Raw genomic sequence first — 71,722 nt, forward strand, 5'->3', positions numbered from 1 at the left:
CCAAAATAATAAAAATAAATTACAGGACTCTGTTGCAAGTCTAATATGTCATGTGTTATTTTGTTCAGGCCCTGTTCATTGTTCTGCTGCTGGGCTGGCTGTTTGTACCCGTCTACCTCACGGCTGGGGTAAGAGGTCTGCCCTGTGCAATCATTTCAGTGAACTGCACATATCCAACAGTCTACCATGCTCTTGTGTGATGGGATTGGCTCTTGTGTTTAGGTGATTACCATGCCGCAGTACCTGAAGAAGAGGTTTGGTGGGACCAGAATCAGTCTATACCTATCTGTTATCTCTCTTTTTCTGTATATTTTCACCAAGATCTCAGTAAGTCATCATAAATTAGTATTCGCATTAAGAAAAGCTGTGACAGTTTGGTGTTTTCTTCATTTCCCCTTCTTCCCCGTTGCTCCAGGTGGACATGTTTTCAGGAGCTGTGTTTATTCAGCAGGCGTTAGGGTGGAACATGTATGTGTCCGTCATCGCCCTTCTGTTAATTACAGCTCTGTACACTGTTACAGGTATGTGGTCAAATCACTAGTTTTATGTAAACCTTTAAAGTTCCCTATGAAGTTTACTGAAAGAAGGATGTGGTGTGCTTTATGCAGGTATAGAAACTGTCCTCTGCTTGTAGGACAGATGAGTCCTGTGTCTTTTGCAGATGACATAGTGATGTTCACTTAACAAGGCTTCATTGTGTAAACTAGTGATTTATTTGCAAAAAATCCTGCACAACAAAAAAGCTTTAAAGACACACAACAAAACTTTAACCATTTTCCCCGTCACGCGCCCCCTGTAAACGGCTAATTTGACAGCAAAAAACAATCTTACAATAACTCTTGTTTAGTCTTTCTTTTTAAAAAAAAAAAATCTTTTTGTGTTTCTTTGCTGAATCAGAAACATTGTGTGTTTAAAACAGTCAGTTCCTTAGTATACCGTGAAGCGAAACGTCACGCCGCGTCCCGGATGTAAAAGTTGTATAGTGTCTGTCTCTCAGCCTCAGGATGCAGCTGGGCGGCAGCGGCTCTGGAAATGCACATGATAGATGTCACTGTGTCATTGAACAAGTGCAGAAGGTTTTATGGTCAGAAAGTTACAGAATGTGTCTTTAAGAGAGTATAAACATTACTGTCATGACCTCATCTACTAGTTTATGTACTTATGTTTTGTGCTCATAATGTGGCCGCTTGTCAGTATCAAAATTTCTTTCTGATCTGCATACACTTGATACACTTGCAATTTTCCAAGTTAATACCAATAATCTATGTCCAGTCCTTTTCAGTGAGTGGACAGACTGAAGACATCCTCTTTTCTAAAGTTTTAGTTTTTAAATAGGAGATGTGACCATAAGGAAATGTTTTAATTCATTTTTGTGTCCTACAAGACAAATCTGACCCTATTTTTTTATTAGTCAAATATTTTCTGAATGATCTAAAAACAATCTGTTATTGTTTGAAGCTGCAAATCTACATTAAAGCTGTGCTAAGCTTCTGGCTTTCTTGCGTCAAATTTCATCGGACAACTCTTCTTTTCCAACTCTACATGTACAAGAGGGGATGTGAGGCCAGAGAAAAAGAAAGGAAAAGGCAAAATATTATTTATATGTAGTTATATCCTTAACATCTTAAAATTATGGCCTGAGTGTTTTTTCTAAAAACACAAAAACTGAAATGGAAAAGGCAGGTTTAGGGTTATAGTTAGGGTTAGGGTGCACAGGTGTCAAACTCCAGTCCCTGAGGGCTGCTGTCCTGCAGGTTTTTACTTCCCTGCTGCAATACATCTAACTAAAATGACTTGGTCATTGTGAATACGTTGACAAAAAGCTGTCGGATTCATTTGAATTATTTTTTCTGGCCATTTATGTCAAACTTTTATGATCAATATTAATGAGCAGAACTTGCCCCATATCAGGGACTACAATTTAAGACATTTGGTCTCCTACTGACCCAGTTTGATCGTTCTTGTTGAGCTATTTTATTTAACTCTCCAGCAGCAAAAAAACAAAATGCCACAACAACTGATTGACTGACTAGCCGTTTATTTCTTGATGACCTTTTCAAATACTTAAACGTGTGTTTGCAGGTGGCCTGGCAGCTCTGATGTACACTGACACAGTCCAGACGTTTGTCATCATTGCTGGAGCTTTTGTCCTCACTGGATATTGTAAGTAAAAACTATTGTGTTGTATCAACATAACAGCATAGTTTGGGTTTTTTTAGCCTCCAGTGTTTCCTGACCGGAGTCTCCTTCTACCATCAGCTGCTTCACAGCAGTAAAAGGCTTTAACCAGGTTCTGTAATTATTAATTTCCCTGAAGAGGTTCCCAGTATGCTGACAGTGTTGAGGCGCATAACTCTTCAGCTTCACCGTTGATACATATGAGAGTCTGATTCCGGATTAGGGGAAAGACAAAGTCCAAGCAGAAAGTGATGTAGCAGAGAGAGCAGCCCTATGACTTATTTGTGGTGTAGTGTGATGTATCAGTGCTGACTAAGCAGCTGACTCACATCTTCAGTTTGGATCACACAAGGGAGCTGTGAAAACACACACAAACATTAAAAACCTTTATTTATACACTGTTATAGATATAATACAGAGGGAAGAGAACACAAGTACACAGAAGTGCATGTTTTTCTGTGTTTTCTCCGTACACATTAAAATGATAACACATTATTTTCCCTCCTCACCTGCAGCCTTTGCTGAAGTTGGAGGCTACAGCGGTCTGCTCACCAAATATAGTTCTGCAATGCCGAGTAATTTTTCCTCTATGGACCCCCAACGCTACAACATCTCCCCCCACTGCTACACCCCTAGACAGGATGCTTTCAGCCTGCTGAGGGACCCAACCACAGGAGACCTGCCATGGCCCGGGGTGCTGTTCGGGATTTCCATTGGAGGAATCTGGTACTGGTGCTCAGACCAGGTGAATATTCCAGTCAGGGATGTTTTGGGTTATAACAGGGAGAGATGCAGGAATAGAGGCTTTTATTTCGTCCTGCCTGAGGCGTGTACGGGCTCCTGAGAGGAGGCTTGTTGTGGAAGTCCCACTTCAAACGAAAGGGAAACACAGCAGAGTCTCTGCATGACATGTAAACACACCAGGGTTTTCCAAGAAGCAAAATGGACACCACAAAGTTTAACCATTTCATGCATGAAATTATAAAAAAAAAACAAAAAAAAAAAACAAAGCAACAATTCTTTTTAAATACAGTATTTTACTTGTATTTTATGCAATGACCCTTTTTTTGTTCTGTTTGTTAGTGATATTTAGAATTTATTATGATCTATTTTAAGTATTCTATAAAATATTTATAAAATTATATATAATCATAATTATATTATGTCAATCTTGTATAAAATATAGCGGTATATTTCCTATTCATCACAAAGGCAAAGTTGCGTAATTACATTATGTTTAGTTACATCATATATGTATTTATCCTCCAGTGAGTGGAAACGTATTGGATGACTCACTAACATCCACTGAAGTGGTTTATGTACGAAAATACCATCCTCATTCATGGATATGCAAGAAAAAAGCTTGTAAACAGGTGCCCACTATATGGCTACTATCCATGAAAGAGTTAATCGCCCTCTGAGGTTTGTGTATGAGTGTGTGTTACTAATCTTTCTTGATTGGAAGGGGCTGTAACTAGCTTCCAGTTACCGAAATGAGCTCGTTGTGTTTATTGGAGGTTTGGCATTAGATTGACTTTAGGATTGAATTTAAAGGTTAAAGTCTGGATGAAGTACTTGGGATCGATGTAAATTATTTTCCCCATCAGGGTCCAGAAATAAACATGTGTGTACTAGTTATTATGATGGAGATGTAAGAAGATGGGAAAGGAAACCTGAAACTTATGGAAGCTTTATGTGAACGTATCAGATGTAGTTTAATCCCAAAGGGATGTTTGAGGATTAATACATGGTTTTAGGCTCTGGTTAAGTGTCACATTATGATTATTAGGTAGAAGCTACAGTTTAGTTGTGATGATTAATGTTGAGGTAAGGATTGCATTACGTCAACACCGAGTACCAACATGTATAACCCAGACGGTAAAAATCAGTTTAACTCTGCCTTTCTGTGCCTACTAGAAAAAAACTATAAAAAAATAACTCACTCAGCAATATTGAGTTACGTATTAACATGTCTTTAAATCATTTAGTCTTTAGCTTAAGGCGCAAGGAGCTCCTCAGCAAGATACAAAACACAGTGCTCCATTTCATGCTGTAATTTTACGCAGCAGGTTTTACAACCCCCAGAAAAATATGCAGCAGCGTGAAGAAGTCGTGACCAAAAGCTGAAAGCAGTTTTCCCCATTTTCTGTTATTCAGAAAATGCACATTAAAGCACCGACTTCAGCACTAAAATTCCAACATGGTCATTTATAAAACATAAAAGGAAAAAAACAATACAAAAAGAAAAGTCAGAACAATATTATTTTAAAAAGCTAAGTAAAGGGGAAAAATTGAGAAGGGATTCTGAAATTAACTTGACTTTTATGACTTTCTGAAATAATGTGTTTTTTGTTTTCTCTTCTCTGTTTAGTTTAATCTAATATACATTTATGCCAGCATTTCCAGATTTGCAATAAATTATAAAGAAAGATTCTGAAGTAATGTTTTTTATCTTTGCTCTTCTTGCAACATGAAAAAAAGATGCATAGTGAATGCAAACATGAAGCGCATCATAATTTATTTTGTTTCAATCATTCTGCTGAAATCTGAACATGAAATGGTACAAGGTTGTCATCTCAATTTCCCTTTCTCCAGATATTTTCTATCCGTGACACATCAGGACAGTGTATTTATTCATCAATATACCATATTTTCCAGACTATAAGTCACTCCGGAGTATTGGTCACACTAGGCCAAATACACTTAATTAGGTAGGAAAAAAAACATACATAAGTCGCACTGGAGTATAAATCACATTTTTTTGCAGGTAATTTATTTTTCAAACTACTTGACCAAAAAACAGACATTATGTCATCTTGGAAGGCAACTTACAACATTATTAAAAGAATAGAGAACAGGCTGAAATGGTGTAAGATATGCAAACACAAGGAAGGTTATTCAGCGACACAAAAAATAAACACGAGCAGAAAAAGTGTCCAGTGTTTATGTAACATAACAGTTTTATGTAACTATAGCCTAAAGAACAAAACAAGTGTACCGTTCCTGTAATTAATAACACACCATTTCACTCCACATCACTAAATCCCTTGAACTGTCCGTCCTCTATGTCACTTCTGAATAACTCCACCAACTCCGCGTGGAGACGTAACACTCACCGTTAACAAGCTTCTCCTCGCAGCACGCCGTTCAAGCACCCACCGGCGAACTCGTTCCTCTAGCTGTGGCCATCGAGCTTTAAAGCCGGCGATTAGCTTATTTTGTTTTCTTAATCACAGTAAAAGTAGCCTCCGCTTTACGCCAGTATCTAACAAGTTTATCACTTACTCCAAAATTCCTCTCTACTGCTCGATTACTGTTTTTAGCTCCATATTTTTAATACTTGCAGGTTGTTGTCTGGAGAATATGATTTTCTTTTGGGGGGCATTTGTGTTCAGTTGTTCTCACTTGTCTTTCTAAGCTAATGTGTACTGTTTAAATTGTTAAATGTTAGGAAGTAGGAGATATCGGTGCATAAGTCTAGAGTGCCGTCTTGTTGCTGCCTGTGAAATTATATAAATGTTTTCATGTATAAGTCGCTCCAGAGTATAAGTCGCAGGAACAGCTAACCTATGAAAAAAAGGTTAGCTATGACTTATAGTTTGGAAAATACGATACCTTTCTGCATTGTACAGACCTTCGATTACCACAAACCATCCCAGATCTTGGATTGGGACTCATCCCTTCTGCCTCTGTTATATTTCGTACAGAGCTCATCTCTTCCAAAACAAACAAAAAAATAAAAAACCTCCTGGAAAAGTCTACAGAGATGGTTCAATCCAGATGCCTCCCAGCCCAAAGAAGCTAAACACCTCCTACAAAGCAACATTAACACAATACTTATTTTGGGCAGCATGAAGTTAAATAAAAATAACCCAGTATTGTAGCTCTTCACATCACGTGATTAGTCATGATGGTTGTTGGAAAGCTCTGATATGGTTCTGCTAAGGATTGCTCCTTTACCATTTATGCACTGAGATGCAACCAGTTTCTTTTAGTTATTTAATATCATAGTGTTAAAAGGGTTCTTTGACCAACACTGTTACTCAACATTTTAGGTGCTTTAAACAACTTTTTCCACACATTTATAGAGAATGAAGAGATCTTCTTCCGATCTCCTTTTCCCCACAATAACACCTGCACTGAGTCTGGATTATAACCGCATATAAACGTTGCCTACTTGAAATAAATTATTATTATTGCTTATATAAATTATAAGCATTACTATTTGTGTCCCCTCATTGGTAGCCTGCATTGTGTTGCAGACCGGAAATTACCATATTGTTACAAATGAAACGCCATTGATGAGACAATACGTGAAATATCTTGTACTCATATTCCCTGCATTGCTATGCTTTGCTTTACTGAGCTGATGTGTTGATTTATTTAATACCTGTGTACCTGCATATGCATTCATGTAGGTGATCGTGCAACGGTGCCTTGCAGCTCGTAGCATCACCCACGTGAAGGCTGGCTGCATCATGTGCGGCTACCTAAAGCTGCTCCCCATGTTCCTCATGGTGTTCCCTGGTATGATCAGCAGGATCCTCTACCCAGGTGTGTATTATAAGCGTAACCTGTAAAATCCCACTAAATATAAACCTCTGCGGGCCCCATTCTTTGGTGGCAAGCTGTGTCTATGGAGACAGCACTGTCAGATAAGATTTATCATCCACACGAGACCGAAAACTAAACTAAAATTTATTAGTTGGTTAGTTGGTATATATGTATATATATATATATATATATATATATATATATATATATATATATATATATATATATATGTATATATATATATATATATATATATATATATATATATATATATATATATAAAACAGATGCCTGTAAAATAAGCTGAAATTGATTTAAGTAATAATAAATAAAAATTTTATGAAAATCATTACATTATTTTCTCATTCTGGTTCAATCAAAATGTTTTTCTTAAAAAGCAAACAAATAAGATAATTTATTACATATTACATCACTCATAAACTAATATGTTTATGAGTGATGAGTACAGTCAGGTGTTTTCTGTTCCTTTCAATCAGATTTCTGCACCTGTTGACAGGTATTTTGTCCCACTGTTCAACAGAAAAGTGCTTTCATTTGTCCAGGACCAATTTGTTTTTGATTTTTTTCCTTTCTTCAACTCAATTAATGAAAAAACAGTGTCTTATATTACTAAATTATATTTTTGCAAATTTTTAGTTATTGTTCCTTTTCTAAGTCTCCAGTTATTTGAGTGACCGTTGTAAATTCAGCCTTTTCTTTAATGAAAGGGTATATATATATATATATATATATATATATATATATATATATATATATATATATATATATATATATATATATATATACACCCTTTCATTAAAGAAAAGGTGCAAAGACTCCCTAAATGTACGTAAGCTGCAGAAAACTGTGTTTCTATCCACCTGTAGAGGAAGTTGGCTGCGTTGTTCCAGAGGTGTGTAAACAGATTTGTGGGACTGAGGTGGGCTGTTCCAACATTGCTTATCCAAAACTGGTGGTGACAGTCATGCCCAGTGGTAAGGACAAATGACATCTGTACGCATCACCTTACGGGTCACATCCTTCAGGAACGACCATTTATCTTCTTTATTCTCTGTCCAGGTTTACGAGGCCTGATGCTGGCGGTGATGCTGGCCGCTCTTATGTCCTCTTTGGCCTCCATTTTTAACAGTAGCAGCACATTGTTCACTATGGACATCTGGACCCGCATCAGACCGCAGGCCACTGAGCGCGAGCTCATCATTGTTGGCAGGTAAACAAATCCCTCTGACTGTTACAAGATAGCCTGAAGACTTTGAGCAACACCATGGTTTCATTAACATGGCTTCACCCATACAAAAAAAAGCCCATAAAAGCCTTCTGATGAGTAAATGTTGTTTATCAGCTGTACCTTTCTTATCCTTGCGGTCTTCCACAGAGTCTGGGTTCTGTGCATTGTAGCCGTCAGTATCTGCTGGATCCCAGTTGTCCAGGTGGCTCAGAGTGGTCAGCTGTTTGATTACATCCAGTCAGTCTCCAGCTATCTGTCCCCCCCTATCGCCTCTGTCTTTCTGCTGGCTGTGTTTGTTAAGAGAGTCAATGAAACGGTGAGCAAGCATCTGTTTTCATGGGTGTTATAAATCTAAATCACAGCTCTGAAATACTAGTGTTGTAACTCTGGATTTTCCTTCTACCATCACCTCCAGGGTGCGTTCTGGGGCCTGATAGGTGGCCTTGCGATGGGTCTGTGTCGGATGTTGCCCGAGTTCTGGTTTGGTAGTGGCAGCTGTATTTTCCCCTCTCAGTGCCCCTTCCTGGTGTGTGGGATCCACTACCTGCACTTTGCCATCATACTCTTCTTCTGTACATCAGTGTTGGTGCTGCTGGTCAGCTACTGTAGCGAGCCCATAGGCGATCAACATGTAAGTGACTTCCTGTACTCCCAGGAAGGCAGCTGATTCATCAAAGCGCCCTGACATGTTATGTCAGAATCACTAATGTGCAAAGGAACTGAGATGGGTTTGTCCTCCAAGCTTCATCGCCTGGTGTTCAGTCTTCGCCATTCCAAAGAGGAGAGGAAAGATCTAGACTGGGAGCAAGAAGAGAAAGGGAGAACAGCCCGAAGAGAAGCGAAGGAGAGGATTGAGGACAACAATGATGCCACACGTATGCAAAAAAAAAAACAAAACAAAAAAAAACCAGATCACCAAGCACTAAACTTTCTTCTCTTTCAGGGATTGAAGAGGAAGAAAAGTCAGGTATCTGTCGTCTGGTTGGAAGTTTCTGTGGTCTGGGTGGTGAATCAAAGGCTCATGAGGAAGAGGAACCTGAGGAAGAAGAGCAGCAGATGCTGGACATCAGCGAGAAGGCGGTGTGGAAACACACTGTGGATGCAAACGCCATCATCATGATGGCTGTGGCAGTTTTTATGTGGGGATACTTTGCTTGATAAACTGTTAGACCCAAATCTATCAGCTTGATTAGCTGGTTTCCAGAGGAACCAGTGCTGCCATCTGCTGACCACCAACCATTACTACATCCTAAAGAAGAGTTCATAATTCACATCCAACTCAAAGTGAGCGGTCTGTTTCACTCTGCCTCGAGATCATAAATGTATCTGAATGTTATACATCCATTACTGTATAATATTACATGTTGACTTGATTCCAGTTCTTTTAAAAGGTGCAAAAACAAATTAAAAGTTTATCCGAATAAAACTTTTGGTAGCCATAACGTTTTTGAACTTTTCTTTCCTCCCCATGTTATTTTTAACCTTGACCTAAAGAAATCAATGAAAGGGTGGAGCGGCTTCATGAAACCCACTGATGAATGGCATCAGTATGAAAACTAGCATGTGGAGCAGTTTTTACTCTACAAATAGTTTCTGCTTAATAAAATGCACTTAAAATGGCTATGTCATGATAAACGCATCTTTTTTTTTAACATTTGATATTTCAAACTTCCTATACTGCATCATACGAATACTGTTATTTCAGATGAGCAAACTCTTCTGATTGAAAAAAAACCCTAAATACAATTTCCAGGAGTAACTATTAGGAGACATTTTATCTCGCCATCAACACACCACACAAACCACATTGTGTTTCATTTTCCAGTTTTAATCATCACTTCTGTTTTTATTTAAGCAGATATTTCCCATTAGCACTGTATACATTTGTAACCTGCAGAGGTCTCCCATGACTACCCAACCATCTTCCCAATTTCCATGCACAGTTCCAGCATCATTCATCACATCAGTATCTCAGTGTCCAGTCTGTCAGCTTGCAGGGGGTTTGGAAGTGTACAAGTAAAAGCAGGGGATTGGGGGGGTGGGGGGGACAGGCTGCTGGGAGACTGAGAAAGGGTTTCTTTTGTTTCTTCTAAGAACGAAGAGTCAGAGCTGTCACCAGGCACTGCTCATCTTCCACTGCAACAGTTTCGGGTGAGTGTATCAAGTATCTGTACTTGGCCAAATACAGGGTCCTGTGCAACTCCAAACACTCTGTCATCTGTGAGGTATCTGACACCTTGTCTCCTGCAGGGTGGGTAAGAGGTAGGGGGGCTTTTAAGGCTGGAAGCTGGTGTATAGAGTGTTTCTGCTGACTGCGGTAGATGGTTTCACTTGTTTTCATTGAATGGCGGCTTTGGCGAACATCGCCCTCGGCCAAATTGGAGGACGGTGGGGTGAAGGGAAGGGAGAGAGCTGGAGGGCTAAAACAAAGATGGAGCATTTAAAAAAAATACATCTTTGCAAGTTCAGTAGGGTGACAGACCAATACAAAGAGAACACAGTCCTCATGAATAAAAGCAAATACAACAGCAAACATTCAGACACACAACCCAATAAAATCAACCAAACAAAAAGAAAAAAATGGCAAAACAAGCAAAAAAAGATCAATCAAACCATACAAAGTGACATCAGGCCTTTCCAAAGTGACATCAAGTTTCTCTTTTTAAATCCCATTCAAGACCAACTCCCATTATTCTCTGTAAACCAGAAAGTACTCAGTGGCTCCCCTTTATGGCTGGTCAGCAAGGTTAGGGTCCACTCTGAAACCATGACAAGTGTCTCTGTGAGACTGGGCCCGTCATGAACCAAAAGGTATGGCTGTTTCAGAATTAACATCAGCGACACAAGCAATGAGTTCAGCAGCATCATCAGGGGACTGATCAACGTAGTACGACATCACAGCACATTCAGAAAAGTAGAAACATGGTGCAGGACAGGTACAAATGGCATCTTGTACAATGAAAAAAAAAAAAAAGAAAAGTCAAGTTTGCTTTTACAATCACATTTCTATGGTAACGATGAACATTCCATCACTGAAAAAGTTTTACATCTGTCGGACTCGATCCAGCTCATTCCTCAAAGCACCACTACACAGCTAACGTGGATGTTTGTGAAACACAGAACGAGTGTTGGGAGCGGTAAACAGGCTCTAGGGCGATACATTTCTAAGTGTCACTTCATATGAATGCTAATCCCAATCAAATAACAGCAAGGTTTTCATATGAATTACCAACTGTAACATCCATGAGTGTAATGAGACAGATATCCAATGATTAAGAGGCAGAAATAAAGACTGGATAACAGCAGCAGGAGAGGACCCCAACCCTGGTATTAAAACTTTATAAAGTAGCCACTCTGGAGCACAGTCGGAGGGAGAGAGATTCTGGAGGGCTTGGAAAAAACAACAAAAAAAGAAGAAAAAAGGCAAGGAGTGTGACACACTTCTCTCCTTCGTTAGCTAACTTCCTCTGCTGAGGGAGAGTATAAGTTTAGAAGGATGGGAGCAAGAAAAAGTATTCCTGGAGTGCTGATGACTCCTTGTAATCCTCTCCATTTCCCTTCCCTCTGATCGGAGATGAGAGAAAAAGAAAGGAGGAGGTACACAGTATGAGATGAGTTGTATTTGGGAGGTGTACATGCTCCTCTCTACCTGGCCTCCTCCCTTCTGTCCTCCCGCTTGGTGCGGATGGGCTGAGAGCCATCAGCAGGCTGCTGGACCCAGTTATTATCATGGAGTCCAACACGGCAGCCAGGCGTGTCCTTGTCTGTACGTCGACAGCACATCCAGTAGGAACGTCCATAAGGCAGGTCATGGTGGTAAGGTTTGGGGTGCCAACGGCACAAAGAAACATCCCCGCGCTCGTACTGCCGCTTACACTGCTTGCAGGGGTCATCCCTATAGAGCGGGTCTTGATTCCAGCGTGAATCCACTGCACGCACCCCGTAGGTTTCAATCAGTGCCTTGAAGTAGTGACAGGTGCACTTAAGAGCTGCCAAGGAGCACGTTGGCAGGTAGCTGAAAATGTTGACCATGATGTGGTCAGGGAGGAGTAGCATGTACTGTCGTGGTTCAAGGAGGCGCTGAATCTGAAAGCGGATTTCCAGGAAGTCGTGGGACACGTGGCGGTAGAGGCGACACAGTGAAGGGTCTGAGCAGTCGTCTCCGACACTGGGAGAGTCCGGTCGGCTTGCCCACTCCCCTGCGCCGACTGCCACCCCTGCCCCAGAACTGTTGTTGTTGGCGCAGTCCAAAGAGCACATTCCTGACCCACTACCAGTGGTCTTTGCTTTTACATCCTCCTCTGGTCCTCGAGAGGGCTGAAGGAAAAACAGCTGGCCAGGAGGGGGGTCATCTGAAGAAGTGTCTGTTGAGCTTCCAACACCTCCGCTACTTCCTCCCCCGCCAGGCAAAGCAAAACACACAGTCTCCTCCTGCACATTCTCCGTGCTGTCCTTACCATAAAACACACATTGGTCCACAGCACCAGTCACAACCACCTCCACGTGGAAACCTGTCACCTGCTCCCTTCCCACACCAGCAGCTTTCTTCTCCCCACAGGAGAGCTCATGGGTTGGGTCTGGGCTGCCACAGGCCGGCCTGTCTGAGTGATGGAGGTCTCCATCTGGTTTGGGTGTAGCAGTTGTGGTGGCAAGCAGCAGGCTGCTTGGGTCTCTTGACGATGGACTTACAAGCTGGTATAGGTCACAGGTGATTTTCTCTTTGGCCCTGGCTGCTGCTTGATTACTCCCACCGCCACAGCTCATAAACATACAGCGAGACCGGCCAGCTGGTTCCAGCTGAGAACAGGAGTCCAGATTTGATACTCTGAAAGCTATTCTGACCTCTCCGTGACTGTGACTGGGTGGTGGAGGTGGCGTTACGGTGCAGGACTCTCCTCCTCTCCTATGCTCCCCATCTCTGTCTAGATTAGAAGGTTGGATTCCAGAGCCAGGATCCAGATGTAGCCGATTCTCAAGGTTTTGGGATTCAAAGTGGGCAATGGCCTGCGCTACCCTGCATGACTCATGCTGCTCCTCGAGCTCCTGGTCTGTCTGGATGGGAGATGACGGCTTCTCTGCTTCTCTGGAGGTCTGATCATTTGAGGTGTTTGACACAAACACCATAGGAGAGGGGTCTGACACTGTGCCCCGGAGTATGGTATGCTGGTTGGAGGTAAGGCTCTGACTGTGAGTGATAGGTGTGGGTTGGTGATGGTTTCCATGAACAGCCACAATCCCTTGGAGGGCCATAGCAGTCCTCTGCTCAACCAAGGCAACCATCTCCGCCACAGAAAGCAGGTCAGTTTCATTTACACCTCTTATCTGAGGCTCATCGTGGCAAGGGGAGGATGCGTGGGAAGGATCATGATTGAGAGCGTGGGAGCGTGTTGGAGGGTCATAGGATGAGCACCGTCTTCGTCTTTTGGCTTTACTGCAGTCAGTTGCCCACCTTTCTCCACCTTTCACCTGTGGAGAATAAGCAATTAACCTTTAAGAAATGACTATATGAATAAAACTTTAATCTCTTTCTGCTATGAGTCATTTTCTTACCTTCATGGCACTCGGCCTGGGCTGGCCAGCTCCACTGAACTGGTGTGCAACAAAGAAGGCAATCTTCTCCTTGGTGTTACCTGGCTTTATAACATACCAGGTGTCTAATAGCACACGTCCATCCTCCATCTGGGACCCTGAGGTCGGTGGTGAGGGAGGAGCAGAAGGAGGTTGAGTGGTCTGACTCTGTGTCATGGAGCTTGAATCAAGCTTGGGTTCAGGTGGAGTGTTCTCCGAGCCAACATCCTCCTCTTCTCCACTTCCCTCCTGCACCCCAACTATCATCCCTACATCTTCATTTTCATCTGCTGTTCTTCTGGCACCTTGAGAGGGCTCGGGCTTGCAGAGCGAGGGGGACCCCGCCCCGCTGCCCCCTCCGCTGCTGCCCCCTGAGCCTGGACTCCTGGCTTTGTTCTGGGAGTAAGTGCCAAAGGGGCGTGGGCACCACAGCCGGATGTGGGAGAAGGTGTCTCGGTCCATCAGGATGGGGACCACCGCGGCATATCTGCATCTACGCTGGCCAGCAAACACCAAGAGCTCTCATGGTCAGTTCCCTGTTCCAGTGCCAACGAGGTGGGCACCAACACACAGCTCACCACCAGAACTGGACATACAACCTGCATCAATGGTAAACAAGGCGAGGGAGGGAGAAAAAGAGAAAAAAAAAGTCATATAGCAGCTTAATAAATGAAGGAGTTCATACTTTTCTACTGTAGCAATCGTTGTCCATGCTGGGATTAATTTAGATAATCAATACCCAATTGGGGCTGCACTGAATTGTTGCCTTGAGGTATTCAAACAGCCCGTTTCTCGCAGCCTGACCACTAAACTACAAAGAACAATACTATCATATGATTACTGAAACACTCACTAATAGCCTGTCTCATACTTTTGCCAAACAAGATTAGCGGTTACATTTGCTAGAGTGTACCAAGATCATCTCCCCCACATTGGCGCCTCCAAATCAAATTAAAGAGGTTGCATTTCAGGTTTGGGGTCTGTGGCTAGAGGATGAAAGGGAGAGAGATAGAAACACAAAAGCCCCAAATGGATCCTCTTCCCTTTTGCATCTCAGCATTTCAAAGAGGACTTGCTTAATAGGAGGCAACATAGGGAGGAGCATGCAGGCATATGCTGGACCTATTTTTAGCAAAAAGCAGCAGGGGGTGGGGTAGAAGTAAAACTGTTGTTGCTGTCCTCCCTGCCCTCACCCCTTTCTCCATGCCAAAGAGCCTACACTACAGAATGGAGAGGGGAAAAGCCTTTCATCCACCCAGCAGGCTCTGCTTCTGTAGCAAGGCCAGATGTAGGGAATGCCAGGAACGTGCCAGCGTGCTTAAGGACATGCACTTGTAGCAATGGAGCAACTCTACACAGATATAAATGCCTTTCAACCTTATCAGTCTCACAAAATACTTTACAATTCATGCACCTATTCAAACACACACCCATTTCAAGGTTACTCATTATACATTTCATGTGCTAAAGACTTTAACTGGAAAGGATTTTAATGATTCAACAATTTGTCACTTTTAAAAAAAGTACCATTTTATCTAAGCCCACTGCAGGTCTCTGCGAAACCTGACAAAAACATGTCAACAGACAAGATAAACAACACAAGGAAGGAGTGGCTGTATCAACCCAACACAAACAAATTCCTCACTCTGCAACTTGTGTAAAGAATCTCGATGAACCAGCCACTCAAGTAGGCTTGCAACTAATGATTATTTTAATAGTCAACTAATCTGTAAATTTTTTCGATTAGTCACGATTATTTCTGTTATTTCTGAAGCACTATCTGTGCTTCCAGTTGACACAGCTGTTTTTACAGGCTCCAGTATGTTTTACCCCACTCTCTTCATTTGCATCATATGAATGTCGCCCTGATTCCAGTCAGTCACAACATAACGTCCTTTAATAAGTTAAAAGAATGACTCCTGAACCAGTTGATTAAATTAAAGCTTAACAGCTTACCTCTAATTTATTTTGAAACATTCAAACTTATAGTGTCATATCCAAGCTATACAGAATTTATCTCAAAAGGAAAACAAAATAAAATATTTTAGCATCTTAATTTTCTTAGAATTGCATGGAAAATATTATTTTGATCTTGAAAAAGCCTGTTTTGTAAGGTAAACAAGGACCAGAATCCTTTAAAAAAAATCCTGAATCCAAACAGTGATCCAGATCACCACCAAATCACTTCTTCCTTTTCACATTTCCAACAACTCATGAAAATATACCCAGAACTTTGAGTTATTTTGAACATTGAGTTACCTTTTGAATTGTAAATTGAACCACCTCTATCAAATGTTTACATGTGCTAAAAAATTCCCTAGAATTTTACAGTGTAGGTCCCCAAATGTAATGTTTACATATTTATCTTTCAAAATTCACAAACACCACATAGATAGAAAAACTTTTTTAACATTCTATTCTTTAAAAGATAAAATGAAACCATCACACACACACACACTCACACACTACTGCCGCTTTAGTCCAGCTGATGATGGAGCCACTTGTCTGAGCAATCAATGCAATTCTTCATATGATCCGTCAGCAATTATCTTGCCATTTATGTTAAAACTTTGATAAATATCAGCTCTTTAGCTGATAGTATATAAACCTCCGGCTGAGCAAGCACAAACATGTTCCTATGGAACAAAAAGTGTCCAAACCCAAAGAAAGGTCTGATTTACTACTGAGAAAATAACAGAGCCAACACCCTCTCATGACATTATAAACCATAAAAGTAACACAACTACAATGCTTTCTTGGCTTAAATTGCAGGAGATGTCTTACATTACATGATGTGAAAACAGAACTTAGGCATTACTGTACTTGGTAAGTATGTTCACGCTCAGAACATTGTAATTTCATCGTCATTATTACTGACCTACAACTTTAACAGGTCTCAGTAAGCAGTCAGCTAGGCATCAGTGCACTGTTAATGGTTGGAGCTGAAGTCCTTTTCTTTTTTGTAACCACTGACACTTCCAACAGTATTTCTAAATATCAGGCTGAAGCGAAATCTTAACCAAGAGAAACTTAAAATGCTGTTTGCTAAACAGGAAAAACAACAACAACCTGCCACACACTGATCTGCAAAGAAGCTTGAAAGTGATTTATTATTTGTAGCCAAATATAAAGTATGGCTAAAATAATACAGTTGGTTTAAAGAATTTTACAGACATTTCCAAACATTAGAAACAAGTTTGCATCTTATAATAGGAACATTTCAGTTATCTACTTTATATAATGTTGTCTAGCTTTCCAGAAACAATGCCATTAAAAATTCATATAAGGTCTGAAATGTAGACAAGCTAAGCCAGCAGTTTACAATGTAAAGATGCACTTAATGCAAAGCCTTGCAGTACGACAATTAAACTGAAAAGGTTACGTAGAAAATGGTTAATGCATACAAGATGTTAGTCAACGGCTTTACATCCGGCATTTTTTAGCATGTTTAAGTCACACACAAATGTGTAATTTACTCTGCCTCTTTGTTTTACATGCTGCATTTGTGGTGCGTTGTACATTTGGACTAATGGATTGGCTGAGAGAGGTGCAAAGAGCAAACACCGCCCACACTGTGTGGTGAACCAACATAAATGCTTCTTCTATAATTACACAGGAACAACTCAGCTTATAGTAGGCAGATTGTACTGTTGTGAGAGAAAAAAAAAAGCTCAAGAGCGTCTTTCACTGGCCTTATAGCCACTTTTATATCTTATTATAACTACTTTAATCTCTACCTCTTCATCTAGTCCTCTTTCCGGTCTTTTTCTAAACAAATTGTGCAATTCAGTCATACCATATTGGATGTACAAGAAGAAACACGGTCTACTCTTAACACAATGTCCCTCACAAGCACACCATAACCAACTCCAAAACAGAAATATTAGCCTCTACCTTTCTGCTAAGTTAGCATGGTTGGGAGAATAGATGCAGTTTTATTACATACAGATTACAAATAAATGACTAAAGGATGAGTAAAAATGCAGCCAACACCTTTCAATGAGTAAAAACACTTAACCCAGCCAGGCTGTTTCAGTTTCTGGCATCAGCTTGAAACTTCAGTCACGTCATGTTCTCTTTGTTTGCTTACTGTATTTTCTGCTTCAGTTTTGATTTCAGAGATCTGAGTTTCATCTCTTAAACTACTTAACAAGTGTACAACACTCATTAACTGCTTCAAGAAATGGAGGACAAAGAGCTTTTTCTGTACAGCCTCACTTACATAGGTTTAAATAGTTAATGTTAGACTACATAAACCTACACTAAGAAAAAAAAAAAAGAACCCTTTTAGAGTAATTTTACACCTTCATGGAGGTATCAACATGAATAATATGGTGGCCATTTCTAAAACAAAAACATTTTTTGTTTGTTGAGTCCTCTGAAAAGCAAACACATTGACTCCAGACATTATACTTTCTTCCTTCCTCTTTACTTGAAAAAACCCAACCAGGCACAAGAGTTGCAAGTTAGCTTAACTACTCTATATGAACAACATTAGTATCTATATGTCCTCTCTTTGCATTGTTAAATAAACATAAGTACAACGGATTGATCAAATGCTGATTGGTTGAAAGTTAGCTCAAGCAGGGAAGATATGACACTAAATCTCATAAAGATGTTAACTTAGCACTGCATTACTTTCTGAGGTAAAAACTCATTACAATCAAAACACTTATGTCACAGCTGATTTCCACTTTATGCACCAGGTCATGCTTCCAACTGGAAATCAACCCACTTGCCGTTTTGAACATTCACCATGTCTGATTGAAAAAAACATTCGTGGAAGAGAAGATAAGCTAGAAACAAAGGGACAGAGCAAGAGATAATGCAAGCGTCAACACTGGACTGACTTCTACAGACAAAGAGTTCAGAGGTAGGACACAAGATGGACACCAAATTAACAATCATCGGGGGACACCTACCAGAAAATGCCAACGTTCAATAGTGCTTTTTAACAGCAGGGATGAAAAGCACAACAAACAGCAGCACAAGTATTCAGCACTTAATTTAAGTCCTTCACAAAACAACTCTTCATCCCCTCTGACTTGAGGACAAACTACAGTACCTCAGATGTCTTTTAGCTGCAGTTTTTCTGAAGTCAACAGAGATTTACATAAAAAATGTTAGGACGCATAAGTCTATATATTTACAAAGCAACACCACAGAAATCTATTTCCAAAGACTGTTAAAACATCTTAAATGAACTATAAAATCAAGAATCATGAAGATACAACAGTGGCATGGAAAAAAATCTAACAGTAAGCCAAAAACACCGTCCTTTTGTTTACAAAAAATATACTCAAGACTTATTCACTGTTTGGAGCACATTAGAAGTTATCTGTTGTTAGGTGTGCAGTTTTAACAATAAAACTCTGTTGCAATGAATCACAAAACGTGCTTTTCTGCCTGGTTGCTATTTCATGACTCCTTTACTTCTGTTTTAGTCATGCTGCAGAGAGTTGGGATTACAGTGTCAAAAAATAAAGTGATTGGAAAAGGGGATGTTGCAACTCTGCTCCGAACTCTGCAACACAGCACAAAGGACCTGGTTCCGAATGCAGCTACACTTGCAATAAGGTCTGTAAGTGCATCTGCATCATCTTTTCATAGCTGAAGCCTTGGCTTGGGTTCCTGCTGCAGCCGGGCATTTTTCACCTTCTCAGCCTGGCAATGTAGGTTTTCTCTTTTTCCAAAATATGTTGGTGCAACATCACTGATACTGCATGCTTTCACAAGCTAGTGCTGCATGCAGAAGGCATTTGTAGCTTATCCATTTTGTTCAAGCTGAAGACTCCTCAAGTCCTTTACTTTTATTTTTCTAAAGGTACTCTATTTGTTGTCAACATAAACAAGTAACATCGATAGAAAAAGCTTAATATTTGTAAGCTGATTCTGAATCTTTCACTCTCAATACATCGAAGTCAGATTATTTCCCTCAACCCATTTCCAAATGTCTTAAATTGTATGAAAAATTTAGTGTGAGTTAACATACATGTCCTATTCAGTAACCCACAGCTGGAGGATATTCACTAATGCAATCTCTAGTACTCCAAACCACACATCAATGTTACTTTTTTGTCCCCACTTCTTCATTTACAACTTAAAACAGTAGTAAATAGGCTGCAAATATAGCCTGGAGTTTGATTCTAAGCTTTCTACAACAGCCTAATCCTACAAATCCTGCACAAGCACAGTGGCAGCCAGTGACACCACAGAAACACTACAGAGCACAAGACTGCACAGTTAAGTCCCAAAGCTGCCCGATAAACCACAAAAAGTGAACTGTTTTCTTTATATATTAAACATTTAACTATTTCCACACACACACACACAATTGTGCAGCTTATAATGAGTGCAGAGATGGCAAGGAGTATAGCACTAGCTATTGTATCATATTACTCAGAGGGAGGGGGGGGCAATTCTAGCTGCCACAGTATGAAGCACACAGAAAAGGTCAAATCAAATTACATCAGCCTGTATTTAAATCAAATAAATGTGCTAACTGAACCAGACAGACTAGATAGCAGTTCTGCTATCTTTCCTACACAAGTAAATGATGTCAATAATCCAGAGTACATCATTCCTCCTCTGTGCTGAATGCTGATTTGAGTGTTTCCAAGATTGCCAAATATGTCTGGATACACAAATGGCTTTTCTCACTGTTTTTAGGGTCAAAGGCCTTTAGATTACTGCTGCAGTCAAAAGGCGATAATCCCCTCATATCGACACAAGGTACCATTTAGTGTACAAATGACTACATTGGAATAAATGAATAGTTTTCCACCATTAAAACAGTATTTTAGTGTGATTTCATAAAATTCCTCTCAGCAGGTTAATGATTTTACCATAGTGTGCAAAGAAAAAGAATATACTTGATATGTTGGATTTGTTGTGCTTTAAGTTGTACATTTTTCACTGAACTACATTTTCCTTTAACTACCAGAAGAAAAAAAAAAAAGACTTTGAAATAGACTTCTTGTAGTAAGCAAATATATCCATACTAAGACTAACATAAAAGTACATCAGCCTGATAAAGATTAAACTAATTCAAGGTCAGCCCCTTATTATAGTGCATTATGTATTATAGTTTTAAAACTGCATTACAATCCAGATCCCAAAAGCCTACAAATGACAGGACAGAAGCATGCCAAAAAAACCCATCTCAGCTCAATCTCCCTCTCTGCATGTGCATCTTCGAAGACAAGAGAACTCGAGACGAGCAACCAGCAGGCTGGCTTTGCTTCACACTGTCAGTAGAACAAAAGAGTGGAGTGCATTACTCCAGCAGTCTGCCCAAGAACACAACATGAGTGCAGTCTTTCTGTCAGGACACCTGGGATGAGCGATTGCCCAGCCTGTGTGTGTGTGTGTGTGTGTGTGTGTGTGTGTGTGTGTGTGTGTGTGAGAGAGAGAGAGCACTGATTTTTGTAACAGTGTCACAAGTTAGACTGGTGTAAGTTAAAATACAAAATTCCTAAAGGCCACTGTGTTAACATAGCACTGTATCCCATTAAACATCTGAAAGGAGGGTCAATCATGCATTGTGTTACAAAATCAAATGAAACACCACACCATGTAAATGAGTTACCAGGATATCAGCAACACCCAAACCACTATTAAGGCAACAACGTCAGCTTTAAACTGTGTCACTCACACAAACTCTAAAACTCTCTAGACTTGGTTCAAAAATGTTAATCTTGCACATGTGTTTATATTAAACTCTGACATGAATTGAATAAATTAAATCTTTTGTGTATTTGATAGTTACAATAGTGACGAACCACCTGATAATGAAATCACCTCAAAAGACGTTCATATATTGACATTTAGTGGGATGTACTATGATACAGAATAATATGTTGTCACGTACGTTTATTTACTCATGACGGTCCTAGAGATTTACACAAACATGTCAGAGCAACACTGATTTTAATGGCAATAATGCATTTAATCGAAGTTGGGGCTTTTTTTTTGGGTGGGGGGGTAGTCTATCATGACAACAATGTCCTCATATTATATACAGTTGTGCTCACATGTATTCATACCCTTTCATTAAAGAAAAGGCTGAATTTACAACAGTCACTCAAATAACTGGAGACTTAAAACAGGAACAATGACTAAAAATTTGCAAAAATATAATTTAGTAATATAAACCACTGTTTTTTCATTTAATTGAGCTGAAGAAAGAAAAAGAAACAAATTGGTCCTGGACAAATGAGAGCACTTTTCTGTTGAACAGTGGGACAAAATACCTGTCAACAGGTGCAGAAGTCTGACTGAGAGGAACAGAAAACACCTGACTGTAGCAGAAACATTAAAGGATTGTTCAACAAAGTATTAGTTTATGAGTGATGTAATATGTAATACATGATCGTACTTGTTTGCTTTTTATAAAAATATTTCTATTGAAACAGAATTAGAAAATAATGTAATGATTTTCATAAACTTTTTATTACTTTAGTCAATTTCAGCTTATTTTACAGGCTTTTATTCCCCTTCTTCATGAATATGTATGAATAAATATGAACACAACTTTAAGATTTTATAAATATATATATATATATATATACCCATATATATATATCAACAACAACAACGAAATAAAATCAATTATAGTGGCAATAATAAGAGATAAATATAAGGGCCAATGTTGTGTTGAGCATAGGTCACAGTTTTCTCTGACAGTAGACTGGTCTAACACGAAGGCCTGCAGGTAACTTAACCATTACTTTTCTGGCAGTGTTTAACCTATCCAACAAGCTGAAATAATGCCATCCTTTGATTTGACACCCCTAAAAGCTAAACGAAGCTAAAACACTGTAAAGAACAGGAACAAGCCTGATAGTTATTTGTACTGTCGCACTTTCATCTGATCCTTTATTTCCTACTAGTTTGGACACTAGTTGGTCAAACAGTTAGCTTAGCATAAGCTATGCAACTAAATGTCAAACACAACCGAGTAACCTTAAATATCACTCTACATCAATTACCTACCAAAACAAACAATATTTCTAGAAACTTTAAACCATTCGTAAGTTTTTAAAGATAAGTTTTAAAGAGAAGAGTAAACAGTTCTTTCCGGAGCTAACCAATTTGCTAACTGGGAAGCACAACTTACCTGCATAACAACATGACAGAGCTCGCGAGTAAACTACGACTAAATAATAACAACAAAACCTTAGCTTTACAGTAAATAAGCTAAATTACCTTAGTGTTGTTAACCTCCACCGACAATCCACTTGATTTCCTGACAATGGATGATAAATGTTGTTTTCTTCCCACCAAACCAGTCTGTTTGGCTGAATGCAGGTGACACAAGTTGACTCTTCGCGTCCACGTAGCTGAGCTAGCCCGCTAGCAGGCTAACATTAGCCCACAGCTACTTTCTATCATCAACCTTGTCTGGTGCTTAGCTGTTATCCCGCATTGTGTAGCTGTCAGTTCTCTCAACACAGTCTAGTTCACTGTGCGCCTTGTTAGGACTCGTCACAATCTATTTAGAAGTGACACAAGCTTTTTACGGTATGTTCTCGGGGATACCAAAATAATCAGTGTCAAAACGGCGAGAGGAGGAAGGCCATCTTGTTGACAAGCAGCTGCATCGGGCCAACAGCCAATAGCAATGCAGAGTCGGTGGTGTGCCCATATATGGTGTGTGCACGGCTCCCTCCCTCCGCTGCCCCCTGCTCCCCCCTCCACGCACCACGCACGCGCTGGACCACCGTAAAATCCCAACATCATAAGGTCACCGTGTCATAGACAGGTGGGAAAATCCAAATCCACTCAAACCGCACTCTTAGCTTTCAGATTTTTTTTTCAGGATATAACAATTCTCCTCAATTTTGGCTTCCAGTTAGTTTTAGGACCCAGTACAAGATTTTATTGATTGTTTTTAAAGCCTTAAATGGTTTGACTCCCCCGTATTTGTCAGAGTTGTTATATCAACATGCTCCAGCAAGGACTCTTAGGTCCTCTTCTCAACTCTTACTTAAGGTCCAATTGGCCAGATTAAAATCCAGGGGTGATAGAGCCTTTTCTATTGCTGCTCCTAAAATATGGAATAGCTCTCACATCAGAGCTGCTCAATCTGTTTCTGATTTTAAGTCTGTCCTTAAAACCCACATCTTTGCACTGGCATTTGGTCATGCCTGAGCTTTTTCTTTGTGTATTTTAATTTTTTTTACTTTTATTTTAGATTTTTGTTTAGTATCCAGATTTTATTTATTTTTTTAATGTGCAGTGTTTAATTTTAAATGGTGCAGTGTTGTTGTTAGTTGCTTAACTGTTCAGCACTTTGGGCAGCTGCTGCTGTAGAAATGTGCTATATAAATAAACTTGAACTTGATTAATAATTCCATTTAATCTATAGCAGGGGTGCCCAAACTTTTAGCCTCCAAGGGCCAAACTGAAAATGATCCAAACACTGCAGCTTTAAGAATGAAACACAAGTGAATTTATAAAGTTATTGTAATTAATGTTCAATAGCTAATACGGTGTATTGTTTTCCTAATCAGGGCAAATAAAATGTTACATTAAAAAATCAATATGACAATAGAACAATAAAGTCATAGTTAGAGGGGCAAGAAACAATAATTACAGCCACTAAACTGCAACCAAGTGAACTACAAATAACAGTGCATGTTGAACAAGGCAAGTTACTGATGGGACAAATGAAGTTGATCTTAGACATTACCAGTCTCTCCATGTTGGGTCGCACCTGGCTCACTGACAAGGTGAGGATGTCATTGAGTCCCTCTGAGTCTGCACTTATGTCACAGAGCTTGATGAGTCTTTTCATCAAACTCTGTAGGGTATACATGTCATGCCCGCACTAAAATTATATTTGGCCCCTAGATGATTTCAAATATGTATTACGTCTGGTCCACCAATCCATTATACAGTGCACGTACCCCTAACACTACAAATCCCACAATGCTGTCTTGGTGAGCTGGACTCCGGACGGGAACAAAACACCACACAGGAGTCGTCTCACTGATGAACACCTTCATTCATTCCTGAGGATTCCCTCAGCTCAGAGCCTGACTCCACAAATTGATGCACTTGCATGTAAAAAGTGATGCCAAGTATCTGGAATGGACCCATGTGCATCATCAGAGTAAATAGAAGCAAATATGATTTTATTTACTGAAGGCATGATCTGATTATATAAAAACAAGGAATGTAATGGGTATTTAATGCAAATTTTGGAACAACTGGATGTTGTATGGGAATATTGTTAAATGGATGATCATGAAATTAAGGGGAAGATATCATAAGATTGCTCTTCTTTCTGCTCCTTTTCATTCAAGTCTTATTTTGTATTTATTTTTATGTTCTTTTGAATTAAATAAATAAAAATGAAATGAAAAAATCTGTTCAAAGTTGAAAGAGATAATTGTTATTCTTTTTTTAGGTGTTGGCCTTGATGGCCTGTGATGAAAAGATTTAGGTTACAATTAAAATCAATATAAAATTCCAGATATAGAGACTGGAAATTTTTTTCTATTTTTTTTCTAATCGCTTCTGGGTTCAGTGTTTAAGTAAAAATAAGCCTAACTATTATTTAATATATGAAACTGTTAATACAGTACTGTATCTCAAAGACAAGAAAAACACAAATAATAGATGTCACTTTCTGAATAAAAAAAATGAGTTTGGCCCTCGACTTTGCTCCTCTTTTTAATTTTGACCCTCTGTGAATTTGAGTTTGACACCCCTGCTGTAGGGTATAAATATGAACAACGACTAGCAGGCCAAAAGCAAAGTGCTGGCGGGCCGATTTGGTCCCGCGGGCCCCACTTTTAGCACCCCTGATCTATAGGTTACATTTTTAAAACAAGTATTAAGAGTTTGTCATATTTTTCTCATATGTTCTGCTTTTTTTCATATTTTTTATGTTCTCCTGTTGTAACATAAAACATATTTCTAACATTTCTAAAATCAATTCAGTGTATTTGTTTACTTGTTTTTTTTGTTTGTTTTCTTTCTCTTTGCAAATGTGCAGAGCTATCGATCCTGTCTGAAAACATTTGTGTCATAGTGGTCAGTATGTTCTGCACATAAACTGAAGGAAAGTAAAAGCAACACCATGTGAGTCCAGTAGAAGTCATAGGGCACCACTGCACAGTGTGAGCATACTGCATGTTAATGTGTACTGTCCAGTGTTTCTGTCAAGTTTTCTTTTTATAAAATCGTAGTAAGATGCTTTGTAACCAGCCTGCATAGAAGTAAAGAAAAAATCTGATTGTGATGTTACTTTCATTAAATGATTCAAAATAATAATTTCTAATAGGTTTTATTATGTTTTATCCAGTATTTTTTTCTGCCCTGATGGATAGATTTATTCATCCAGGCAGTATCTCTGGCACTCAGGACCACGCAGCAGATGGCGCTTATTCACATCATAAACTGTTGGAAGATCTACAGCAACAAATCCTGAAGGATCAGAGCTGTTTCTGAGTGTTCCCTGTCTTTTTGTGCACAGCATATATTTTGTTAGTCCAGTCCAGTTTATTGCTCAGGTACACAAATGTACTGTTCCACAACTTCAACCTTCATCTCACCAGGATCTTCATGGGCTTGGTCAGAAATATTCTTTGTTGTTGTCGACAGCCTTGTTCACATTTAATCACAGATGATTCTGGCAGGATCATGAGCTCTTCACTCTGACCCTACACTATAAATATCTGAGGTGAGTGCATTGACAGGATATTACATTTATTTATAGGCTTAGTTTAATCAATATATGAATAAATGAATAAATAAATAAAATAAAATAATGATGAAACTACCATGCTTGTTACTGAATATACAGTAGTATTATATTACTTTTGCCTATATAAGTCATTATTTCATTACCATTGATATTTTAACTACAGTAATTATAGCTAAATTAAATTATACAAATAAACTAAAATAAAGTTAAACTAAATCACTTTCTCTTTTACATTTTATTTTTTCTTTAATATACTAATTGTTTTATATTCATTCATTATAATTTTATACTCTATACTCATTTCAAATTGAACACATGCAATAATGTAGGTGTCATTTTCAATACCATATCACATTGGTTTGCTGGATTATCATGCGAATGACAACATTTTGTGGCAGTGTGCAGTTGTGCTACTTGTTTTTTCTTTTGTTTAATTCTTTTCTTAGGTGTACAGGTCTATAATAACAATGACTATAGTAACTTATAATTGGGATCCCTTTGATTAAGCCATACAGGAGTAAAACCAGGTCACCTTTTCCGGCCATCTCTGTTATCATCTGTAGCCATCTCTCTCAGTGGTCTGGGAGCTGTTTAGGATCAGCTCTCTTTCGTCCAAATTTGAGGTGAAACCTGACAACATGTGCATAAATTGACGCAGATAACTTAAGTTTACTTTATAATCGCAAACAACAGCGCTGTCCTGATCAGTTTGATCTGTTTACTGTGTCTGGCCACTTGTGTCTGGTGTCAGATTTTCATGCATGAATGAGGACACAAAAACATAACACCTCTCATATATTAACACAGGGAATCACAGAGTTTCAATGAACTGTATTCAAAATGGAGACTAAGTTAGTTCAGTATAATAAATTATATATTACATTTTGGCACATTGGCATACACATGTAATTTAAACCTACTGTCCAGTTTTATGTAATTCACTGCAACTCTCAATGTCACTTAAATAAATGGGTTGTCCATGGCATCTTATAATAGATATAAAACTGGTTCTTAAACTACATTTTAATGCACATAACATTTATTTTAGTTTCCATTTCTTTAACTCTATGTACCACCTACAAATGGTGTAGGCATTACACCACGACTGTGGTCCACACATTTTGGCTGGCAGTAACCATACTGGAAAATACAGCTTTATTAACCATTTGACCAAACAAATCTTAAACTATAGCTTTATCTAGTAACTGAAAAAATAATTGTCTAAAAAAAAATGTATTGTATGTCTGATTATATGACAATCTTGAGTTTGGTAACTGTACCTTACAGCACGTGCATTAGTGAATCCGCCTCCCAAAACGTTGCCGCCCCTTTACTCTTATTGGATGTAATCTCCATCTAGGCCCGCCTACGTATAACTGTGATTGAACAAATAATGCTGACACAAGTGTTCGTCACGGACCACATTGCTCTATCATTGGCTAAAAATTTACACCCCTCCCTTTTTTCGCCGAGCCCCTCCTATCTCTAACTCTGATTGGATCCTGGTAGAGTCAGTGAAAGATACACTTCCGAGTGTGCTGTCGTTGCAAAACAGACTGCTAGGCGCTGGGAAAGGACAATTACAGGGCAGAGAAAACTGCTAGTTAGCTCGTCTCCGTGAAAAGTAAGTTTGTGCATCATTTTTCAGTATTATGTGTCAGCCAGTTTAGTGTTTTTCCCCCCGCAGAGTGTAAACTTCGCTGTATTTAAAGATTCATTCAGTCGCTGCCTTCCTTGACTTCGCTACTCATCATGGTTAAAAAGGAGATCCACGAGCTAACCAGCTGTCTGTCGTCTTTACAGCATGTAATTGTAAATTTTCCACACATTTCACGTAGTTTTCACGTAGATTGTTTTACATAACCATATGAGTCTACACGTGGTAGTGACACATGCCATGAAACATGAACACCCAAGGTGAAACCATCCGGATCTATGAAATAAAAAATATTTTATTAATCCCCAAAGGGAAAATCAGTATTGTGGTATATAATAATTAATTTGAGGAGGTCTTGTTCCAGAGGCTGATGGCTGCTGGCAGGAATGATCTTCTGTATCTTTCAGTCTTACATCGAACCTGAAGAAGCCTCTCACTGAACACACTTTGTTGGTTCATCACTGTGTTGTGGAGAGGGTGTGAAGAATCCTCCATCATCTTCATCAGCTTGTGCAGCATTCTTCTTTGGACAATCAGCTCCAGCGGCTCCAGAGTTACTCCAAGCACAGAACCAGCTTTCTTGATCAGTTCGTTGATTCTCTTCAAGTCTCTGGTTCTGATGCTACTACCCCAGCAGATGCTGCAAAGCTGACTGCACTCTCTACAACAGACTTATAGAAGATATGCAACATCTTGGTGCAGACGTTAAACCATCTCAGCTTCCTTAAGAAGTACAGTCTGCTCTGACCTTTCTTGTAGATGTAGTCAGTGTTGCATTTCCATTCCAGTTTGTTGTCCAGCTGAACTCCAAGATACTTGTATTCCTCCACCACCTCCACCTCCTCTCCCAGGATGGAAACAGTACTTTGTTTATTCTTGTTCCTCCTGAAGTCAACAATCATCTCTTTTGTTTTGCTGCTATTTAGTATGAGATGATTGTCACCGCACCATTTTGACACCATTGTCACCATCTGAGACTATTATGAAGTTTTATATATATATTTTTTGTTTATCCATATGCATCCGCTTTAATGTCTTTATTGCCACTCAAGCCATGGTGCACCTTGTAATCAATCTCTTACCTTCTTGTGTGTCTAAAAGGATGCAGTCAGAAGTGGCACAGGTCCTCCGTGGGCTTGGGAAAGTGGGCTCTGCTCTGGTCACCACTCAGGGAGAGCAGCTACGGTTAATGGCCTGCAACTCCTCCTTGGGTGCTGGAGTCAAAGCTGCTCAGGATGTGGTGGAAGGACTGGTTGCTACTTTTATGGGCGGTACCAATCAGGTGAAGGAATTTCTAAGGCATCATAAAATGATAGTAACAACAAAGCAGACATATCTTCCCAAACTGTGACTATTTCTTGTCTTGTGAAATGACTGATCCAGCTGCTTTGTGTGTGTGTGTTGCAGCAGTCTATAAAGGAGGATGTGTTCCCTGATGCAGAAGGCTGGGAAAATGTAGACCCTAATGAAGCAGCTAAGTGGGCTGTGGGGTCTGAATTCCCTGCTGGTGATGTGGAGCAAAACCAAACAGAGGCTGGTCCTACAGCAGGGATGCACACAGGTAGTGTCATGTAAACAATGTTGCAGAACTCTTCTTGTAAGACTCTTACTAGCTTTGCTATTGGCTCTATCTCTGAACCCCAAACAGTGACAGGCTGTGTAAAAATGACTTGTAGCTGTGACTTATTCTTATGATTCTTTTCTTGATGTTTCACTTCAGTAAAAAGCAACTTTTTTCCTTTCTGTTTCCTAATCTAGGGTCAGCAGGAGGTGGACAAGGCTGGCCAGGACAGAGTACTCGCCTCCTGCACACTGCCTCCAACCTTCAGAGATTCTACTACCAGACCAGATCTGTTCACAACACGGTGGTGACCAAACTCTCACCGGAGGACATAAAGAAAGCCAGGGAGGCAAAGCAAGCACTGGCCAAACCAGTCCGACAGAAGGTGACTGAAGATTCTTAACATATCATTTATGAATATTGTGTAAGAAAATTGTTTCTATTTTTGTGCAACCCTTAAAATTCTAGATAGCTGGAACTTTGAATGCTTTTGCTTTTATGGTCAACAGTTTCTTTTAGGAATGGTAATGTGTAACTTTGTGTGATGTAATGTGATCAATAGCTTACATTTTAGATGATCATCTGCATTTATATCCCATCCAGGAGGCCAGTCCAGCTGCAAAATGTGGTGTTTATTCAAAGACTATATAGTAAATCGACAATGAGCGAACCACGATGACACAATTATTTATCATCCTTTTGTAATAAGAAGAGATCGCTGTCGTTACTGTGTTGATCAATAAAAAAAAAAAAAACTACTTAGAACCAGAAATAACAACAAAGCCACTTTCCATCAAACATGCATCCAATAAATAAATACAGTAATGTCTGATCAGGAGTGGTCAATGATTAATAAGTGACCAGAACTCAGGTGAAAATAAAAAAAATAATGGTTCTCTATAGCTGGAATAAAACCTACAAGATGTTTATGATTCACGTTGAAGCCAAAAATGAGCTGAACTGGAGTTGGTTTCGTTAGGATATTCAGTAAATAATAAAAACAGGAAAAATGCATATATAATGAATATATATATATATATATATATATATATATATATATATATGTACACTTCTTTTTTTTTTGAAAGCCAAGACTTGACAGAATGATATACAGAATAGAAAAGGATTGGTCGCTCCTGATATGTGTGTTATTGCCACAAGGTGGTAATTATACCTTTTTTTTTTTTATTATTTGGGTTGGTCTTTGTGGAGCAATATCTATCTATTGATCATTTGACATCATTTTAGCCTCCTAATCTGATTGAAAGGCTGTCTTGGGGGAAAAGAACCCTGCATATTGATGTTTTACATGAGGGGTGGCAGTGGCTCAAGTGGTAGAGCTGTTTGTCTTGTGACCCGATGGTCTACGCTTTTAGTCCTGCTCCCTATGCTGCTGCAGTCCCTTAGAGGGACATGATTTTTCTCTGGGGGCTCGTCCAAACACGGATGAATGCAGAGGGTTGCGTCAGGAAGGGCCTAAAACTTGTACCAATTGTCTTGTGATGATAATGGGAAGGACAAATGTCACAATTTATTGAGCAAGTTACCCTTTCGTGGAGTGGGGCTTATCCAAAAGCCAATAATTATCAAAGACCTTGTATTATTTGTTGTGAACTAAATGTTGCTCAGACTGCGGTGGTGTGTTTTTTTTTTGTTTTTTTTTACTTTGTGTAATGACATATTCTGCTTACTTTTACACTCAAATGGTCCCGTTTACTGTATCCATCGCACTAGATGCGTAGCTGTCCTGTCGCCTCAGATCAGAAAAGCAACATTTATAATGATAGTAATGTTATTATTTTTATCAACTCCCCTCAGCTGAGTGACCATGCCAAAGAGAGGAAGGTTCCTGCCACAAGACTCAGCCGGCTAGTTAATTTTGGAGGTAAGGATGTGGTTTGTTTAACCTGGTTGACTTTTTAATTTGGCCACAAGAAAGCTGGGATTTTCTGTAAGATGTAAATGCTGTAAAAATGAATTTTTTACATTAACTTTGTGTAAAAAAAAGTTGGAGCAAACGAAGAAGTTAGTGACTGAGTGAAACTTTCTTTGATTGAAGATGGCCCAGACAGCATGTGAACCACTAAAACTAGGTTGTAGTCTAATCTGAATGAGATTATGGCACCTCATTTAGAAGACTAAATGCTTTTGAGACACATTTTCAGACCCAAGAACTGACTTTCATTTTCTAGCAAGATACTATTTTAACCTTAGATCATTATTTGCGGGACAGACATGTCGTTTACAATCACAAATTACCAGGTAAATTAGTGTAATCTGTTAAATCTGTATTTAAATAGAGTTAAAACTCAAATGTAACATATAATAGGATTTCATCTTAATTATCCATTTACAGTAAATAAATCAAATAAATAATAACTGAATGGACAACTGAGAATATAATCTGTGTGTATAATTTTACTCATGGCTCACATTGCCATTCATTCAGGTTGTCATAGCACTGTAGGGTTAGATTGGAGGCTTTAATCATTATTTACCCGTCGCCATGGAAACTTATACTGTCAGACAGTTTTATTAAGTTATTTTTTAATGACCCTTCCCTGCACTCAGAGCTGACAGAACTAATTTTGGGTTGCTGCTGTAGATCTATGAGCCGTTTCACATATCGGGGGTTCATCTTCTCTCAGATTAAAATTAGACTCAGAGTTTTAGACTCTAGATGTGACACTTTCTAAAAATAAACTCCCAACTTGTTATGAAATAAATATGTCACGATAATATTGATATGGGTAAAATGTAACAAACACACAAATCCAGTTATTTGTACAGATTTACAAGCACGTTTAAACCTGAAGTTTTACTTTCACAAAGCATTGGGGCAGCTCTAAAGGGATCTTTTTTCCCCATTTACTGTAATTTGAACATTTTCAGTTTATTATTTCTAAAATGTTAATGGATATTTGCTCATGTTTGCACATGAAAATGAATTATCAAGACTTTAGTTAGTCTTATAACTTACTTCTCAGATGCCAAAAGTTAAAGGAGCAAAAAGCGAAATTGTTTCACTGCAAGGTTTTCTGTTGAACGCTACCTGTAGACCGAAACAGTGTCACGAGCCTCGCCTCCTTCCTCAGTCACCTTGTTTGCAAGCAAATATGCAAAATGCAAAAAACTCTGGGTAAAACAATATCACAACTTTATGAAACATGTGGAACTAACTAATAATGTTTATGTTGAAGAGCTAGCTCTGAGTTTCATTTGCTCTGCAGCGGTTCCCTCTGCCTGAATTCAGATTCTCTCGAAGTCTCGGCAGATGTGGACATCTATGGTGTTTTTTAGTTCCAAAAGGGACCGGGATGTCACATCAACAAAGCTTTGCATGTGACAGACATCACACTCTAACACAAGGCCAGTGTTGGAAAGTTTGTTTCGCTATGTCCAATACAATAAAATAAAACATACAAAAAAACCACAAAAGTAACTTTAAAAAAAATAAACAACAAAACCAGACATACTCGAAAAGGAGTGGGCAGCAGTAAAAAAAAACTTATTAAACCCCACCCCTTTGCCATCAGTGTTTACCGCATATTCATATACACATACATACATATGTTAAATAAGGTGTAATAATTTGTAACTTTTTACTTCTGTACATAAAGAAAGAGACAAATAAACCAACACCAACAACAAAAATATACACAGCATTGTCAGTGACCCTAGCTAAATATTAACTCTATTCTGCAGCCATGTACCTGGCAAATATTATGTTTTTAAACAGTTTTTTTTTCATTGTATTATATTTGGACACTGCTTCAACCCTTGTTCTAACCCATTCCATTACTTTACTCCTCGTACCGAAACACAGAATCCCCTCAGTGTTGTCCTCACCCTGTGTGTTTTTTAAGTTCAATTTTCCCCTGAGATTACAATTCAATTCAATTCAATTCAACTTTATTTATATAGCATCAAATCACAGCCATGCTATCTCAAGACGCTTTACAGACAGAGAAGAAAACATGATGACAGCCAATTCATCATGTAAATCTCTCCGTTTTCCCAAAACAGTGTTTGAATGCTACATGGTAATAAGTTATTTTTTACTTTGTGTAATATTTGTGCTGTTTGAAATTCAACAATATCCATAAACTTTAATAATTATTATAATTATGTTAATCCAGTTATGTCTCTTTCTGTATCTGACAACTCCTTCACTTACAACCGTTGTTTCTTTAGCGGTAATGTCGGATCCTGGTCGTCTTCAGATGAACGTTATGTTCGGTTCCAAACCAGCAGTGTCTTTGCTAGCTTGCTGGAGCCTTTGATAAGGAGGGATTGTCTGTAAAATGTAAATGCCGTAAAAATGAAATTCATCATTTTTTTGTTGGAGCAAATGAAGAATTCAGTAAGTGAACGAGACTTTCTTGGATTGAAAATGGCTCAGACAGCTTGTGAGAGAAGAGAGGAGGCTGCAATTCACATAAATGTACATCAGGAATCTCCAAATCTGCTCCTCGAGGGTCAGTGTCCAGCAGAGATTGGATGTTTCCCTGCAGCAACACTCCTGATTCACATGAGTTGATCATTAACAGACTTCCAGTGGAAATCAGGTTTATTTGAATCAGGTGTGTTGCGGTCAGGAAACAGACAAGTCCTGCGTGGACCGGATCAGGAGATCCTTGACATACATGAATGCACAGCTGGACCGGCTGGTAAAACATGGAGCTGGATGTCAACACAGACAGACAGTATGTGGCATCATGCTATAATCCAGATTATTTTACACATCTAGTTCTTTACATTATGATAAAAAAGTCCCTCAATCTAAAAATGTTGAATTTCTACTAATTGTCTCTTTAAAACCAAGACAACAAAGTTTTTATTTTCTCTGCTACAACAGCAGCACCATCTTCAGAAATTCAGTCCTCTCAGGCATCTGATAAATGACGTAAAACTTGCTACTTTGTGTGTGCGGCAGGACTGGCAGTAGGATTAGGAATCGGTGCCATTGCAGAAGTGGCAAAGCAGTCGCTGGGAGGCAAACAAAAAGGAGGTAAAGAAATGAGCAATAGTTTACACAAATATAACATAAATGATTCTCAGTTATGTAGTTTTAATGTTCTGCCTCATGTTGTGTCTGTGTGTGTGTGTGTGTGTGTGTGTGTGTGTGTGTGTGTGTGTGTGTGTGTGTGTGTGTGTGTGTGTGTGTGTGTGTGTGTGTGTGTGTGTATTCAGACATGAATGCTGTATTGGACTCGCCCTTGCTGTCAGAGGCCAACGCTGAGAGAATAGTCAACACCCTGTGTAAGGTTCGCGGAGCTGCCCTCAAGCTTGGCCAAATGCTCAGTATACAAGGTAATCACTATGGCAACCACATCCCTGCCAAATGCTGCTTAGATATCCTCTAAGTATGTGTGTTTTCTTACTATTTATTTGTTTACGTTCTCAGACAACTCCTTCATCAACCCCCAGCTGCAGAAGATCTTCGAGAGGGTCCGGCAGAGCGCGGACTTCATGCCCTCATGGCAGATGACCGTAAGCACAATCTGTCCCTGATGTAGCTTTACGTTAAAGTGCCGCAAAGGAAAGTGCAGCAGTTGTGTATTTCTGACTGAGCAGAAAGTTCTGGAGGAAGAACTGGGTCCAGCCTGGAGAGAAAAGCTGGCGTCCTTCGAGGACAAACCATTTGCAGCAGCTTCCATCGGCCAGGTGCACCATGGCGTGTTAAAAGACGGAAGAGAGATTGCCATGAAGATCCAGGTTGAGGATTCACACATTCCTACTTTTCTTTCTTCCTCTCCGCCTGTTTCGCCAGCTGCGTCGGTGTCATTCTGTTTTTTCTTCTTTTCTTCCCAGTATCCAGGAGTAGCCGAGAGCATTCAGAGTGACATCGACAACCTGATGTCAGTGCTGAGAATGAGTGTTGCGCTGCCAGAAGGTAACAGCTGCAGGAATATTTGTGTTCCAGCCTGGAAACAACAGAGAAACAACATTCTGATCAGTATTAAACTATTCCTGCTCAGTTTCCAGAGCAAACATTTCTTTCTTCAACATATTTGCAGTCATTGTTTTTGTTGTTATATTTGCCATCGCTGTTGTCCTCATAGAGGACATAAAAGATCGACAGAGCCTCTGTGACATCACCTTTAGGTTTCTGAAAGGATTACGTGAAGCTCATTGGGCGGTGCTGCCATTTTGGCAGTTTCATATGTGCCGTGTCTCCTGGAAAATACAAAAATGGGCAAAGTGGAGGAGCTGAGAGGGGGGCTGTGAGCATGGGGGTGGATGACTGATGTCTATCCAACTCCAACCTGCCTGTAGCTATGAGCTAACGAAGCTAACCCAGATAAAACTGAAGCTAACCATCTAAGAGAGGTTAACGCTAAGGCTGCTGTTTTACTGGCTTAAAAACAGGGTTTGTGCTACACTTTGCCTTCTTACCGACATAATATGGGGTACCCGCCAATCAACAAGACAGGCTTACAAATATGCTGAATTTGGATATTAAATTCCCTAAAACTGGATGAGTTATAAAAAAAAGTCCAGTTGTCATGAAGTCAGACCTGACCTATTGAACCTGAAAGGGTTTTTTGTACCAGGCTGTAAATATGTTATTTCTGCTGTGAAGCTGGTCTCTTTAAAGCTGGGGTAGGTAATGTTGCTCAGAGACATTTTTTTTACTCTGAAGTGGTTCCTCGTCCTGATAGTAGTCTGTACATGTAATCATGAACTATGAGAAATATAGTTCGACCCCTCAGTTTACTGTAAATCTGTAAAAACGTTCGGGCCGAGTTGAAGTTGTTCTTTTCTTACAGTTCTTAAGCTTCTTCTCCCGGCTCCCCTCCTCCCCCTCCTGCAGCACATACCTGATAGCCACACCCTCCGTATAAACAGCGTGTTAGGATCAAAATACAAAGTAGTGAAGAAGAAACTCGGAAGGAAAACATGGCTGAGAAAATGCAGGAAGGTTTTCCTCGACCTGGATCGGTTTATTTGCCTCCTCCTGCTAAACAGCCAAGAAAGAGAAAATAGTTGGTGGAAAAAGCTGCAAATAAAAAAGCTTTAGATCACACAAGGAGCAAAACCAGAGGGGGAGGAGCCAAGACAGGGGTTCCCTTTTAACTGCCAGAGGTTGCTGCTTGGTTACCGCTGAGTTACAGCTGAGTTACAGCTGAGTTACAGCTGAGTTACAGCTGAGTTACCGCTGAGTTACTGCTTAGTTACTGCTTGGTTACTGTTAGTTACTGCTTGGTTACCGCTTGGTTACCGCTTGGTTACTGCTTGGTTACTGCTTGGTTCCCGCTTGGTTACTGCTTGGTTACTGCTTGGTTACTGCTTGGTTACCGCTTGGTTACCGCTTAGTTACTGCTTAGTTACTGCTTGGTTACTGCTTGGTTACCGCTTAGTTACTGCTCGGTTACTGCTTAGTTACTGCTTGGTTACTGCTTAGTTACTGCTTGGTTACCGCTTGGTTACTGCTTGGTTACCGCTTGGTTACTGCTTAGTTACCGCTTGGTTACTGCTTGGTTACCGCTTGGTTACTGCTTGGTTACTGCTTGGTTACCGCTTGGTTACTGCTTGGTTACTGCTTGGTTACTGCTTGGTTACTGCTTGGTTACCGCTTGGTTACCGCTTGGTTACTGCTTAGTTACCGCTTGGTTACCGCTTGGTTACCGCTTGGTTACCGCTTAGTTACCGCTTAGTTACTGCTTGGTTACCGCTTAGTTACTGCTTAGTTACTGCTTGGTTACTGCTTAGTTACTGCTTGGTTACCGCTTGGTTACTGCTTAGTTACTGCTTGGTTACCGCTTGGTTACTGCTTAGTTACTGCTTAGTTACTGCTTGGTTACTGCTTGGTTACCGCTTGGTTACTGCTTAGTTACTGCTTAGTTACTGCTTGGTTACCGCTTGGTTACCGCTTGGTTACCGCTTAGTTACTGATTGGTTACCGCTTGGTTACCGCTCACTCACCAACCAATAAAACACAGATTCACTTCACATCTGAGTTTTGTGTCTGTGACCTAAAATCCAATTTACTGTTTAAGTGTGTGTTAAACTCTCACCATTTAGCAGTAACATCATAATAAAATCAGCTATTTTCATTTTACTGATCATTTCCTGCATTAAATAAATTTAATGACATGCTAAGTAATTCAAATAAATCTTTATTCTGTTATTTTTCTTGTTAAATTTAAAGTTTTTGCTCACATTGTGTTTTAAATGACCCCCACATCTTTCTACTTCACACCACAAGGTGGGGCTACAGCTGCAGATGAAAACTGGTCAGAATAACTTTCTAAGAAGCTGACTGAGCATCTGAAAGTCTTGATAGTAAACTGAAGTGTTGCTTTTTGCATTTTACCTTGATAAAAACATAGAACTTTGTATTTGTTGTAAATGATCACACAGTGATGTTTGTGACGTACTCTGATGTCTTCATACATTTAACTCACCAAGTTAAAAGTGAATAATTAACATTGCAGAGCCTTCAAATGTAAAGTGATGTGTGTGTTGTGATGGCTGGAAGACAGAAAATATGGTTGTAGATTAAAAGTATTTCCAGAAACTCTGGTCAAGTCAGTAAAGTGTGGACAAAGCTGCTCATAGCGGCTCTCTGTAGACACTAAGATATATGATATAGCAGGGTTTTCATGCATTGTACGTTGTTACTGTCAGAGCTGACAGCACATAGATGCAGAAATATAAGCCTTACAAATCTGTAGGTTGTTTTTACTTTACCACCAAGTTGTATTTCTGCTCCAGGTCTAGGTTATGCTGGAAGATGCCTCGGTCTGTGTGTTTTCTCTGCTTTTCCCTGCTGAGCCTTGCATTGTTTTTCCACAGGTCTGTTTGCAGACAGCAGTTTGGAAGTTCTTCAGAGAGAGCTGGCGTGGGAGTGCGACTATAGGAGGGAAGCAGAGTGTGCCAAGAAGTTCAGGTAATGGTTTATAATTTCTGCAGAGATCTGGCTCCTGATACCGTATTTAGCTGCACAGTAAATACCAAACAGCAGACTATGAGGTCACTAAGTTTTAATGAGTTTTTGTGAATTTCACACTTTTTATTAATCATGAAGGGATTCCCGTGTGTGTGTGTGTGTGTGTGTGTGTGTGTGTATGTGTGTGTGTGTGTGTGTGTGTGTGTGTCATTGTGTCATTGTGTCATTGTGTCATTGTGTCATTTGGACTGTGTTTCTCTGAACTCTAGGTCACTGCTGGAGGGAGATGATTTCTTCCAGGTCCCAGAGGTGATCGATGAGCTGTCAGGTCGCAGGGTGCTGGCCATGGAACTGGTCCAAGGAGTTCCTCTGGACCAGTGTGTGGATCTGGATCAGGAAACAAGGAACAAGGTCCAGTTTGTCTCAACAAACACGCTTCCCATTTGTCCTGGTATTTATTCACTGAAATGATGGTGATGGAACAGAAGGAATAGATCAGAGGGTGTTGGACAAGGTGACGTTACTGAACTGTGTTTTCCCAGGAGAATAACTACCTTGGTTTAATAATTTAGTTTTATTGTATGGATGTTATATTTGATAATGGCCATGTTTTGGTGAAAAACAGCATGGTTTACATAATTATGGGAAAACCATTTTGATTTTAAGGAATTTTTTGCTAAATATGGCCTAAAACATTTTTTAAAGCAGGTCCTTTAGTAAAGTACAACCAAAATGTAAACGGGAAACAAAATATTAAACTTAATCCACATTTGCTGACAGTGCAACATAATCCCATATTAGGAATCTGTGTGACTGCATCAGTACCATCTGTGACGTGTTTCTGCAGCAGTAACCACTGATCAGACCTGGCTGCACATTAATTTGATCTGCAGAACTTCTTTCAGCCATGAATACTCCTCCTCTGTCGTCTCGTCGCTCGTATTATCCTGATAATCGGACTTCTGAACACTGAACGCAGCTTGTGTGAGAGAAACAGTCCAAACTCTCCAGTGGCTTTTGAGCTGTTTGAGTTAATAATAAAAGAAATGAATTTGTTAATGCCGAAAATAGCTTTCCACATATATTTTGTAAGTCAGATATTTTCATATTTGTGTAATTTCAGTGAAATGCAGCAGCCTCACTGCATTTTTTATCCCACTGGCTTCAGATCTACTGCTAATCACACATCTGTAGGGACCTAAAAGGTTGGAAAAAAACAGCTAATTTCATCCTGAAGAGCTAAACATAACCAAAACAGTTCCACAGAGACAATGTGTTGTTGCAGAGATGACTTCTACCCAAACCGCTTGCTGTTATGCAAACTGGTTCAGTGTTCACACACATCTTTTGACAGCAGTTATCAGTGCAGTCGTCTTCCTGTCGGTGTGTGGGCGAAACTGATAATACTGTCACCGCTGCGGCAAGATCCACACACATCTCAAAGTTATTACTGATATGTCGGTCAGGTCTTTTCCAGCTGCTTTTTCATGAGGAAAAACTGCATTTGTGGCTGGAAGATCTGGTTGGAAAATAACCCTTTTTGCTCGGACAGTGCTTTAGAAGTGAACACATGTTGGTTATTCGCAGATATCCAATGATAGAGCTCTTTATAAATTCATTTTGCATGTTTGATTTGTTTCTTTTTATCTCGTAAGACTTGTGTAAAAAATCTTTACAACCCCTGTTCAAAGAGAGTTGGGATGCTGTGCTGAATAATAATAGGTTTTTATTTATAGGGACTTTTCAAGGTGACCATACAAAAAGACCAGATAAAAGAGTCCAAATCAATATAAATGTAAATAAAAACAAAATCATCAGAGGTGCAGGCTTTTCAACCTGTTCACCAACAAGCTGGATGGTTTCCCTCTTCCTCCATGGTTTCCAGGAAGAATTTCACATTTTCATCCATCTGACCGCAAACCTTTTTAAATCAGAGAAGATGGCGGTGTGTCTGGATCATGCTCACATACGGCTTCTTCTTTGCATGATTGAGTTCTAAGCTGCATTTGTGAATTTCACAGTGAACCCTGTTCACAGGGAGCAATTTCTAGACGTCTTCCCGACGTCTAGAAATGCTGTGATTTCCAGTAGAAAATCTGTCTGAGTGCTACCCTAGGGCCCCCAGTTCACCAGCATCTTGTTTTGTGCCCATGGCACACAGAGATTCCTTCTGATTCTCTGAATATTTTGACACTATTGTTCCACATTTTTAGGCACAGTTTATCTTTGATTTCCTCTGCCCATGATTTTATCCCGTTTCTCTGAAATGCTCTTTTTTTACCCAGTCTGGTTGCCAGTTTACATTAGAGGTTAAAAACCTCTCCAGTTATGTGTTAATTGTACCAGTTGCTTTTAAAGGCATTTTCTATTTACATCCTGCTTATTATTTTTGTAACTGAGGTTTGTTGAGGGTGCAGCATGAAAGGTGCACAGCTGATAGTGTTACAATGACAACAGCAGTGAAATTAAACAGTCCAATGAAATTTAGAGTGCCACTTCACTTGATTCCTCATTCATCAAATAAAACATAATATAAAAAGATAAATATAAATAAAATACACAAACAACGCAACAGTGTGCCATCTGCTGCCCCAGCTCAATCATCTATGATTAGCAGTATTTAAAATGATGACTGCCGTTGGGTCTTCGTCTTAAATGATCTTTACTTTCTACCTGAAGGTAATAGTTCATGCAGCGAGTGTCGAGGCTGAGAAAAGTCCCTGCTGATGTTTTGGGACTTTTTGAGACAGCGTGAGCTGTGAAGGTCTGCAAGACTGAGGAAAGGGCAACCAGTGATCTTCTGAGCGGTGTTTGATGAGTTTCTGAAGCGCTTTCCTCTGAGACACTGTGCAGCTGTTATACCACACACACACACATTCAGTATGCTCTCCATGCTTCATGGTTTAAATATGTTTTGCAGTTCAGCCTCGTCATCTGTTGTTAGAGACAAAGATGGTCCTAAAAGAGAACATAAAGGTGAACATTCGTCTCCTCTCTCCACCTCAGATCTGTTTCAACATCCTGCAGTTGTGTCTGAGGGAGCTGTTTGAGTTCAGGTTCATGCAGACGGATCCAAACTGGGCCAACTTCTTCTACAACGCCGACACAAACAAGGTGAGGAATCCTCAGGCGCAGCGACTGCCTCACAAAGAGAGGCTCATCGCGCTGCAGTAGATGTTTAACTCTGATCGTCTCTCCAGGTGGTTCTGTTAGACTTCGGAGCGTGCAGAGACTACCCAGAGAAATTCACAGACGACTACATTCAGGTGGGATGATTTCTAAAAATGATAAAACACCCACCAGCGATCCTCGCAGCATAACTTAGGCAGCAAAATGTCTGAATAATTGAACACCGGGGTTTTAGGGTTGGCTTTGCACGAGCCTGCAGCTGCTGGAAGCAGTTTGAATCAACATGACAAACTAAACTGTTTGTTTGTTTGTTTTTTTAACGTGTTCAGGTGGTCTACGCAGCCTCCGTTGGCGATCGTGAGACGGTTCTCGCCAAATCGAAGGACCTGAAGTTCCTGACAGGCTTCGAGACCAAGGTGTGTTATTTTAATCACCGCTGCTGAGCTAATTTATTTTTGATGTGGTTTATCCTTCCATCTTGTCCGTCACGCTGATTTATTTTAGTTCCTGGCGCTTGATGTCGTCTCTTTGTATCTCATCCGTCTGTCTGTAACCGCACACATCTGCATATTTCTATTTCAATCTTTCTTTATTTAACTTTTTAAAATCTATGATGTGAGTACTTGTGTGCATCAAAAACAAAACAACTCCTCTCCTTTTTCCTGCTCCCCCCCCCGAGGCCTTCAAAGACGCCCACGTGGAGGCGGTGATGATCCTCGGCGAAGCCTTCGCATCCACCGAGCCCTTCGACTTCGGCACCCAAAACACCACGCACCGCATCCAAGACCTGGTCCCGGTCATGCTGCGCCACCGCCTCACGCCTCCCCCAGAGGAGACGTACTCCCTCCACCGCAAGATGGCCGGCTCCTTCCTCATCTGCTCCAAGCTGAAAGCAAGCATACCCTGCAGGGACATGTTCCTCGACGTGTACAACGCCTACAACCAGAGGAGGCAGGCGGCGCGGGCGGCCGCGTAGACGCCGCACCACCAACCCTCTGCCAAGATTAGCCTGGAACGTTTTCAGAGTTGGATTTACGCCATGAGGACAGAAAAGTCTGAAACGACCGTGTGTTACAGACTGCGTGCTAATGAGGGGTCTTCATATTTTTCTCTTCACTGAATGTGAAGTTCTAACTTCAACTCAGCATCTCACTGTGTGACTGAATCATAAAACTAGAACGATTTAAAATGTAGTTACTGTGACGATGAAGGGAGTGGTGTACACTGAAGCCATTTATCTACAAGGCTGATTGTTACTGCAGAAAGGCAGGGTGTCTTTGTCTTTCCCTAAATAAATCCATTCCAACTTAAGCTCGCTTTGACAGCAAGGTCCACCGTATCTTCCCTAAGATTGAGTATCTACTGTCTCCAGTGTGGATAATAAGCCCATGCTGCCAAGTGCTCTTCTTTGTTCTATGAACTTGCTGGCAGAATTGGTGCGTGAAGCTTTCACCTACATGCGACGGCTGCCAGACTAGATGAGCAGATTATGAGAGGAACCCCACAGAATTATGGCCTTGCTTTATAAAGTGGACTTAATCTAAAAGTCCACTTTTTATTTAAGCTCTGCTTTATTAAAGTCATGTGAACCGTTTGTGATGAAACAGTGTGTTGTGCATGTTTTTGTTTTTGTAATAAAACTTGAAAAAACTTTTTGTGTGTGTGTGTGTGAGAGCATAGCAAATCGATGAACAGGCATATGTCAAGAGACTACAAGCCAAGGATTTCCTACTCTCCATATTTCCATATTGATTTTTCCATTCCTGTTTTGGACTTGTTTGGGAAATGTCACTGACCGGCGGCCACGTTTGACCTCACTGTTTCCCTACAAGCGTCTCGCATTGACATTTAAAGCCATTGGCTATCATTGGCCTCAGATACTGTAAGGCTTGAGGTAATGCCGGCTTTGATGGCTCTATGTTTGCTGGATCTATTTTAGTTTCAAGGCGGTGCTGCCAGTTTAGTTTCCAATAAAGCCATTAGAGTACAACTCGGCTTTTCACAAGGTGATGGGAGCTGAGAGGTGAGACTTTCACTGACATAAAAAACCTGTTGCAGGAAGACGCAGCCTTGTATGTTCTATATCTATTAGTACTTGCCGTTAGTCTCCTTTCACGGCGATTAGCCGAACATCTGCTGACCTGCTCTTACACTACATCAAAATCAGTTTATTTTACTGACTTTTGGGAATCGGCGGGCGTAAATGACTCCAGCACATGTTGGAAAAGAAAAAGCACGTTTATTTCCTTGCACTTTTGTTCCATGGAAAGTTGGAGCTTTTTCCTGTGAGTGTGAGAAGCAGCCTGGCTCTGGTTCACTGGAGCACAATTGGCTCTTTTTGATGTTGGTGTCATGCAAAGGGGCTCACATTAGACTGGTGTGTGGTGGTGGTTGCTGCTGAAAGCCAGCTCACTGACGAAGCTTAAAGCATTGCGCTCATAAGAAGAGACTTTGTCAGAGAAAAGATGCAGGATGTAGATGTTTGTGTGAAGAGAATCTCAGGCTGATGAATAGAAAGTGTGAGGTTGCAGTATAAATGTTCAACCCGAATCAGAAAAGTTTTCAACTGAGTCAGACTCATTTCATGCCAGACAGAATTTAACTAATATTAGTTTTCTTACCCATTTAGTCCAGTTTAATGTCATGGGGAAGCTGGAGCATATCCCAGCAATCGTTGGGCAACAAATGGGTACATTCTAGACAGATCACCATCCCATCACACGGCCAACACAGAAAGACAAACAATTCACCTCCCCCTGGCTGAGGATCAAACCAGCAACCTTGTTGATGTGAGGCCACAGTATTAACCACTAAAGAGGTTAAAGAAAAAAAATATATAGCTGAACTCAACAGGCACAAAACTAATTTCCATAAAAATCTGGTTTCTTCTGCAAATACAGGTACAGGATTTCCATATTGTCTGCAAATGTGTGAGAAAAATCATTGAACCCTTTAATTCTGAAGCTCCTCAAACAAATATTATAAATTATACGCATATATGATATGCAAGACATGCATATAATACTGTGTATTAAAGGAATCAAGCAATATGATGAAATTTCACAGCGCAAAAGGCATGAGTGTAAGCTGTTTTACCTCCAATACCTTCTCCATCAAGAGTCTTCATTCATCAACAGCTGATGAGAATCGCTGTCAGGAACCTGTTGTCAAAGACTGGAATACAGTCACATTAAGAAATGCAACTTAAAGAAAAAAAATGAAGAGCATTTGCTCTGTGGCAAAGACAAAAAGGACCAAGAAGACAACAATACACAAGAAGTCCAAATCCAGGCTCTCTGTTGGTCTGTGAATCAGTGGCATTTATGCATTTTTTTAACAAGACAATGTAAAACAAACATTTAGTTTGAAATGGATCGTGAGGGTCCTGGTGGTCTCCATGGAGATGAGGGAGGTTTTATAGTGAATTATTCACTCATCAACTTTGGCTTCCCTTCTTTCAGGATCAAGATGTGTTTAAGGTGAATTTGAGGGTTATTCTGACATTTTCATGACTCTGTTATTGGTAACTTCAGCTGATAGTTTCCTGAGATTTTATCTGTGTAACACCTCAAGTAAAACACCTGCAAAACTGATCAGGTAGCTTCTTCTTGCCTACAGCCAGAGGCGGCATATGGGGAGGAAAAGTTAGGAATATTCTAAGGGCCTCATGACTTGATAGGGGCCGCAACAGTGTGGCCCCTATCAAGGGCCACACTGTTGCGGCAAAATATTTACAAACTATATAAGAAAATCATTAAACCTTCATTAAAAATAAATACATTTGTTTAAAGGTTGTAATAAAATATAGCAGTAATATAAAGTGATAAACCTTTTTATCCTATACAATTTTATCCTAAAATTGTCCTTCTGGTATGAACCAAGACCTCCATTCTGTTGTTACATTAATAATAATTAAAAAAAAGTTTCATGCTGAATATGCAAGAAAACAAAGTGATCAAAATTAGTCACTTGTCCCATAAAAGGTTAAACACAGCCCTAGATATTCCCATGAAAAGCTTTTTTTTTTTTTATTAGCTTGAAGCAAAAACAAAAATATAAAATTTGCAATCAAGTGGTGGGGTCCATGGCATTGTCCTTTCATAGGGCCCAAAATTCCTAGTGGCGCCCCTGGTCTGCAGTCCCTCATCAGACGTTAATTACTCATGCTTAGATAAACTGGGCTGCGATCCTCTGACAGTAGGCAATGTTATGAAAAGGGCTACATAAAAACTGGGAATTATTTTTAGTAATTTTCTTTTCCCCTTCCTGATTCGCATCTGAAGGCTTTTTCACTGCGCAGTTTCCCAGCAGGACAAAAAGAGCAATTTCTCTCTGTTAAAACACCGTACTTTAAGGGCTTAGTTTTTTTATTATTTTGGATTGGCTGTATTGTCAGAAATAAAATAGAAATAAACCAAGTGAATAATGTAAACCAACAAATCTGTTTTCTGTTTTCATCCCAGCAGGGATGACTAGACGTCAAATGCCGCGCGGTGGCGCCACAGAGGAGCTGAAACCAAACCAACCCTTTTTTTTTTTTTTTTTTTTTTTTTTTTTGGAAAACATCAATGGGAAGAGTGGATTTGCATGTCCGGCCGTCTGTGCCAATGGGCGCACTGGGAAGGCTGGGTTAGCGGGTGGAGCCGGGGGAAGCAGCCCAGTAAGTGCACAGTCAACAACCAAAGCATCCGAGATTACTACAGACACAGCAATACCCAACGAAACCACCCGGAACCCCCCTAAGTCGTTGATTTTTTAAAAACAGTATTTTAATTGCACAAATAACCCAGAGTCGCTTTTCCTCCCTGGTTTATGTGTGACTTCCTCGCGCGCACCAGGCTCATTCACGGCTCCACGTCGCCTCCTGCCATCGCTTTCAAGGCGTGGATGAAGACGACTGTGTGAAATCACCTTTAAGTGATTCCTCAGCTGCTTGAACATCTTTCTGTCCGGGGTCCTGGATCTGCACAGAGGAGGAGCGGGGAGCCGATCAGCCGTCGTTGTCTTGGGTGAGTTGCCTGGATCCAATCTGGCATTCCTCCTCATACTTCCAGCTTTTTCTCTTCTTTTTTCTGCACGCCAACCCGGCAATGCCTTCATTAATGAATCACCCGATCGATCGATAACCAAAGATAGATCCACTCAGACTGAGAGCATTGATGGTTTTCTTCCCAATCAGAGAGTTTTGGGGTCATTTCTCTGCTTCAGGTAAAACTGCGGCGGATTTCATGTGAATTTCGCTGGCAGGCCCATATGTTAGAAATATGGCAGCTTCAGCTTTCTAATAATGGTTTACAGCCTTGATCCACAATTAAAGAAATCAGCTGTGTTTGGGGGACTGATCGGTTCTTAACACACAACTACAGCCTCATAGGGAGCCTTAAAGTGGCTTAAAGGAGGCTGAGATGATGCTGTGGGGAATAAACAAAAACTCAAACTTTATAGCTTTATTATGCAAATTATAGGTGCAGCTCATTGTGAATGCTTTTAAACTATTACAGTCAGGAAAATAGCTGTACTACATCAATACTGGCGTGCGAATCTCAGTGACTAGGGGTAATTATTATTGGTTCATATAAGTTGGTGTTTCTAGGACAGCATGGCCACTGAAACCAAGCTCAAAGTTTGAACATTAAAGACAATCCTGTTTCCACGGCTCCTTCTATCTCATGCCGTTGCATCATGCTGTTTGGTGAATTGTGTCTTTTGGATCTGATTGCATCATTTTCTCAGCTCTTCAGGGCTTCTTCTTCTTTGTTGGAGAAATGCATGTGATCTCTCCATCTTCCATGAGATGAATGGGAGCAAACCTGACTCGGTCTGGCTTTGCTGGGAGAATGCTCTCACGCACTCTTGCACGCACGCACTTAGACAATTGGCACATGCCTTCGTATAGAAGCCCTAGTAGACACATGCAACTCTATTGTCTGGAGGTCTCCATCTGTTCCACGACATGACATTCCTCAGACAGCCAGTCGAGCTGTTGAGGGGTGATCTACCCTGACGAGTGGCTCACTCTGAGGTATTAAGTGAATAGGTGTCCCACCCCTCCCAGCAGGGTAGAAGGGAGGGTTGGGGCTCGGGATAGTGAATCTATATTAGGCTAATTAGGCTTGGAAATGAGAAGTTTAGTTTGGTTATCTCTTTGGTGTGACCAAAGACAAGCTAACAATAGTGTACATTTAGACTGGATTAAGGCTAAGTTGTGCTTCAGTCATGAAGAATTTAGTGGCTTCTGAAAACAGGGCTCAGGACATGGTGCAAAAAGTGTGCTGTGGTGTGTTTATAGCATGATGAGGATGGCGATCGGCATGTTTTCGCTGTGTCATGTGGAGCTGGCTTTAGATAATCTTCACAAAAATCTGGACAGAATATTTTTTGGAGATTTATGATCTCACGTGCAGCCTGTCCAGAATATATCTCTGATGTTTTAAGTTTCTATTTATTTTTGAAGATATTAGGTCTATAAACAGATAAAATCGTCCAAATACTAGACTACTAGGGAATTTTAAGCCCTTTTCACTCATTCGTTCAGTCCTATAAAATAGACATTTTTGCAAAGCTGCCACTGTTCGGTCATAATTAACATGGACCAAATGACATGGACTTAGTTACCTTTTACTTTTAAGCCAGGTCTTATATGTCTTTGCTGCTCAAGAATTGATGAATTACACAATGGAAAACTTGGTGGGGAATCAAGGACAAGTTTTGACCAGATATGTTGCAACCAGTGTGTAAACAGGGTAAATAACTGTTTCCCCTCTTTCATTATGTCACATTCAAACTTCAACCAACATCTGGACTTTCATTTATGACCTTGATGCTCCATGGAGATGCTTCAGCCCCCGCTTGAAAGTGATGTGTGAGAAGGGCTTATAGTTTCGGGCATGAGTTGGCAGGAGAGAGTGGAAGTGTTTGTTTAATGGCTTAAACTCAGGATGATGATGTTTCCCATTGCAGTAGTGGAGCCTTTTCGGATTGCCTACACTGTTGTACATATTCAGGAACTGCTTCTGTAATACTTTGTTCATGTATGAAACCTACTTCAGTCATAAAGTGTGGCACAGTTGTTGTGAAACTTGGCATATGATGACGCAAAATACAATTATTAAGCAAGCAGATAACCTCAGTGTCATGTATGCCATATTGAATCTTTATTAAACGTGTTAAAACAAAACTAAGAAACTTAACCATGCTTTATCCACTGTTTTCCACAACAGCCACAACCAGGGCCTGTTTAACTAATCTGAATGTCTGTGTTTCATTTTGTCACGCCATTATATCGTTCTATATACCAATAACAAGCCAATGGTTGTAGATCCATAATGGCAACAAATTAATAACAAGAAATATAAAGAATAGAAATGGAAAAAGGTCCAATAAACAGCAACCATATCAGTTCTCTACAGTGTTGTTATCATTTTGGTGTCATATGTCCAAAGAAAATCCAATAATAAGCTGCATCACCCTCCGACTGGTGGAACCAACACAGCAATGGTCATCAAAAGGCTTAAAAAAAACAACAGTGCAGTTGGTGTCACCCTTAATGGTTTATGTTGCCCAATTTTTCTTTTCTTTTTCTTTTTTTGGTGAAAGTCTACTAGTACTGGTTGATGCTGGAGCTGGAGGAAGCTTGAGTCTGGAACCATTTCTCCAGAAATGGCTGGGGTTAGCAAACGGTTAGATCTGCCAAGAGACTGAGATGGTTAACGTCCAGAGCAAATCTCTGCTGGACATGAATTAGCCATGATGTAACTAATCACGACTGCAACGCAGCCATCACAAGCAGAACATAATTACAAACCCTCCATTCTCATAACAACACACACACATACAGTATGTGTAAGTGTACACTTGCACCTACACACTCTCCATTTCCCCTTAGACCATTTCCCCTGTTCCACTGCTCTGATTGCTGCATTAGGACTTGGCTGTCTTTTGTTGCGCGCACACACACACACACACACACACACACACACACACACACACACACACACACACACACACACACTTACACACAAGGGGGAGGGTCGGGATTGTGACCACAATATAGTGAGGATCAAAGGTCATGCAACTGGCCAATCAGGGTCCTGCCTGTGTTGGCTGGTTGAGGAGGAGGGCGTTGCCCCCCCCCCCACCCGTCTTTGTGCTTGTCAGGCTGGGTCTGCTAAACAAGCAGCTCTGCTTCCAGCTCCGGTCCTCCTGCTGCTGCCTGACTCACTTTATCAGGCTGCAAGTCAAGGGATTGTCTAGTTTAAAAGGAGCTTTTTACTAGTTTATGAACACTTTGTCATGTTTTTGTGAAATAATTTGCTTCTTGAAAAGTTAAAGAGCTAAGAAACACAAATTATTATGGCTGGAACTATAAAGTATGTGCAGCCTGAACTGGATTGTACTGTTGCTATTGTGCCCCTGTGTACAATACATATGCATTATGTTGATCTGCTGGCGTTAATGAATGAAGCCAAACCTTCCAACTAAAACCCTTAAATTGATTGCACACTCTTTCTGGTGGGATTAATTAAATGAACAGAATGAGAAAATGAGATTTGAATAACCAGAAAGATGTTGAAGGGAAGCGGAATGAAAAGAGATGCGGGGAGGAAGATGAGCGGCTCAGAGTTGGCTGCTGAAAAGGAGAAGAGGATAGAAAAGATTAGATGAAAATTATGGAGACATAGAAAGAAATTAGGTTGGTGGATGAAGACAGAATGAAGGACCAAACTGAAGAAGAGGGAAGAGTGACAATCAGCCTGCAGACTTGCTTAATTTAAGGCTAAACCTCCTTTTCTCATTGGATATGATCGCATCAATCTGCACAGAACCTCTGACCCAGAGGATGTGCATGTCTTCTAACATTTACGTCCATGTCATCTTCTGTCTTGCTTTTACTCTCTCACTTACACACACACACTCACACACACACACCCTTCCACTTTCACTCTGCTGTCTAATGCCTGAGTGCCTTCAGTATGTGCTGAGTGGAGTTATTTGATTTCTGCAGGCTAGTTAAATCCAACCACTCCTTTTTTCCCCATATAGTTCTGTTACTGCACACACTAATGGCATGCACACACTGCAGATATGCCTTATTGTTTGTCTGTTTGTTCACATACTATGTGCTCTTACTGATGCGTTTCATGTCATGTTGGCTTGATAAATGATTGGAGAAGTGGATTTCAGTTCATGTCTAGTGGACAGTCATGTGTGAAGGCAGCAATTTATGTTGGCTGTGTGTGTTAGACCGCGCATGTGTGGAGAAAGATGCAGGACTGGCTTGTATCTGTAAGTGTGTACAGTACTTTCAGGCATTTCTCTGGCAATCAGCAAATTACATCTTTGCTCCAGTGGCATTTTCTCTGCAAATAACAAGAAAAGTGGAAATGGAGGGATTTTTTTTTCCCTAACGTCATTGATATCTTGATTTATTATTTTTATTACAACCTATTTTTGCTGGTTAGCTGTTAAAGTTCATCTATAAGGGACCTATGTCTAAAAAGAAACAAAAAACTAAACCACAAAGTGGGGAAAAACCAGCAACCACCACAACAAAAACCCTTAGATTTATCCCTGCGGGTCCAGTCTAATCTATTTAATTTTCCAAGCTTTTAACAGCTGCTTTGGTTGGACATGATCAGTTGTTTGCTTCTAGGTTGCCCCTAATGACACCTCGAACACCAGACAAGCACGCAATATTGAATACTTTTGACCCGTATTTCTTCACAGAGAGCACTATTGCATATACGCAGTGTAGAAAAAGTTAATACTATTAGTAAAGTTTTAAAGAAAAACACAAGCTTAATAACATTTAGTAGTCTTATCTTCTATATGAGTGAAAACTAATAGAACTATCATGTCTGTATATTAATTTTGAAGCTATTACCAGGAGGGACTGATTATTAGCTTAGCCAAGCTAATAATATACAGGGATTGGAGACTGGCTAACACAGCTAAATTTACCAAAACAAACAAACGAACAAATATAAACTGTAAATAACAAGCCAACAAGGTACAAATTGTGATTAAAACAAAATATTTTATCGTTTGTTTTGTTTTTATTAATCTAAATTAATCTAAAAACTGCATCTTAGCTTAATTTAGCAGAAAGCTAAGCTAGCATAAAGTCAAAGTCAGTATGTTATTTCTTTTTACAAACTTTTTCTAAAACCAAAACCTGATAGGTTGTTTTGTCTTTATTAGTGAAACAAAGACGTGCTTTTGTCAGAATTTCTTTCTATATTGTCATTATATCATTATAATGTAATTTTCTTTTGATATGTTTCATGTTTTTTGTTATGCTAAGCTAACTTTGACTCTTGGAAATAGGTCAGAATAACCCTGAGCTGCTCCTACAAGACATGTAGTGATGAATTTGTTAAGATTGGATGAGCTTAAGGGTGTGCAATGTTTGCTTCTCGCCTAAGAACCAGATATAAAGAGACTACATTTTATCTAATGTAATTTTTAGCACCCCAAAACTGGTTGATAATGGTTAATCTTTTAGTTATTTGCTTAGATAAATTAGTTAATTCACTTTCTCAAATCTCCATTGCCTGCGTGACACAGCTGTTGTTGGCTTTGATTACAATTTACAGGATATTTGCAAACCTTTTTACATCCTTCTAATTTTTCAGGATAAGAAAAAGAGGAAAAAGAAATTACATTAACAGAATTTTCCCTGTTACCCATACAGAGATGGTAAATGAGCCCAGATGGCCTGTTTAGACTGTAAAAGGTTCAGAGGAAGGGAAGCATGGTTAGTTTCTAATTTTGTTCTTCACCATACCCACTGCCCACATCCAATGACTCTCTAACATGTACAGTTTGAGTACTGTTGAACTTTTCTATTACTGCACAGGGAAAACAACAACAACAAAACAAACAAAAAAAACCCCAAAACATTTAAGTCGAAGAAGATGCTGGCTTCTACACTGCAATATATCTGAGTGACTCAGAGAGAAAGAGATTGTTAACAACAGACAGAACCCAACTTAAGTCTTCCAGAGGACAGAGAGGCTCATTCACTGTGTTATGTGAGGACTGGAGAGTAGAAAGAGGGGAAAGGAGTGCATGAGATGGGGGTGGGACAGAAGAGCCTGTGACAGCACTTAAAAGTCTCATTCGGACAGAGACGTTCTAAGAACTGCTTTCTGAGAACTAATAGCGTTCTAAGAACTGTCCATCGCCAAAGAACCATGTCACTTTGCATTCGGACATGAGTCGGAGACCCGATCGCTACCGATCTGACGCAACCATCTGCGACAGTGACGTGTTATTTTAGCGCCACTCAGCAACAAAACAAACCGCGAAGAGGAAAACACCACAAAGGAGCAAAAATGGAGAGCGACAAGGCCATCGTGTTCTTTGTGTGCTTTCGAACCCCCTCTGGATTTCCTCGGCTGAAAAAACGGCCAGCAGGGCTCTGACTTCGTCGTCCGTCCACTTATCAGCTGCGTTCTCCATGCTTCCGTAAACAGTGGTTTTTAAAAATGGCGGGGTCTGACGATGCGGAAATTAAGTAGCGGCGCTCAGCGCGAGGGCGTAGCTATCACCTACGTCAGCCTGCTTCGTCAGATGCGTTCCTACAGAACTAAGGAAAGACCCGGAAGTTGAGTAGGCGCTGAAATGGTTGTAGGAACTCAGGGGCATGGTCCCTAAGTTCCGATCTGTCCGAATGCGCCAAAGAACTGAAAAGGTTACAGGAACGTCAAATGGTTCCTACAGTGGGAAAGAGGCTAAAGTTGCGTGCATCTATTTGGTGTGAGTTGTCTCTCTCAGCAGGCCTGTTTTAAGGAGACAAAGACCAAGTGATGTTGGGCCGCCGATGCTTGTCCAACACAGTTACACCCAGCTTGAAGGAATGTGTCACTGTAGAATATGCACCCATGCTTACCTGAAGTACTTTGGCCCAATTCCACATTTCTATCTGTGGCCTTTCAACTTGGTCCAGATTTTCATTTTTGTGGGATAGAGTGTTCTTTATCTTTTTCTTCTTTCTGGGATATAAAGGAATTAAAGAGTGTTTGCATGTGAAAATTTGACAGTACAACTCAAAGAAGACGAGTGCTTATTCTTTGCAAAGCATTTTACCTTAATTGGTTTGAAACTGAAATGTTCTCCTTGCAGCATTTAGAGGAGCCTGCCTGATAAACTAACAGCTGACATGGGCTCAATAGTTATGTCACTCTTGAGCCACAAAAAAGCCTGAAAATTTGTAGAAGTACATTCAAGACATCCAAGCATGCCTCGATAATGTTTTTTTTCCTTCGGTAACCCAATTTGTGGGATCAAAATAGTTACATTCAGCTTGTGGTTTAATTCATTATGTTAATCTGAAGAAAAATAATAATGTGAAATTACTAGGGTTTGTTTGAAGCTGACGTCTGTAAATCTAAATTACATTAAGGGCGCACACTGATTACAACAAACTGAATTATTGCTCTGTTCTGAGAAATCTTTGCTGGTTGTTATTTTGCTGCTGAAATTCACCACTAATGTCAAACACGGGGTCCAGATCTTGAGATTATCACTGGTAAGGATAGTCACCTGTGCAAATGACTGTCCAAAAGAGAGAATATGCAACTTGCCATGAGGTGTATGATGTTATTTTCTGTCTGATCTCGTTTGTTGCTCTCTTACTGCTACAGTACTATTGTAAAACTTAGAGTGATAACCCAGCAAATGTGCCAGTGAGTCTGTGGTTTATAAAACATTCTCTCTGTTTACCGGTGCTATGACTCATGGTTGCCATGGTGAGCAGCTCTGACAGCAACGCAGCTGATTAGGAGCATCTGACTCCACATGACGGTACTCCTTTCGTCCTTCTCTCCCCCTTTCCATCAGTCCATATATTCTGAGTTCTGGCTCTTTCTTTTTTTGTAACTCTCTGGCTTTGTTTTCTTTCATTGCAGCAACATTTAACTTGTTCCTTTTTTCATGTTTTCCTTTTTTTCATTGTACATACATACATAAATATTACCTATCTGTCTATCTAGTTGTGGAGGCCATCTGCATGCCAGATGTCCCCACTCTGTTAGCTTTATAATCATAAACAAGAGACAAATGATGTGGAAATGATCCCTTCTGAGACAAGACATAAAATCCTCATGTTTATTGAAAAACGAGGTGAATATATGTAGATCATATATAACATCACATAGAAGTGAGGAAAATGACAAACAGTAGACACCACATTGTGTTAATAACACAGATTCTGCTGAAATCCTATGGAAATATTGTGCTTAGTGAAATTAAAATTACTAATGAGTCATGTGAGATGGATTCAGAAAGGAATATCACAGAGACACAATAAATCATTTTTGGAGACATTTGAAGCTACTCAGTGTGGGAATAAAGTGTTATAAAGTCATTAAGTACCAAATGATGGCTTTACTATAAATACAGAATGCGTGATGCTAATATGAATGCTGTAGTGACGCAATAGCCAGCTGGTAAAAAGCATCTAAATTCTGTTGCATATCCACAATGTTTCCACAATGATTGATACTGCAAAGGCTCAATTAAACATCAACTTAACTGGTTTAATAAGTTTACTTTAAGGGCAAACATTGAGAGCATTTATTTAGAGTATGATTTATATCTCTTGATCGTGGTTACCTCTACAATGTTAATGTTTCCTATGAGAATTTCATCTGGAGCAGCTACCATACCCAGTTATATCACTCATGGGCCCTCTTAATCAGAGGAAGAGCTTTTTCCAGAGACAGAAAGGGTGAAACCCTCCTCTACAAATCATGAATGCCTTAAATTTCTGTATTTTGGACACAGTAAAGAAGGAGCACTATGGACGGCTTCCCTGGTCTGAAAGTACTTAAAAACATGATGCAGGTAGCAGTATTAGAAACAGATACAATTTCATGCTTGTATGCTTGCTACAACACAATGATTAAACCATATTCCTATTTCCAGTAGTAGCATGGTTTAACCTTTATTGAAAGGAACACCGCATGCATAAATAAGTTAAATCACTTACCACTACTACTTTTCTTGGCTTTGGACTCCTACAGGCTATGGTGGGCCACAGTTTTTGATAACCAAGATTTTCTGAGATGATAAAGCTGACTTATTATTTTTGACTGGACCTTTGAAGCCCACGTGGTAAGTGAGGGCAAACCCTCAAACAAACTAGTAAAAATTCATGAGTATCCTCTCTTTTGATATCACTACTTAAGTGTTTGTGTAAAGAAAAGCTGAGCTGTAACCCCTCTTGCAGCCTTGTGTGAAGTATCCTCTTAAAATTTGGCTGTGCACTGGGTGTTGTGTTCTCATCAATGCAGAATTAAATATTCATTCATTAATTTTCTGAACCGCTTAATCCAATTCAGGGTTGCGGGGAAGCTGGAGCCTATCCCAGCTGGCTTTGGGCGACAGGCAGGGTACACCCTGGACAGCTCGCCAGTCCATTGCAGAATTGAACAAGAAACAATAAATACTTTTGACCTCTGCACAGTTATTTGATATGTAGCTGAATGCCAATTTAAAACTTTTCTACTACTTTAAAAATCTGGATATTAGTGGATGTTTGCAGTTTTCTTTAACAGTTAAAGCCTTAAGACAGCCTATGTTTCAGTAAAATCAACACTTTGTGGCAATTTATACTCTATTGGTTTTATGTAAACTTTATTCATCTCCGAAGGGAAATTCAAGTTCAGGAACAACTTGTCCAAGATTTAACAGACAAACATTTAATATTATACACAAGTCACAGGTCCGAGTAGCCTAGGCCCCGCTTCATATTACTGAAGTTGTTTAACAAGTAGTACTATACGAGATAAGAAATAAAAGGAGGTGGCTTAGATACAGTGGCCCAGAAGTGTCCGTACTTACAAGACATGTGAAGTAAGACCCTGCATTCAGCAGTTTTAGAAAAAAAGGAATATGGTCCCATGCTTAAATGTACTAAGTTAAACCTTTGGTCATACTTGTTCTCTCACATGTTTTAATTGGTTAAACTGATTTTTAAAAATTAAAAACTACGAATATCCAAAAATACAAATCAAAATTTTAGATATTTCAAAAGAAATGGGTAAAAAAAATTGAATTGTAAAACTGATTTTTTTTCAGTGGACAAATATCTCCTTGGTTATCATTGTTTTTCCAAAACTTCTGGTGTCTGTGCTAAGCTAAGCTAAACTAAGCTAAGCTAAAATATGCTACGCTAAAATATGCTAAACTAAGCTAAACTAAGCTACATTTAATTAATCTGAGTTAAGTTTTTATCATAGCACACACTTAGCTAAACTAAGATTAACTATGTTAAACTAAATTTAGTTTATCTAGTCTTTTTAGCAGACACTTGGCTAAACTAAGCTTAGCTATGATCAGGTAAGCTAACCAGAGCTTAGCTTAGTTTAGCAGACACTTAGCTTACCTAAGCTGTGCTTAGTGTCTGCTTTCTCTAATGAATGTTTACAAGTGTTTGACAATATTTATTGTTCCTACTATAGAATTTTTCTCTCTTGAGCAGCTTTTCGTTATTAGATATTGGTATAAACAACTTCTTTTTGCAAGAAGTATATTATGTACAAGTTAGCTTGTTCATGTATTGTTTAGAATATTAAGTTAAAATCAAGCAGATTCCTCACAGACCTAAATGTGTTTATTTTCTGAAAACACAAAACTTTTTATTTTGCTGAAGCAAAATCTCTTTTCAGGTTTCTCCTTTGCAGTGCAGACAGTGGGAAAAAGGAGCTCTGGACAATGAGATGTAGGAAATCCAAATCTTCCTAATTGCTTTTCATTTGACAGCAGCTCTTTGCAGGAACAGATGGGTGAAGCTGCAGGCCAAGAGGAAATAGGTGAGGAGCCAGTAGTGCTGGTGAAATGAACATGGAGATGAAAGAAGGGTTAGATGGAGGAGGGAGAGGTGTCTTTTTTTCTTTTTTTTTTTTTTTCCATGTTGGACAATATACAGCTAGCAGGAAAAACCCTGTCTGGGGAACCTTTATTCTACAGTCTGTCTCTGCTTTTCCTCCTGGAGTTTTCGTGGAATATTTCTTGTCTTTATATTTTATGTTTTTATGTATAACTCAGGTTTTACCCTCTTCATTTCTGCTTATATTTATGTCTACTTCACTTTCCTCTCATTTCTTCATATGTATCACATTCCCCCTTCTCTCTCTGTCTTTTCTGGCCAGGGTAAATGGCAGTCTCAGCTTGCTGGCTCCCAGAGGAACAGACTTGCTTTTGTTTGTCTGCACTGTAGGAAGATGAGTAGCCAGTCCACCCAGTAAGCCCAGCAAGCCCAGTAAGGGTTCACGGTTTCTCTATGGTTTCTCTGGGTGCCTGACAGAACAGGCGTTCTGTCAGGCACCCAGAACGCCTGTTAATCAGCCAGCAGACCAAGCAAGGGGCCTACAGGGACTTTATAGCCAGCCAGCCAGCCAATCAAGTATTATGTTCAGCAGTCATGACTGTTGGGAAGAATGGACTGGAAAGCAGATTGCAGACAGCAACAGAAGAACTGCAGGCCCCAGTTTAGTGTTGTTGAAACACAAGCAAAATGCAGACTGACTTTGAAACCCGAGCACTTTCCATTTACACCTCGTCTTTCTAGTGGAATTCTGAAATGTAGAATGATGTCAGCTTATGATAAACTGAGAGCTATCAGGAGCCATACATTTTACTGAGAACCAAAAGACAGAAGCTTGTAATACTGAAGTTGATAATTTTTTGCCAGTTCAAGTGGTGCATTAGCTGGTGCTAGAATGGATGAGAAGAGAGCTTCCCATTTAAGTCCCTCTCAGAGCAAATGCACTTTAAACCCATTTCTTTCACTGGTTTGCACTGTGCAATGCTAGTTTGCTACTGCTCAGTGCAGAGTTTGCCAAGCATATGCCTGTACAATTTCATAATTGAGATTTGTAACAGAGGATTATATGTTTGCATGTCTTTAAAAACCTGATGTGCCTGCAAAAACCTGCCTCAGTGTGTTCATCAACTGGTCGAAGGCAATGTGTGCATCTAGCTCCACAGAGAGTGATTGCTAAGCAAAATAAAGTAAGCTAATGTTCTCTGAACTGTTACACTTAACTGAGAGATATGAGAGTGGTATTGATTTCATTATCAAACTTTTAGAAAGACAATTAACTTTCCCAAAATATGACAGTGAGTGAAAAGCGTGGTAAATGTTTCAGCACTCGGAGCAAGTTCATGTTGTTTCTTTATGTCTCTGAACACAAAAAGATTCTAGAAGTGGTGTAAAAATGCAATACTGCTCAAACCAACTAAATAAAACCTAAGAACATCAAAGAGAGGCATGCAGAAGCAAAGAGACCATAAGGCTAGGTTAATAGCAGAAAATCATTCTTCACAAATTCATCTGATCAAACTTTTCTTTCACAACTTCCTCTTCTATGCAGGAGCTTTTCTCACAACTATACTCAAGTAACGTTTGGAATAGTAAACCAAAAATATCCATTAATATTTATTCTGAAAGCTGAAACGATTTGCCTTCATCGTGCACAGTATGATCCTCCTGAGATCCTCCCAGCTTTGACTTCTCTCCAAAATGTCTCTACAGGCATGATGAAATCTAAGATTAAGCCATGGGGCTTTCTTTATCTCTATATTTTAATGGATGAGGCTCTGAGCACGTTGGGCCTCAACAAGCCTTAACAAGGAGATCAATAGAAAGTAGAGACTGTCCTCCCACATGCTCCGTCTGCTCTCACATGGGGTTCACAGAGGAATATTGTGGCGATGCCAAGGCGACACCCAGCCAGAGTGGAAATGATTTGATGTAATAGGAACATTATGGTGTGATTAGTAGAACCTGTCTTCTTTTATCTCTCATCCCGTGCAACCACTTCGCCCTCTCTCTGAAGTCAGTATGTCAGGGGAGGTGAGCCGTGCATTTACTATTCTCTTTAAGCTTGCATCCATCCTCTTGATATCGCCCCTTGTCTACCTGTTTTCAAAGGATGGGTTTGAGGGTAACAGAGTTGTTTTGGCTGCACAGGAAGGGAGGTGGAGAGGAGAATGGGTGAGGTGATACGCAGCTGTGAGGAGAAAGGAAGTAGATGGCTGCAGGAATGGACTCGGTTGCATCCTGGACCGTCCGGTTTGCCAGATGGATGCTTGAAATGTGTCAGGAGAGCAGGCCAAGACAGTCCAGACTTTTTTTTCCTGTGTGTGTGAGTTTACATGCAATTCCTCTAATGATGCTCACTGTGCTCCACACAGGGAATTTGTTTTTGCTCTTGCTCTGAATTCCTGTGAGCCAGAGGAAAATCTCAACCCCTTTTAACCCCTTTACTCAGCTGTAGACCAGCTTTGAAGTTTTTTTCCCCCTTTCTCTCTCTCTCTTTCCCACTCCTCTCTTACACTCCATGCAGCTTTCTTTTTTTTTTTCTTTTCCTCACATGGATTTTGTTTACATCCTGGCAGTCAACCCTAGCGGCTTGGACACAAGCTGTATGGAAGATGGAGTAGATGTGTTCCCTGACTGAGGTGTGGCTCTGCCACGTGTTAGTGTTATGATCATTATTTGGCTGCAAAGTGAACAATCTTTATTTTGATGCACATGAACTGAAAACTTACTTTTTAGACTGCCTGGTTGTATGCACGATGAAAGAAAACAACCCTACGTTGCTTTATTTTTAAATTTTTTTCCCCTTTCTGTCCTGTTATTTGGAGACTTATTTTGACGGACAGATCTCCAGCCCACAGAGCAGCTGCATGCGCTCCAGCTGCCTGTGAAATGCCGGGCTGTTTATGCATGCTGTCTGTGTAGCTGTGCTATTTCTGCTGCCCCCAAACAACTCATCTCCACAATGCCTCGCTGCCTGATACCTGCATTACATTTATGATAATCTAGCTCTTTACGTGAGATGTGTGCTTCCATGGCTTGTGAATGAAAATGTTCAGTGACCTGCTGAGGCACACACAGAAACCTTCCTCAACATGTATTATGCATGCTCTTTCACATTACCATTATCCTGCAGTCTGCAGCGCTCAGTGTTCATTTCTTTCACACCCAGGATTCCCTTTTGCACAAATAATTAAAAAAACAAAAAAACAAAACGTAACTGTTCGCCAGAGGGTCTAACTTTATAAAGTAACACCCAACCCCCCCACACCCTCCTTCCTCATGTGTGTCATGCATCTCTTTCTCTTACAAAAATAAAATACATTATTATTACTATAAGGATGAGAAACATTCATTCATTAAGTATCCTAACTGCTTAATCCAATAAAGTGTTGGGCAGTCTTTGGGAAAAAAGCAGGGTACACCCCGGACAGCTCGCCAGGCCATTGCAGGGCCACACAGAGAAAAAACAACCACTCATGCTCACTCCTAGGGGCAATTTAGAGTAATCAATCAACCTAACATGCATGTCTTTGGACGGTGGGAGGAAGCCGGAGTATCCAGAGAGAACCCACGCATACACGGGGAGAACATGCAAACTCCACACAGAAAGGCCACCATTCAAACCTCGCCCCAGCCGAGGATCGAACCAGCGACCTTCTTGCTTCCCGAATGAGAAACAGTAGTTTTTAATTTGGGTTAGAGTGTAAAAGCCTCAATGTCCTAGTTTTAAAATCGTTCTGCCTTTCAAAACAGTAATGTGGCTAATGTTTGTAAAATACTTCTATTTGACAGGCAGTTGTAGAAAATCAGACTCCCAGCTTGCCCAGTATTAACCATTAACTATTATTGCTTTTTTTAAAAGCTGGTTCTGTTTAGGGATTGGCATAGACACCAGGTGTAGCGCTTAGGGATAAAAGAATAGATGTGGTTATGCTTAAATATTAATGAGCACGTGGTTGCATGTTTGCTAGACAACCCCAAACACAACAAGAGGCAATATAAAATGTTACCGTCCTATAATTCCTGCGCCTTTACGGGGACACAGCAATGTTTAAATCTAATGGTTATGCATGTCCCCATGAGGCTGGACTGCCTGGAGTGCTTGGCACCAGCACATGAACAGTACATCCTTTCAGGCTCATGCTGCATGCACCAGATGTAATCACACCCCCATCATATTATCACCTCAGACTCTTTATCCTGCTGATGGTTTGGAAAAAAGTTGTCTAGGCAGGTGGGAAGCATCATTTGATGAGCCATTGTGCTAACCTTACCTGTCAGTGGGTTTAATCATGTGGTTCGTCGGTGTACAGCTTTCCTAAATCATTAGGATTTTGTCAAGTAAGTCATAAACCAGTCTGTGTGTGAGCCTGAGTAAAGGCTCTGCTGTATGTAGGTCTGTGTTATCTAATACAATCTGTCCCTATCTAATATTCACATGGTTAACCCTTTGAAGTAAAGAGAGGAGAAGATAGGATTTTTCCTCCCAGTTCAACAGAGCTCTGGTGGGAAGTTTCCTGACGTTAAATGGAAATGCACAAGAAGAAAAACATTGCTACAACTGGTACTCCGTTACCTACAATAGCATGTCAACACTTTGTTAAAGACGCTTTAGCTTCACAGGAATTAAAACAAAAGTAAAGAGGACACACACACACACACTCATATCCAGGAGCTAAAGAGAATACATTCCCTGCAAGGTCTGAAAGGCCTGAAAACTTCTCAGCGTCTTACTGCAGGCGCTGCTGTCCTACATAAACACACATCCTTGCCAGATTTGAGCAGCTTTAGATATATTTCTTCAGGGACATCCCTTCTCTTTTAATTAGATTGAATTGGGCTGAGCTCAGCTGGGAGAAGCCGCTGTTACCAGCTAGAGTTGTGCAGAATTTCGATAAAAAATGTGATGATAGTTCTGTTGTTTGCTGATGTTGCCAGTTTCAAACTATTCAGCCATCGCTTGAAGACGCAGATCGCTGAAGTTAAAGCCATAACAAAGAATTACTTCTTCCTAATTATTAGCTGATAACGCAGGTTTGGTTATAAGGATTGTTGAGAAAACGGACACTTCAGTGCCTTTTTGTTATACTTTAATGATATTGAGTAAACAGGACAAGGGGAAGATGTTATTGACATTAATGACTCACCCTCTTTTTACAGGTCTTACATTATGCTTTAACTTTGATGGATTGTATTTTATTTGCATATAAGTACTCTGTTAACGTGTGTTGTGGATATTAACATGTCAGATTTGAATTTGAGCCTAATGTTGTTTTTTTTCCTCTAAAGCAAACCGTTTGTTGGTCTTCTTCTCTTTTTCATTCCTCACTTTCCTGGTTTGGTTCTGCAGCCATACAGCAGATTCACCCCGCCAGCTTCACATCAGAGTGAAAAAACAAGAGCAGAGCTTGAATCAATTACTCCGTGGATGTGCTTGATTTAGTGTGGCTCTGAATAAGCACTTTTGAAGTGATGCTGCCTCCATCAGCCGAGGCAGCTCTTCCGTTTTTGTATAAATCGGAACTGATTGGTGCTGATCTGATGTCGGGCCAGATGCAGATCATAATAAAGGAGGCGGCGAGATGTATGAGTCAGCCTTGTTTTAAAGAGGCTTCGGTCGGCATATAGGAGACATGATGGGAATTACTGTACGCTTTTTAGAAGATTACTTTGCTCGCTCATATTTAGTTCCTTCTTGTGGTAAAAGTATGTCTCCTTCTCAGTAATTTCGCTCCTCTGTGTTGCCACACAGTGGGTTATGAGTCACAGCCGTTGAGTCATAGAGATGCATTTTTCTGGACTTGTGATGTCAGACGAGGCGTGTTGGAGGACGCCTGCGAACGTGTAGTGCGCGTATCTCCAGGGCTTTTGTTTTAGTGTTTCTACACCGTTATGGAGCGATAAGAGAGACAACTGTCCTCCTACTGACAGATGGTCATGTGGGGTGTGTGTGTGTGTGTGTGTGTGTGTGTGTTTCTGCTTGCATTTGGTAAGGACTTCATTTTGAAGGGGGAGGGGGGAAGCAGGTTTTTGGGGAGGAAGAGGAGGTGGAGAATTGTGAGGAAAAGGTCAGCGAAGGCACAGCTGGTAAGACCCCCTCTCTAACCAGCTGCTGCCTCAAAAGCGCCCGTCAGCAGCCTGCCTGGACGTACGTGCCTGCCCCTTTCCTCCTCTTATTCTATCTGTCCACCCCCACCGATGCCGTCCCTCTGGTGTGTCCCCCTACAGACTTACCCCAGCTGTTCCCTCCTCTCCTGACCCCCAGCGAACACAACTACACTTACAAACACAAACACCTAGAGAGACCTTCCCCTAAATCTCTTGTTCAGGACTTAATCCAATAAGTCCCATCAAAGGTATCCCAGGAGTTGGGATGTGTCTGCAGGGCAGCAGTTGGAGCAAGTTGAAGCCTGAGGGTGGGGTAAATCCACCAGCTGTGTCTAACTGGGCCCTTCAGGACGGACTTCTGCACAATGTTTGATCATGAGCATCAGTTTTACTGCAGGGGAAAGCTTCTCCGTCTGCATGGATGTGATACCAGGGAGCACACATTGCAAACTTTCAGCTCATCAGTGTTGAGCTGAACAAAAGCTGTGTTGCGTAAAAGTCTTGAGTCACACCTGAATCCTTTGTTGCCAGGAAAGTGAGTTTCCTCGTTGTTCCAACGAATCTGAAAATCAGTTTTGGAATGACTACTTTCGTTTTTCAACACATTTTTCAGCCCTTTTAGGCAGGTTTTGTTGTGATTTCTTTTCATAGTTTACTGAATATCAAGTTCTTCCAGCTTTATAAAGGACTTTCTTTTGATGTTTCTGCCTTTTGTTGTGTTTTCCGTCCAGATGATCCCTCACTGCTTCATCACTTTTCAGGTCCAGGCCTTCGGGAGGATTCATCACATTATCAGACCTGATTTTGAGCTGCTGCTTTTAAGCCCAGTTCCTGCTTCTTCTGGCGAACCTCAGTATTTTCCCCCTGTTTCCCCCTCTCTCAGACAAAGTAAAGTAAAGAGATGAAGAGTTTTATTCTCCTCTCAGGTCTTTTGCTGGATTATTTTGCTGTAATCAGCGGCAGGCCACTAGAAACACGATGCGTTCCCACAGTTTAAGTGGATCCTCTGATTTAGACACATTTTCATTCCTCACTTATGGTCGGTGGCTTGTTGAAGGTAAAACACACACATAATGCCTTAGATGTTAGAATTATGTGTGTGAGGTAAAGTTTTGGTCACATAGTTACAAAAACATGTCTCATTTTAAGAGTGCAGAAATACTAGGAAAAAGGTAAAGAAGTGTGTGCGCTACTGCAGACTTTTGCACAGTACTGTAAATCCTTGACAAAACTTCACTAGAAGAATCTTTTTGTTCCTTTTGCTTTTCTTGTGCAAAAGCATCAGCCTGCCGAGACCTGAAGTCTGTTTAAGATGTTTAATTATTCCCCGCCAATGTTTCATCACATAATCATCAAGCAGGGCTGGAAAACTTTGTATGAGTACAGTTGTACATGTTGAACTGTCTTTCCTGTCCTCTCCACCCCAACCAGTTGAGGCAGATGGCTGCCCTCTCTGAGCCGGGTTCTGCCGGAGGTTTTCTTCCTGTTAAAAGGCAGTTTTTTCCTTCCCACTGTCGCCTTGTGCATGCTCAGGATGGGGGATTGGATCCAACTCATGACTCGATGCAATCAGTTAGTTTCTATTATAGGATATGTATGAACTGGGTTGAAATGTGTGTATGTATGTGTATGTAAAGTGCCCTGTGACAACATTGTTGTGAAGTGGCACTATTCAAATAAAGTTGAATTGAATTGAAATTGATGACAGGTACCTGTAAGTTAATAAATGTTTTTTGTTTTTTGTTTTTTTTGATTGTTGCCTCAAAAAGGCAAACATATATAGAGTTGCAAGTGGGGAAGAAAGGAAAACAATTTTTACGCATAAATTGTTTTTTTTTTAGCAGCTCTAACCGTTGCTGTCGTTTCTTGAAAGCACCATTGAGTCAAGCTTTTAAGTCTTTCTTCTGGCTGCATGATCACAAACTGGGGATGCGTGATGGACGGCCGATCTCAAGCAGACTTAAGGCTTCTGTTAAATGAATGGAGTCACTGTTTTCCTGTAAAATCAGGAATTAACTGCAGCAGTCTGATATCTCTGCTCTGCAAGGAGGTTTTCACATACCGCGACATAACTCGGCATGATATTAGACTTCCTCCTGAGACCCGGCTCGCAGTCGGTGCTCATATAACCAACATAATGTCCAGTTAATGGGCTGAAATGTGAAACTGCCTGTATTCGCTGCCAAACCAGTAAAGTGAAGCTGGAAGTTGCACTTAGTTGAATTCAGGTTAATTTATTGTCACTAAATCTTAGGTTTAAGTATTAAAATAGTTCATTAAGCTCCTTTTATTAAGCTTGATGTTTAGCATTTGTCCTCCATTAAAATAACTTAAATCCTTCAAGTTCAAATCTGACCTCGGGGCCACCCAGCCTGCACCGTATCAATGCTGGGGTGCCACGCCCTCCCTCCCCCCGCCGCTGCCCCGGTGCTATTGTTCCCTCGATGACAAGGCCCACGTGCCCCTCTATTCAGCATCCTGGTGGGGGGTAGGCGGGCTCTTTGTCTGGCCGCCATTGTCCCGGACACACGCTTCCATTTGACGGACACACGTGCTGACAAAAGAGAAAGGGAGCGCAGGAGGAGGAGGAGGGGCCACCACTGGCCATTATTCTCGGCAGTGGTGGCGGTGAAAAGACGAGACGCGCTGGCCATCTGTGGTGCGTGTCTGTAATCTGTAGCGACTGTGGTGGTGGTTGGAGGGCGGGGGGGGGGACCTGCCTGCACATCAACACAGTTTGCAAACACACACACACACACACACTCCTCAGTTTCTAAAAAAAAAAAAAAATTCCTCTCCTTTGTCACGCCACGCTTTACCAGGGGCACGGCGCCCACCGAGGTGCTCTGCTTTTGATGAGGTTTTGTTTCAAGTAGGGCTTTGGAGAGGGAGAGTGTTGAAGTCAGGCTGTCATCCTGGAGAGAGACTCGCTGTAAAAAAATGCCCCAACTCCTCTTTCTTCTTCTCCTCTCATGTCGGTGTCAGACTGGCCATTGTTGTTCTAGCAACAGGCCTAAACACCAGTCCACTTGTCTTTGTGTCCTGCTTCTTTCTGCTCTCAGCTGGAGAGCCATCACCTCGCCTGTGTTTACTCTGCGTCTTCGCAGTATTCAGTCCTCCCTTCCTTTTTCCAATGCTCTCAAAACCGAAGGTTGGAACATGTTTCTCGAAGTCACTGTAGGATGTTTGCAGGAAGATAACGTCACAGTTTCTTGTTCAGTGGATGCATTTCCTTCCTTCCGCCCTTTCTTTCTAGTCTTTCCCTCTACTTCCTGCCTCGACTATCTTTTCTATTTGTTTTTAAGTTCAGATGCTTTTTGTACTTGAATGAAATAGAAAAAAGAAAAAAAAAAAGTAGCTGTCAAACTTGCCACCTCATGTTTTTTTTTTTTTTTTTTTTGGGGCATTAGTCGCCCCAGTAGCGTCTCCTGGAATTTTTAAAACCCATTTCCTCTGCGTGTGTCTCTATGTGCCCAGACTGGGCTTTTAGTGCCGGTCGATGAGGCATGACCACCCCATGAAGGTCATTCTGTCTCACCTCTCCACAGAAACCCGAATTCCCCAAACCGCTGCACAGCAGGCCGCGGCAATCACCAAATACAAAGTGTAGCTCCTTCTCGTTACTGTAAACGCATGTCACTCTGACTTGGGAGTATTTCCCTTCATTTCCTTTGTAGACTTTTTTGTTTTGTCGCCAGATGTTGCTCAAAGGAGGACAGAAAAAAGGATGTGACTGCTTCCTTGTGGCCCAGAAAAAGCTGCAAGACCGACTCGAAGGACATATTTGAAGGCAGGCGGACAGATGGTTGGTGTTACAGACAGACTGACAGATGGATTAACAGACAGACAGAACAAATAAGATATGTGTTTATACAAGGTAAGGATTTGGGGCCTTTTGCAAAGAAATATTTAAAAGAAATCTGCAACATATTTCAACTTTGAAGCTGTATTTGAATGCACAGGTTATTATATCAGCATGAAGTCATCGTCGAAGTGTTTCCTGCTCAGGAATGCATCCAGTAAAGACCGGCAGCCAGACAGCGTCGGGGCAGATGTTAAAAGCTTTGAAAGCCATATTGATTTTTAGATTTTTGGGGCTTGTATGTCGTTGCTTTACATGCATAAGCATGCATTATGCATAGGTGCTTTGTACCGGCAGTCAACACATTAAATCTGTTTTCAGCACACAAAGAAGCTTGTGCTTTAAAGATTCACAACACATTCGTGTGTGTGTGTGTGTGTGTGTGTGTGTGTGTGTGTGTGTGTGTCAGCAAATTGGCTTAACAAAAAGAAAAACTCTTCCTGTCTGGATGGGAGGTCAGAGGTGAGAGGTTAGTGAAAGTGACCTGGATAATGACACACGCAGATACGCAACATGAACACAGGCAGCTGCTCTGTTACCATGACAGCGATGCTCCTACTCTCCAGCAGGGACGCTGCTACACAGGCAACCAGGCCTCTCCCCGCCAGCGCTGATAGTAGATGTTGAGAGTTTTCTCTCAGCACCGTCCAGCAGCGTGTGCTGTCTGAATGGCAATGTGATGCAGGTAAATATACTGCTTCATAGCTGCATACATTGTTTGCATTGTTTTAATAGAAACCTAAAATACAATTAATCCACACATTCATGTATTTCAAACAAATATTATGTATCACTATTATGTCATTATAATATTAGTTATTTTCTCAAACTGAATTATTAGTTCATGTCTTGTTATGTTTGGTCCATTTATTGATCTTTTAACTAGTAAATGAAATAGATTAGAGTAAGATTATTGTAATGTTTTTATTGTCAGACTGAAACTGATCTTGCACCATGGTAATAATTAAGCCCAAGGAGTCAGGATATATTAATATTTGCTTCATGATCTGTCCACTTTATTAATACTAGGTGGTGCTGAATGATACAACACTGGAAAGCCTGATTATTCACCTTTACAATGAGCTATAGATTGTGAGGATGATGCTTCTGTGGAATGAGCCACAGAGCTAGATGTGTGGTTAGTTAGAGCCCCCTTAAACTCTCCTGTTGACATTTACTCTACGAGTAAATGAGTTACTTGGTAGACTGGATGATTGGTAGGGGTGGGAAATCGAATAGAAAAAATCAATATCGTGATTTTTCTGCTTTACAGTATTAAAATAAAAAAAAGGTTTTTTTTTCAATTAAATAAAAACAATCCATTATAAAAAAATTTGTCATTTTTATTACTATTTTTGTGGATATTTTTACTTGTCTTCTTGGGCATCATAGCAGCAGAATGATGATCTGACTAATGTGTTGTTTTTTTCCTAATTGAAATTAAGAAAAATGACGAGCAAACGAGTTTTGTACATACTTGTTTTGTTTATTTGTTTTTAGTCTACAAAAATCAGAATCGTGAGAATTGCAGTTTAAATCAAATTGGCCCCCCAAAAAATCAGAATGAAATGAAAAATACTTTATTAATCCCCAAAGGGAAATTCAACATTGTAGTAGATAATATTTAATTTGAGGAGGTCTTGTTCCAGAGGCTGATGGCTGCTGGCAGGAATGATCTTCTGTATCTTTCAGTCTCACAGTGGACCTTAAGAAGCCTCATGAAGAATCCTGAAGAATCTAATCGACAGCATATCGTCACAGCCTTAATGATTGGACATATTGGCTGTTTTAGCACTTTATTCAGAAACCTCGCAACCAATCCATGCAGCTACACCATCTCCTCCTCCTCATGGTCACCGGTCTGATCTGGTTTTGCTGTGGGAATGAAATGGACCTTCAATCAGGTGTTGTTGAAGCTCAACCAGCGTGGTTGTCTGGATCACTCCGGCACACCCAGGGTGATTCAACAAGAGTTCAGTGGGATTGAGTTCTGAGGTATCCTTCCCACTCCCACGTTCTGGAGCTTTTCTGTGGTGACCCTGGCTCTGTAAGAAGAGTGTTTCCATCCTGGTAGGATGGAGTTATGGTGCAGATTGCAGCCATATTGGATCACCTGTAAGCCTATATTTTAGCTGCCAATGAGGTTTCAGTCATGTTCAATTCAATCTGTGACTGACACCCAGCCAGCAGCATTTAAAGATCAATATATCAACTGTGGAGCATAGTAGGAAAATAATATTTGCACATTATTTAGGAGGCACTTACCTACACGTTTGCTGTGTTGCTCATTCCACAGAAGCATCATCCTAACAAGTCGTACGTTGACATAAAGGTTGATAATCAGGCTTTCCTACAGTGCATAATGCAACATAAACTGGCGCTCCTAAAGTATAGGATAAGATAATCCTTTATTAGTCCCCCACGGGAGACATTTACATTACACAGCAGCTAGGAAGAGTGGAAACACGCATTGTAAAATATAAGGAAATGATCAACAAAATATAAATTCCCTACTGTTTGTGCAAAGCTTAGTTGTGTTTACCTTTCAGAGGTCTGTTGCTAGGTTAAGTATGAGGTTAAATGGTCACTTTAAACTCTCCCAAGAGTGAGCCTGAATGGTTGTTTGTCTCTGTGTGTTGGCCCTGATGGACTGGCAACCTGCAGTGTTGTATTCTGCTTCTCGCCTGCTAGTTGCTGGGATGGGGCTCCATCTGCGCCACAACCCTGAATTAGAACAAGCTGTATGGAAAATGAGTGAAGGTCTGATGCACCTGTTTGTTTTACTTTATTGATTTCCCAATTGCTTAATGTGCAACGTAGGTCTTTGAATAGAAAGTCAATTAAGAACCAAATGCAAATGAGGCATAGTAAAGCATCCAATACAATGAACGCCACAAAAATAAGACACATCCTTTTATGACTTTATGCTTCTTGAAATTCAGATTTCAATGTGCAGCAAAAAGACTATTTTAATGCAATGACATCAGTTATTTTTAGAAAATTTATCCAAAAAGCTATAAATATGTGTATGCTTTTATAATAGGCAGAATACTGGAACATTAATGTCATTTTTCGGGGCTGTATAAACTTCAGCTTCTCTGTCCAGTCACACCATTACAACAGGAACACTAAACAAGCTGATAAAATCTATGACTTGTTTGACATTTTCCGTACACTTGAGTCCACAATGCCGCATTGTTTGAGGATCTGTAGCTCTGTGAGACAGTTGCTTTGCTTCAGTGTTTGTACCGAGCCTGTGGGTTGCAGTATAAAGCAATCATCAGTTTGCCTTGTTAATTGCAATCCGGTTATGACAGCGCATCATCGTCAGGGTGCAGAATTAAAAAAAAACTGAGGGACAGCTTTTCTTATTACGGTGCTGGAGTGGTGTGTTGTTAAATAAAGCACTTGTGTATTCTTATTTTTCAGTGTAATTACGATGCCACCCTTGTGTTACTTTCCTCTTACTATTTACTCACGATGTATTCTGATAAGACATATGAAGCCAAGCCGGTGGCCATTACAGCAGACGATTAACAGCAGGACTGTTGTCATCTCTGCTCCTCGCTCTGCTGACCTTGTTCTGAACAAAGAGGAGAGAGGCCTCTTCTCTCTCACAATGTTGTCAGTGTCTGCCTCCCTCTCCTCACCCTCATCTGATCTCAGCACAGAGAAAGAAACGTGTGTGTGTGTGTGTGTGTATTCATGCAGATTTTTGCTCTTCCTCTCCTTCTATTTTTGGTCTGTTCCAGAGTTTTTCCTTCCAAACATCCCGCCCCATCCACACCACCTCTCCATATTCTCCTCTTGTCCTCCCAGCCTCAGTGCTGGTTGCTATGGGATCTGGTTGCCACGCAGCAGCAAAGTTTTCACGTAGTGCTCTCATGCATGTGTGTCTACTGTAGCGTGACAGAGTTGTGGTGCCATGCTGATCGGGAATAGGGAGAGAGGTGTTGTTTCCTCCAACCACCTTACTCATGGGCAAATTTACACAGCTTCCAGTGTGGAGAAGTATGGATCCTGTAATCTAATCCAAAACCTTGACCATTTAGCGTAAACTAGCCTTTATTTTTGTGTCGTCAAACCTACAACAAAGCAGACTCACACACCCTCCTCCATCATTTCACAGCAGCTGTATGAGGCTTTGTCTTTAACTCCAGGCTGTGTTGGTCTGTAGAGGTAGATATGTCTGGATAATGGAGCCATGTGATGATGGAGAGTGATTGAAGGGAGAAAAGATGGATGAGGGAAGGGAGAGAAAGGAAAAAAAAAAAAAAAAGAGAGTGGTATTGACCAGAGGTAAGAATCAATTGAGCAGCCTGTCAGGATGAAGCAGTGGATTCTGCTGTCACGATTTGCTTTTAGACAACACGTCCTTCAGGGGGGAGATTGGGACAGGATGAAAAAGGTGCT

General features: G+C 40.4%; 4 protein-coding genes across 5 annotated transcripts in view; 3 read left to right on the top strand and 1 right to left on the bottom strand.

The window, feature by feature from the left end:
• slc5a2 (solute carrier family 5 member 2) overlaps positions 1-9,139 on the top strand; it is a gene marked incomplete at both ends in the record, with an annotated part of 10,290 nt that extends 1,151 nt beyond the window's left edge. Inside the window, 12 exons of the mRNA XM_079246688.1 lie at positions 69-128; positions 223-327; positions 416-521; positions 2,083-2,163; positions 2,694-2,923; positions 6,597-6,732; positions 7,620-7,727; positions 7,813-7,963; positions 8,129-8,297; positions 8,397-8,612; positions 8,724-8,856; positions 8,925-9,139. Of these exons, the coding sequence (XP_079102814.1) occupies positions 69-128; positions 223-327; positions 416-521; positions 2,083-2,163; positions 2,694-2,923; positions 6,597-6,732; positions 7,620-7,727; positions 7,813-7,963; positions 8,129-8,297; positions 8,397-8,612; positions 8,724-8,856; positions 8,925-9,139 (1,710 nt within the window). The remainder of the gene's footprint in view (positions 1-68; positions 129-222; positions 328-415; positions 522-2,082; positions 2,164-2,693; positions 2,924-6,596; positions 6,733-7,619; positions 7,728-7,812; positions 7,964-8,128; positions 8,298-8,396; positions 8,613-8,723; positions 8,857-8,924) is intronic.
• Positions 9,140-9,817: 678 nt separating this feature from the next.
• On the bottom strand, positions 9,818-23,116 carry fbxo46 (F-box protein 46). Its single transcript, XM_079246477.1, has 3 exons — positions 22,757-23,116; positions 13,532-14,148; positions 9,818-13,447 (listed from the first exon to the last, which is right to left on the bottom strand). The coding sequence occupies exons 2-3, from the start codon at positions 14,009-14,011 to the stop codon at positions 11,627-11,629; spliced, it is 2,301 nt and encodes a 766-aa protein (XP_079102603.1). The 5' UTR covers positions 14,012-14,148; positions 22,757-23,116; the 3' UTR covers positions 9,818-11,626.
• Positions 23,117-27,804: 4,688 nt separating this feature from the next.
• coq8b (coenzyme Q8B) lies at positions 27,805-43,150 on the top strand. Of its 2 annotated transcripts, none has more exons than XM_079246121.1 (16): positions 27,805-27,888; positions 29,023-29,203; positions 29,329-29,482; positions 29,680-29,867; positions 31,301-31,367; positions 34,419-34,493; positions 34,676-34,795; positions 34,890-34,975; positions 35,060-35,200; positions 35,297-35,378; positions 38,285-38,378; positions 38,648-38,789; positions 41,385-41,492; positions 41,579-41,644; positions 41,837-41,923; positions 42,187-43,150. In XM_079246121.1, the coding sequence occupies exons 2-16, from the start codon at positions 29,024-29,026 to the stop codon at positions 42,481-42,483; spliced, it is 1,887 nt and encodes a 628-aa protein (XP_079102247.1). In that variant the 5' UTR covers positions 27,805-27,888; position 29,023; the 3' UTR covers positions 42,484-43,150. The 2 variants fall into 2 exon arrangements, with proteins under 2 accessions (XP_079102247.1, XP_079102248.1); XM_079246122.1 differs by having other exon boundaries at positions 29,332-29,482.
• Positions 43,151-46,378: 3,228 nt separating this feature from the next.
• The window catches only part of numbl (NUMB like endocytic adaptor protein), a 75,551-nt gene continuing 50,207 nt past the window's right edge, over positions 46,379-71,722 (top strand). Inside the window, exon 1 of the mRNA XM_079246186.1 lies at positions 46,379-46,516. The gene's annotated coding sequence lies outside the window, so the exon portion shown is untranslated. The remainder of the gene's footprint in view (positions 46,517-71,722) is intronic.

This window comes from Telmatherina bonti, assembly GCF_933228915.1.
Source record: "Telmatherina bonti genome assembly, chromosome: 9".
Classification (NCBI taxonomy): domain Eukaryota; kingdom Metazoa; phylum Chordata; class Actinopteri; order Atheriniformes; family Telmatherinidae; genus Telmatherina; species Telmatherina bonti.

Coding starts and splice junctions, on each gene's coding strand:
- coq8b (XM_079246121.1), top strand. CDS start 29,024: ATGCAGTCAGAAGTGGCACAGGTCCTCCGTGGGCTTGGGAAAGTGGGC. Junction 29,204..29,328: donor TTATGGGCGGTACCAATCAG/GTGAAGGAATTT, acceptor TGTGTGTTGCAG/CAGTCTATAAAGGAGGATGT. Junction 35,379..38,284: donor GAGTGTTGCGCTGCCAGAAG/GTAACAGCTGCA, acceptor GTTTTTCCACAG/GTCTGTTTGCAGACAGCAGT.
- fbxo46 (XM_079246477.1), bottom strand. CDS start 14,011: ATGGACCGAGACACCTTCTCCCACATCCGGCTGTGGTGCCCACGCCCC. Junction 13,448..13,531: donor CCAGGCCGAGTGCCATGAAG/GTAAGAAAATGA, acceptor TATTCTCCACAG/GTGAAAGGTGGAGAAAGGTG.